The sequence below is a fragment of the Phalacrocorax aristotelis genome, chromosome 3 (assembly GCF_949628215.1).
Source record: "Phalacrocorax aristotelis chromosome 3, bGulAri2.1, whole genome shotgun sequence".
In the NCBI taxonomy this organism is placed as follows: domain Eukaryota; kingdom Metazoa; phylum Chordata; class Aves; order Suliformes; family Phalacrocoracidae; genus Phalacrocorax; species Phalacrocorax aristotelis.
In genome coordinates, this window is record NC_134278.1 from 128,968,243 (window position 1) to 129,039,421 (window position 71,179).

A 71,179-nucleotide genomic window follows, 5' to 3' on the forward strand; every position below is an offset into this window, starting at 1 on the left:
TAATGGAGCAAAAGAACGTGAGGTTTTACTGCTTTGAATAGCTCTGTCCTTCAGGGTGAGACTGTAAAGGCAGAAAGGGACTGAACCCATAGCCCTGACATGACACAGGAGAGGATAAACTTCCAAAGCACGTCATGGTCTTGTTTTCCATCAGATCAGCAAGGGCATGTCTACTGTTTATTTTAGTTTAGGTGTTTTCTACCTAGTTTTAATCTTGTTAGTTCAATAGTGTGGTGGTGATGTAGTATTATTATCTGAGGAATTACCGGTAGAGCTTCTGCTTCCCTGTGAGCAGTGTAGCACCCGGTCTTTGCAGAGATTGTCCCCAGACTCAGTAACAACTACCTCCATAATGTCCCATCCAAAAATGCTGCAAGGCTAGCAGTTTTTGAATATCAACAATTTCCCCTTCTTAACTAAAGTAAATGTGCTACTCACATTTATTTCTCAAAGCCCAGCGTGCCTGGAAAGCCTCACTGCAAGTGGAGGCTGTTGTGCAGTATCCGTGTCCAAAAATTCAAAAGCTGCCATGAAATTGCAGTGGGATTCAGCCAGTGAGGATGCGGAATGTGACTCTAAAACCTGGTGTGGATCTAATTGGGGAAAAAATATCACTTAAGGAAGTCAGGCTTGGTAGAGTCTTGCCTGTTACATAAACTGGACTGTCGGGAGATAATTTAAATAATGCAAGAATTAACACAGACGGGATCAGTAAGAACATGGAAAGTTGGTCTGTCATATTCCAAGATGCCTACAAGTATAGATCTAGAAGAGACTTAATGTGGCTTTCTAGTCCACGCCCTGTTTAATTCAATGGTATTTAAAGAGCCTTGTTTTGCTGTTTTTCCAGAACGTGTGGCTGAAGTGCAGTTGGTCCCTGGACAGGTCTGGAGTGCCGTGTCCACAGTGCCAAATACCAATGCCAGTACGAAATAGCTGAGCATAGTGATGTCTCACACAACCACCCTTGACAATCCCATCTTCTCAAAAGAGCCAGTTTCAGCAAATTTTGGCATCTTCAGTGTCAGAGAATTTCCAGTTATGGAAATTAATCTATTTCAGTGTTTAAATATTAATTTAAGTTAAAGCTTAACTTTATGTAAATCAAGAATGAACAAAGGGAATGCTTAGTTTTGTGGCAAGAGCGCTCCACTGGCATTAACAGTGGGAAACATCATCTTCTCTGATCGCTACATTTTCTTTTCCTATTTTATGGCTGGAGCATGGAAAACATAAAAGCGGTTCTTAGAAGTGGCACGTAGGTGTATAGATTAAGGACTGTATTCAAACACAAGACAAAGACATTCACTTCATGATTTTGCTTTTTACTAACCTTTATACAGTTAGAAACATGGTCTTTGGTGGAGCAAGTGCAAATATATGTGATATTCAAAAGAAAATATTTGGGATTTTTGTGATACAAAGAGACAATTATTCATGGTTATAAATAACTCGGCACTTCACAGGCTGCACCTGGAGTACTGCGTCCAGTTCTGGTCACAATTCCAGAAAGACACAAACAGACAGGAGGGGGTCCAAAGGGGAGCCCCAAAAATAAGAAGGCTCAGGGGGGACCTAACCACAGCACTCCAGTACTTAAAGGGGAGGACGGAGGGTCACTATTCATAAGAAGCCACGTGGAGAAGACAACGAGCAATGTGTACAAGTTGCACCAGGAGAGATTTCATCTCAGTGTAAGAAATAAATTCTTTACAGTGAGAACACTCACTCACTGGAACAACCTTCCCAGGGATGTCGTAGAGTCCTTATCGCCGGAGGATTTCAGGATGCAATAATCTCATCTAGGCCCCCTTTCCCATGAAAAGTTGGACCTGATGATCTTTTGAGGTCCCTTCCAACCCGGGCTGTTCTATGATCCTATGAAAGCAGTGCCTCTGAGTGGATCTCGCCTGTTAACCCCAACCCTGGATCTGAAATCCATCCTGAAATCCTGCATTCAGAGAGAGTAGAATCCCTAAGAATACTGATCCCCGCTCCCTTTCATTCTCCTCCCTCTAGCGTTGATCCAGTTTGTGCTGAAGTCATGGGGAAGGTATCCTTTGTCATTAATTAAGGTTGTGTCAGATATTTTTGCTAGTGACCTTTTCTGTGAAGATGTTCCCTGATTTGAAACTTTTTTGCAACAACAACAACAAAAATCTACACACTAAATAATTATAAGTAGTCTAGAAAGACTGAATTTGGCTAGAAAGAGAAAAGGGGAGTTTTCTTCCATGTGGCAGCTGCTGAAACAGGGCTGTTAAGTTTATCTGAATATGGTTAGTTGCCATCTTATTCAGCAAATGAGTGTAGCCAAAGCAAGCCAAAGATCTCACCTTTAAGACAAACTCCCACTATTCACCATTGTCACTGTAAAGGCCGCTGCAACGTGATTCTAAGTCATTCTAAGGTGCTTGGATCATTTGATCTAGTTTTCTAGTACAGAGCATTCAGACGATCTGAGAGTGTGTTGGAAAGCTCTTGCTCTAACCACTTTTCATTCCTCTTCAGGCTTTGCAGTACACTTCGTACTTTAACTTTGTTCCCAGTTTAGTTCCTCCGACATGTTCTTCAAATGCTTTGTCCATTTGCTTATTCTGATCTTCACTGAAAAGATTCTTCCAGTCACTTATACAACCTTCAAAGAAGCAAAGAAACTCTTGAAAAACAAGAAATTTTATTTCTTTTTATTCTATAGATCTGTCGTTCTCATTCCATTGTACGCCAAATGGAGCTGATCCATTTTTCAAGGTAAAACTTCACTCGTTTTTGCACCGATAGAATTTTGTGAAGTCAGTGGAGCTACAGGTCTGTGAAACTGCTATGATGCAAAAGAACATGCTCCTGCTCAGGTGCCCGTGTCCAAAAGAGCAGCCTGAAGTCCTGCTTCCCTGCAGCTCTCTACTCCAGTCTGTTATGACGGACAAGGTGGAAATTCATAAAGGCTTGATTAAGAATCATCTGGCAGGAGGCAGAGCTGGATTTCTGCTCCCTTGGCAGCTTCAGATTTTATCCACCAACTTCTTTAATGTAAAATGCAGAAACAGATTCTGACAGCCAGGCTGGCCCTCTCACGTCTGTGTCCCCTGCACTACACTGCAAAAGTAGTTCCTTCTTGCTTTCCCTTCTCTATGTACCTGATTCTTACGTGCTTGCCTTACTTCTAACATGTGAGCGTGAACAGGAGAGTGGCAGTGGCCGTTTCAGGAGATCCTACACTCTCCTAAAAGGTGTGACCATGGCACTCAGGCTGAGTTTGGCCCAGTTTTCCTTGCTCAGGTAAACCTCTAATGGTTGAAGAATCAGAGAACTTGGCACAGAGGTGGAGAGGAGTTCAGATACATGACAGTTTCTCCTTCCTGCCAGTCATCTGTGGTCCTCTCAGATTTGCTCTGTGTGATTTCTTCTCTGCTGCCAGAGCCTTCCTGGGTCTCTTCCTCAACAGTGCTCCTTGACTAGTCTTCTCAAGCATAACAGTATCAAGCATAACCTGCTTGATACTAGTCTGTGGCGCTAATATGTGTGCAAAAAAGCAGCAAAGGGTGGGTGGCCCAGTGGGACATTTCCACCTCTGGACTTCTTGGACCTTCCTACCTTTGCGAAAGAGAATATTGCCAAATGCCCCATGGGTCTTCTGCGAGTTCGTCTTCATTGACTGGAAGCTGCTCCTCTCTACCACGCTCTGAAGTTCTTTCTCAGTCACAGAAATCCCAAAGAAAGCAGCTATGTTTTTCACACCCAGGACCGTGTTCTGAAAAGACGAAAGTAACACACCACAGGACGTTTGAACAAATTACATGGCTTCCTGAGGTGGTTGTACTCCCCTACACCTCTCTGCTGGATACATATACAGAATATTCATAGAGTTTGGTGTTTCTCTTCTCCATACTTATTTCAGAGGAGATATGAGCTGTCTTCCTATAGATCGCAAAAGATTGTACGTGACTTACAGTTCAGCAAAATCTACATTGTTAAATATGTAAAAGCTCCCAAAAAAAACTTTCTAGGAATTTTGATTTACAGCGATTTGGGCTTATACCACAGCTAAAGAGAAAATGAGAAACATTTTCACAAACAACATTTAAAAAAGACTTAAGTTTGAATTTCACCTTTCGTTCTCTTACGAGAATCTACCTCATACAGCGTCAAGCAGTTTGAATGCACTACATGGATATAACGGTTAATTGGATTAGGAACAAATGGTCTTTGAAGTACAAAATATTGGTAACTATTGCTAACCTCACCTCTTTTAACTCTTCATAGGTTATTGTCATAACATTTTCATCAGCAGCATATTTGTTCCATTCAGAAAGGTATTCGAAGTAGCATCCCCAGGGCACTAAATAAAATAAAAGAATTCTAAGATGAAGCATAAATGAGGATTAGACAAACTCCTTATGAAACCAACCCATTTTGACTCCTTAAGCTGATTCCTCAGCCATGGGCATTATTAATCATGTCTATGCCAGACTTTACACCCTCTGTGGGAATTACAGGGTTTTGCTCCAGGCTGTTCTGACACGTGCACATGTCTCAGGCACATGAATCTATTTGTGAATCGGTACAGTAAAACCTGTTAGCATTTCAAGAGAGATGTGAGTCCACCAAAGAGCTATCAGTACTCAAAACGTCTCACAGACTCCCTTAATCCAGTTTAAAACCCTGTTTAACCCTCCCTTCTGCTGGCCACGTGATGTGCCAAGCTGAAGAATTTATGCAATTTTAAGCTAGTGGGATTATTTTCTTTCTTTTTTTAATGCAATAGACTTAGTCCAAATCATTCCTCTGGTCCAGCTTGACGTGGAGGCATTCAGATGTCCGCGTGGACACGAGAGGATGGACATTGGAGAGGAGGGATGAAGGGGATCCAAGGTAGAGATAAGGAGGAACTGCTTCTTCCAGAGAAAATATCTGTTTGTGCAAGTTAAAGCAGTTGGTGGAAGTGCAGTTTTGAGAAGAATTTATCCTTGGGCAGAAAGACAAGTACTGTAAACTTCCGTTCGAATTTCTAACTTTCTGTCTTTAATCTCTGCTTTTGTACTGTAAACTAAAAAATCCTAGTGGAGCAAGGGCTTCAGACAAAGTCAAAGCATTGAATAATTGACACAGACAGAAGAATATACTATACTTTTCTTCGTCATGAAAGCTGTGAAGAAATCATCCCAGGTCTCATAGGAGGGAAGAGGAGACATGTTATTTGTAAAATGGTAAAAAGATGTAGCTACATCTTTTGGATTGCGAATCAGCAACAATATCTAGAAAAAAAAAATATTTTATTTGTAGAGAAAGGCATGACGGACTATAGTATGAAGGCAACAATAATCTACAATTGCAGTTTGGGGAATTTCTAGTATCTTGTATACCACTTGCAGAAGTAGCAATTTCATTCTAAGTTCAGAAGGTGAAGTATTTCACTTTGCTTCAGTACCTGGTGAAGATGATGGCCTATAATTATTAAACTATCTTTTACAGATTAATCAAACGAATTATGCAGACTCTAAGCATGTTTTGCCCAATACCAGCATCATTCATCATTTAGGTAGTGGGGAAAAAAAAAATCACAAAAATAAAAATTATCTCTGAAACCTGATACACTGAAGCCCTCGTTTGTGACACCACCGTAAAATGCCTCCCATGGGAAATTGTGTCAAAATACATTTTACTGCTGGAGGATTTGTTCCGACCCCCCGTCTCGCTTGTGGAGACTGACACAAAGGTGTCAATAAGGATGAACGGAGATTAAGTGAAATGAATGGTAGTGCTTTAACAGGCATGGAGAAATGCCCAGGCTTAAGTATAAGAGTGACTCTGAAAATGGGCAGAACTGGCTTTAAAAAATGATTCTGTTGGAGCGTTTGCTTTCAAGACAGTAAAATCAACACTCACCTTGGCTTTATTTTTGAAGATTGACCTGGGAAGATTTTCAGGAAGGAGATGAGTAAATATAACTCTTCGAGAAGGTAATTTGTTCATTCGCTTTAAGAATTGGGAGGTGGAAAGCAGACAGTTCAGTTAGTACAAGTATTCTTTTCATCAGGCTATGATAAAATATTATCTTGCTAAACTTATCAATGGCTATTGGCTGATAGAAGTACTTATTTTTTGTGACTGTTATCCTGGCATCTTAGTGGACTGCTCTGAGTAGCTCTAATCTTCAAAAGCTCCTGAGAACAAGCACTTGGAAGAAGATTATCCATTGCCAATTCTCTTCAGTGATAATGAATTTAACGTGTCCCGTTAGACAGGGACCAAATCTAAAGGTAAGATGCAGACTCTGACCAGGGGTATGTGACAGCTGAAGGATCTCAAGGAGAGTGAGAAGGGGTGAGGAGCAAGAACTAGTGAAAGAGGCAACAGCCAGTATTTCGATATTTGACATTTCATTAAATTCTTCTTAAATACAAAACATGCTACGTTGACTTTCTGCAGTTCTCGCATATCTAATGAGTACATGGTCCTCTCAGGCCCTCTGAAGTATCCATTTATCCCTCAGCATTTGGCAACAGAGATGAGATTCACCCTGACCAGATGCCACACACAGAGAAGTGGGAGAGTTCTTATCAAACTGTGGAATATCTCACACACCATACATTCAGTATTTGAACCACAAAATTTTGACAGCTTTCATATATTCTCTGGGCCCACCTCATATTTCCCAGTGTCTCCAAATTCGAGGTAGGGGAATTCTTCTACTTCTTCAGCATTCACACTGCTTGCTTTATTCTGTGTTTTCTTTTCAAATATGGCTACCAGATCATTTAAGATTTGACCTACCCAGTTTGTGCCTGAAAGGGGAAAAATACAGGATTTTTTGTAAAGCCTTTAGAATAAAGAGAAATGGATTTGCCAGGAAAGCCAAGAGGTAGGTAGCATTACCAGGTGAGTTGCCTGGTCTCCTTTCATGTGGTACAATCACAGCTGACTATCTGGACAATCGCCTCTCAGGGTCCTACCTTTGCTCTTTAAAAGGCTACATTTCTCCATCTCAAATGGCTGAGTACATCGTAAATTAACTTGTATACTATAAATTAACTAATAAAGAAAAACCACTAATACGCAAATAGGAAAACATGCATTAATGTAATACATTTTTATTGTGACAAATATAAGGGGGATTGAGGTGATAAACCTGTACCTCAAAACCTAGTATATTATATATGTTTTCTGATGTGCTGCACGGGATTGTCTTGGGAGGAAAGATGGGTTGCAGAACCTCAACACAGGGGCAGAACCAGATCTGAAAACTGTGTTGTATGTGCTCATTTTCTTTACCAACAGGCAAAAATTCTCTAAAACAACATTTCCCCTAGACATTTATTATATCTTTATTCAAAACATAAAAGAGCCTGTAGAGAACTCCCATCTCTAGTCTACCATTTCCTGACTTCTGGACACTGGGTTCCTCCATCTTTGTCGCTCCAGCCTTAATAACCGTGTTCTGGTGCATAGCAGTTCTTCAAAATGAAAACATGATAAAAAAGCAAAACCTTTACAATCCTGTCAGCTGTGACTATGTACTGTACTGTACTATATCCAGTTGCTGGAGGAGAGAAACAGCTACATTAAACTGGATACAAGGCCCATCTAATCCAAGCCTGTAGCTCCGATATGGGCCAGTATAGGGCGCTTTCAGGCAGAAGGAGCAACGCCAGCAAAAAACTCTTGACTCAATGTGATCACTCCAAGTGTTACAAAAATAATTTTTATAGTTATGGCTTTCAGATATTCTTGACATCTTTGTGAAATAAACTAAAGAATATGTAGCGTGGCATGTGAAGGTACCAAAAGCACCATTCTGTGTAAAAATATTAACTTTAGAAAGTTATTATAAAATATTAACTTTACAAATACAAATGTAAAAGCAGATTCTGCAGTATCAGGAGATCTAGCGATTTCTGGTGTTAGAACTGTATTTTAATTCTAATTTGTGCATTTAACTTCATAACTATAAAAAGTAAAGGTAACAAAACCTTTTACACGCTATAGAAAAGAAAATAAGATGTCTTCCTCTCAGTCATTTGAAAAATTCCCTATATAAAATCTCCATGGTTAACATAGTTGCGCTTTTTGAGAACAAAATTAGTTCTATAAAATTCTGTGAAAATTCTAAATACATATTATATTTAGTATACTACATAATATTATATATGACATATATGTATTTAGCACAAACCTAGTTATTTGCCACTACATAACTTTATGAAGAAATTAAATTATATTCACCAGTTTTGGGGTATCCTGCCAAAATGATATCATCACTTCTGGCTTCGAGGGACTCCATGGCTCTGAATACTTCAGGACTGCAAAAAACAGCAGGGTAGAGAATCCCCTTGTAAGAAAAAAGCAGTTCGTCACGAGCCATTGTGTTAGCAGCAAGTATTGCCTTTTCTACAGTATCAGTAAATTTTTTCCTGGACTTCTCCATTCTTCTCTTTCTGTCACGCACAGGCTCTGTCACAGTGTGAAATGCTCTGCAGAAAGAGAGAGTCACAGATTACCCTTTAATAGGGGGTTGGGTTGTGGTTTGGGAGGTTTTTTTGACCCCTTGAACAATGATTTACTACTCTTTCTGAAACTGTAATGAAATACGCAACTCCAGTCAGAGACCTTGCTGTTTGAACCTTTTGAAATCAACAGAAGTTGAGCATAAGCAAACAAGAAAAACAAGAAAATGCAATCACTTTCTGGGTTAAAAGGCTTAACTAACTTCAAAATGTCATGCCAAAAATACATAATTAAAGCAGAGTTTTAAAAGAATATATTAAAATAGAACAACATGAAGCGCAGTACAGAGTTCTGCCTTTCTGGTGGTTACATAGAAATGACTCATTTATACATGTTCTTTCTCTAATGAGCTCAATCATTGTTTAACAACTGATCAGTCATTACTGAGTTGGTAATAATACAACCTTAGCTGCGATGACTAGCATTTATAATGCACTTCAGGTGTTGAGCTTCTGACTGCACTGACCTCTGAAAAACTGGAGTCAGGTCCAGGTTTAATATTCAAGTCTGTGGCAAGAGGATGGATCACAGAACCACAGACTGGCGGGGGTTGGGAGGCACCTCAGGAGCTCACCCCGTCCCACCCCTGCTGGAGCAGGCACCCCCAGAGCAGGGGCACAGGGCCGCGTCCAGGCTGGGGGTGAATGTCTCCAGGGAAGGGACCCCACAGCCTCTCTGGGCAGCCTGTGCCCCTGCTCTGGCACCCGCACAGGGAAGGGGTTTGTCCTCATGTTCAGGTGGAGCTTCCCGTGTTCCAGCTTGTGCCCGTTGCCCCTTGGCCTGGCGTTGGGCACCACTGAAAAGAGCCCGGCCCCATCGTCCTGACACCCGCCCTTCAGATATTTATAGGCATTGATGAGATCCCCCCTCAGCCTTCTCTTCTGCAGGCTGAACAGACCCAGGTCTCTCAGCCTTTCCTCACAAGGGAGATGCTCCAGTCCCCTGATCACTTTCGTAGCTCTCCGCTGGGCTTGCTTGAGCAAAGGAACAAGGAAATAGTTCCCTCAAAAAACTCATGCCAAGCATCTAAATACCATTCTTACTTATCTCCATCTTTTGAATGCTGCCTGTTGGGCATGTGGAGCAGAAGGACCAGCGACTGCATACCTGTATGCTTTTGCCATTTGCTCACTCTGAGGGATTCACGCCTGGACCCTGAGGCATGCTGCAGTGCTCTCGGGGTGGCCTAGCCCTACATTGTGATATCAGTTTTGTTCAGTCCATGGAAATCTTTTGCTTTTCCCCTTCATAGAATCATAGAACCGTTAAGGTTGGAAAAAGCCCTTAAGATCATCGAGTCCAGCCGGTAATCTATCACTGCCAAGTCCACCACTAAACCATGTGTAGGCATCATCTAAACTGAGTGGATGCCGTATGACTCTTCCTCGATCCATCTGTTGAAGGAGATCTGTGCCATAGCCACGTGGCACCACCCTCATCACTTCACTGATGTTTGCTAAAAATTGCTGTTCTACAAAATAGCATCTTTGCTGATTCTTGAAGTGTAACCAGCCACCTTAGCAAAACAGAAAAGCAGCTTGCCTTCATTTTTTTTTCCTTTACCTTCCCTTGGCATTAAACTGTTATGGATGGAAGATAAGATGATGTGCTTAATCGGTATTTTTACCTGCTGGCAAAAAACCAAAAAGGATTGGGACAGTATGCATTCCCCAAGGAAGAAAAAATGGGGAAAATGGTATGTAAATCATTAATGTATCTCATGCAATAGCATAGTGTTGGAATGGGATTTCCATGATAGAAAGACAGCTCATTTCACTCCTACACTCCTCTCATCACAGGACAGTCCAAAGAATCTTTGATGGAGAAAATCCAGAGGATCTCCGGTGTATTTTTGCCAGAGAGGGCAGTCAGGCCAATTATTCCTGGGAGGCTTGTTTCATTCTTAGGAACAAAAAAAAAAAGCCCCAGTATTAGTGGAGAAAAACCAATTAGAAGACATAAGTCATGAGGAGGGATTTTGAGGGGAGGTAAATTTCTTGGCAAAACAAAAAAAAAAAGCAGCAAGATCAAGATTTAGCAATGTGACCCTTTGATACAGCCATCTGCCACGACACCCGAGCCAGGAGATGGGAGGAGCATGCCTCACACTGTACGCGTTACGCCAGAAGACCCTCTGATCCTGCCAGATACTGAACCCAGAGTCTGATGGAAAACATCAGTTGATTTAAAGTTTCTAAGAAGCAGCTTTAAAAACATGGAGATTAAAAACAGATTAAAGGATTTGGTAACCTCCAGATTAACGGTATTTGTTGTTCAAGCCACCACAGTGCCTCTGAAGGTTTCTGACTTCCCATACTTATAAGACCTGCTTTTTCCTGATTGTGGAGCTTTGCAGAAAGAGGCTGGTGACCTTTTCTGTGGCAGGTACAGAATGGGTGCCCTGTGATAGGTACAGGGGACAGCCAGTTGACAGTTGCCTAGTGACCCATTCCCTATTAAGTGAAACAACAAAGCAATACCCTCAAAACTTGTGCCCTCAGGTGGTAAATGAGAAGACATGGGTTTCTATAAATATTCCTATATCTGCATTAATCTCAGTAAAAGTCTGGAGAAGGCTTCCATAAATTAGCCCTCCAAAATGACCTGATAAGATTTAAGATTGATCCATTAAGGTTGATCCATTCATGAAGGTAGCCTCAATCCCCCTGGTCGTCCATCTTCCAAAAAAGCCTCAGGGAGAGGGATGTTCCCTGGGATCCTCAGAATGAGCCCATGAAAAGTACCGCTTAAAGTAGTACTGGCTCTATGATGGAAATGCCACATGTGGCATTTTTCCCTTTGAATAATGAAGCGTGTGCCTGATCAGAGGGGAGTCAAAGCCTCCAACCAGAGACCAGGACGGTAGGATGTCTTAGGTTATGTGAGAAAAGCTTGTCTGTACACTGACAAGGGAGCACAGAGAAACAGTGGAGGGGGAGACCAGATAAGTGGCTGGAGAGCTGCCTGGAGAAAAAGGCCCTGGGGGTGCTGGCTGACAGCCGGCTGGGCATGAGCCAGCAGTGCCCGGGTGGCCAAGGAGGCCACCAGCCCCCGGGCGAGTGTCAGCCCTGGTGTGGCCAGCAGGAGCCGGGCAGGGATGGGGCCCCTGTGCTCGGCCCTGGGGAGGCCCCACCTCGAATGCTGGGCTCAGGTTTGGGCCCCTCGGGACAAGAAGGCCCTTGAGGGGCTGGAGCGTGTCCAGAGAAGGGCAGCGGGGCTGGGGCAGGGTCTGGAGCACAAGTGTGCTGGGGGGCGGCTGAGGGGGCTGGGGGGGTTTAGCCTGGAGAAGGGGAGGCTGAGGGGAGCCCTTCTCGCTCTCTGCGGCTGCCTGAAAGGAGGGTGTAGCGAGGCGGAGGTCGGACTCTTCTCCCTAGTAACAAGCGACAGGATGAGAGGAAATGGCCTCAAGGTGCACCAGGGGAAGTTTAGGAAAAACTTCTTCACTGAAAGGGCTGTCAGGCCCTGGCACAGGCTGCCCAGCGAGGTGGTGGAGTCTCCAACCCTGGAGGTATTTAAAAGAAGGGTCGACGTGGTGCTTGAGGATATGGTTTAGTGGCGGACTTGGCAGTGACAGGTTAGCGGTTGAACTCGATGATCTGAAGGGTCTTTTCCAACCTTACCGATTCTATGATTCTATAATACCCTGCCCGGATCCTCGCAGCAGCCATCAGCTCATTAAAGGCCTGGTTACACAAGCCCAGAGGAGCACAAGGAGACAAAGGCAGGTAGGAACCCAGGTTAAGGACTCAGACTAAGGGAGACCCTGTCCAGGCCCTTTCTAGGGCTGTCCCAGGCAAGCTTTAGTCCCAGTGTCCAGGTGTGAACGTGATCCATCAAGATGATCGGTGCTGGAGCACCTTGTGAAGACCAGCAGCGGCTGCTGCCGGGGGATAGGGGCACATAAGGGATGTGTGTTTCACCCCCGAAGGAAGGGGAAGAGCCTTTCATGACTGCACAGGACTTAGGTCAGGAGTACACGCAGGTGTGAGACAACTGCCACAAAACAAAATATTTACCAGCCTGCATGACTCTATTGTTATTTACTTAAAAGCACAGGAAATACTGAAACAGAAATGAAAAATAATTAATCCTCAGTACATGATCCTGGCTGATTTTCCTGACTACTCTAAAAAACTGTTTGAGCTGGGGTCTACTCTGTTGTAAAATTTTCTAGGATCCTCCTTCGTCTTTTGTCTTCCTCCTGAATTGCAGAGTCGTCTTCATGACAGTCACCCTCCCTGACCGGGACAAAGCTGGGCACAACGTCAGATTAGACCACTATCCCTTGTCTACACAAGTATATCCAGCTCTGTCTTTCCCAAAATTTCCCACATGTCTTCTAAACTTGCCTCTTGCAGCTATTTTTGAGCCTCAGCTTTGCTGTCTCTTGAGAGTTTCCACTCTCTTAATCCTCTCTCTGGAACAAGGTAGGAAATAAGCAATTTTCCACAGCTTTCATCATCTCTATTCATGTATTGGCTAGTTGCCAAAGTACAGATGCAAAGGTTAACTGCCCTCTCTGTCCTGTTAATACTCCACTAGGTAATAAGCAAGAACATGCCAGTAAATGCAGAGAATTTCATGACACAGAATGCTGGAGAAATCATCTTTTTATTCTAATCTGAAGATGTCAGCTCTATGTTAACAGACTCCTGTTTGTGTTAGATACTGTCCTACGCTGGTGGTCAGGACAGTGGGAGTAAAACACCAGTAACCAACCATGAGCGAATGTATCCATTAAGAAAGAATAGAATACCTCTTCCAGCTGTGAGGTCTTTGAAGAAACAGGATTCATAAGGTGGAAAAGGAAAAAAGAATAGGGAAAAAATGGTAATAAAATATCACTAAATCTTTTGGATTTCAGATAAATAGCAGTATCTGGAAGATATAAATTAAAATACATAAACAGGAATTAGGAAAGGGCTGTAATGGAAAAATAGCAATGTTCATTTCAAGTACCACAGCAAAGATTTCTTGGACCGTGTACATTAATCTTGAAATACAGGTTTCACTTTATAGGCAGAATTCAAATTATTTCACTGTCCTTCAGCTTGAGGAAAGTTTTCAAAATTTACTTACTGAGCACATGTAAATCAATTATATAGAACCTAAGGGTAGTTTGCTTGGCATGAAGTTTTTCAGATATTTATGGTGCAAGTGGTTTCATTAAAATAGACCAGATAAAACAATAAAATGATCAAGAAGGGTCACATTTGGCTAAAATGCTAGTACTCTTTGCAGGATGACTTGCACTCAGAATCTAGCCTCTTGCAACACCACAAGTAAATGGTCCCAGTAGGAGACTAGTAAAAAAAAAATCTAAATTGGCTTGAAAATCCACTGAAGTCAATACATCTATAAATCACTAAAAAAGCCCTCATTTTAGCTTTGTTCTTGAATATGGACTCGGGTAAATTTTCAGGAGCCCTATAGGTACATATAAGTCATCTCAGGTCTAATTTCTTCACCCACGTCAATAAAACTCAGAGAAGAGAGAAAGTAGAAAGCATAATTAACAAAACATTAGTGTTTTGAAACCCTCTGCTGACTCAAAGGGTTTCAAAACCCTTAGCAAAAACTTCAGCTGGCAGAGGAGAAATTCCTAAGCTCTTTCTTGGGACCAAATACTGTCTGTTTTCAGTAACCTTAACCTAAAAGCTCTTAATGACAATTGTTTAGGGAGAAAAATTGTCCCCTGATCCATTTCAAAATACGAGTTCATGTTTCTTCTTTTATGTTAATAGAGAAATCTAAAAGTAATGGGCAGGATCTCGGTGGGGGAGGAAGAATGATGCATCCTTTTGGAGTCAAAATGGTGGAGCCTGTTGAGACTAAGAGGAGAGAGGGGACAGGAGAAGGAAGCTGAGATTAGACTGGGAAGGGGAAAAGTTGGAACAATGCAGAAAGATGGGGGAAAAGGCAACACCTCCAAAAGTTCTGAGGAAGGATCTGGATTCTGACACACAATAGCAGAAGTTTTTGACTAGCACTATCTGTATCGACCGTCCTTGTGTGCAGCTCCTACAGCAAGGTCTCTTCACATGTGGCGACTGAACTGTCCTCTTGCCCCTGGGCCTTGTTCCTCTGCATGTGTAATACAGCGTATTAGCCAGACAGTGGTCAGAAAACTGAACTAGTCATAGAGATGTTGCACCTCCTTATGAAAAAAAAAACCCACCCTGGCTTTGGAAAGCAAATAAATATAAGTATTTGCTGTTAATAAGTAAATGTTGGGCATAAGAAAGCATCAGGGTAGTAGTAAATTGGTAAGTGGGAGGCACAGCAAAAGTTCCTTACAGGACTATCTCCAGCATTTCATCTTGTGTTCTTGTGTTACATAGTCTTTTTGTTTATCTTTCCATGAAATGTCTCCTTTGTAACCTCGACAGAATAAAATCGGACCAAATTTTGGGAAGTGTCTCGCACAATCCTTCTGAATCTTTTCCTCCTTACAGGGCTGCGTGGATTTATTTTGGTTAGGGAATCCCTGCAGTTGCCCATAGCACTTCTTTTATAAGTCTGTATTTCATATGTCACAAGTTCAGTTGAGAAATTACATATAAGCTTCAGTGCCCACCTTGTGTTTCTCAGGATATCCAATTTCAAGGTAGGGAAATTCTTCTGACACATCTTTCTGATGATCTGTTTCATTTTTACTGGTTTTTTTTGCAGCTGTTAGTATATATTTGTCCAGTTTGTACCTGGAGGCATGAAGAGTGGAAATGCTTTGAAGACTCTAGGAAAAGTCTAGCATGTAACATATGAAATGGTGCATGAGGGGTACCAGTGACATCTCACTGGGAAAACAGAAGAAAATATCTTTAGGTGTAGATATTCACACTTAAAGAGATGTTGAACAGCACCCAGAAATATGACTGGTCTGTGGCATTTAAAATATTGCTGAAGCCTGTAAAGAGGTAGTTGAGGCCTTTTCTGCTCTGGTAGAATAAAACGAGGAACTATTTTACTGGACTTGTATCAAACTATAAAATAGGAAGAGACAAAAATGTTGATCGTTGTTCCAATCAAGTTTCCTTAGTTCTCTGTCCTACTGCTAATTAACAAGATGGTTTTAAGAAAGACATTGACCAGTACATCACAGGGTTAAAAGAGTTTAGTTAGATCGCATAGGAATATTAGTAAAGGCCACAAGGAAATGTCTTGGGTTTGCCTCAAATTAAGTTTTCTAGCCGATCCTCTTCCTCACCTGCCAAAACCCACCTTGGCTCAAACTGACCCCAGAGTAACTGCCGGTCAGTGGAATTATCATAATCTTGAACTTTTTCTTTTGTCAGATCCAGTATCGATATGAGCATGTGTAAATCATTCCAACTTTGAAGGACTCAGGTAAGGACTTGTAAGAGCAATGTTAAGGCTGGGATGAGCGCAGTATGAAAGGGATGTGTATCTGGAGGCACCCAGAGAAACAGCAGAACAAGGGTTAAGAGGATGGCCAGTACGGATGAGGAAGGAGACTGTTCACAGCAATGCAGCTGCGGGATGTGTTCCTTCTGTCAAGCCCAGGAGGCCAGTGCTCTGATAAGAACACACCACCACAACTTGCCAGCAGAAGACCCTTCCTTCACTGTAACAACAGAAGGGTGGCAACAAGGTTTAAGGATGGGGAACTGCTGGAGCAAGGCCAGCGCAGAGCTGCCAAGGTGCTCAGGGGCTGGAGCATCTCCCTTGTGAGGAAAGGCCGAGAGACCTGGGTCTGTTCAGCCTGGAGAAGAGAAGGCTGAGGGGGATCTCATCAGTGCCTATAAATACCTGAAGGGCGGGTGTCAGGGGATGGGGCCGGGCTCTTTTCAGCGGTGCCCAACGCCAGGCCAAGGGGCCACGGGCACAAGCTGGAACACGGGAAGCTCCACCTGAACATGAGGACAAACCCCTTCCCTGTGCGGGTGCCAGAGCAGGGGCACAGGCTGCCCAGAGAGGCTGTGGGGTCCCTTCCCTGGAGACATTCACCCCCCGCCTGGACGCGGTCCTGCGCCCCTGCTCTGGGGGTGCCTGCTCCAGCAGGGGTGGGACGGGGTGTGCTCCAGAGGGCCCTTCCAATGCCCACCATTCTGGGATTCTGTGAAGGTTATGGCATGCAGCAGACTTGTCTAACATTTATAGAGGCTGAAGTAAGCAAAATTTGGGACCCAAAGCATCACCCTGAACTAACCAGTCATCACTCCCTACAGGGTAAAAAAGAGCTGTCCAAAAACTAGTTTGTCACCACCAATCAAGAACAACCCAAGGTACATGACAGGAACTCAACTTATCCTTCGTGTCACACACCAAAAGTGACCCTGGGGCTACACCATTCAAGTACAAACACCCTGCTGCTTGCAAGTATACAGGTATGAGAGAATGAATGCGAACAGATAAAATAAACTTTGACGTTTTTGTAAAGTAGATATCACCTTCCTCTCCCTGAGGTCTTGCACTGATTTTTGTTACCCTGATTTCCTACGCACACACAGATACTGGAAAGATGTTTTCATTGCGGGATAGGCTATATTAAGCAATTATTAAAATAAAGGATAGCATTTTACATTCTGGAAAAACAGATGTCCTTAAAAAATGTGTATTCATTTATTTCTGATAACTCTGGATATGCCCAATATCCACGTACATGGTCCTTTTCAGTCTGAGTTCCTGTGCAGTCTATGGTTTCTCAATATAAAAAATGCTAAGATTTGCATTTTTGTAGGATGCAAATATTTAATATATATCTTATAGGTAGGGGAGAGAAAAGTGTACAACACACAGTATTGCGTATGAAGAGAAATCAGATAGTTTTACACCAAAATTTGTGGTGTTTTTTAAATTTGCAAATAGGAATATCATTTTCCTTTGTCATTCATCTCAAATAAAACTGGAAATAATTCATTAGAATTTCATAATTCTAAACGCAACACCATAATTGCATTAGCTGTAGCAATTGCTATTGCTGCTGTTGTTACTGTTGTCATTGTTATACCTGTTCTGATTATCAGCATTTTTATGGCAACCTCCTTTGTGCAGCAAGAAAAACCTACCCGATTTAGGAAAGCTTACCAGGGTAACGTCATCTCTTCTGGCTTCAGAGGACTCCATAGCTTTGAATATTTCAGAAGAGCAGAGTAGTGGGGTAGACAGTCTCCCTGGAGGTAAGTTCCAGTCTTTCAGCAACATTGTTTTTTCTAACACGTCAGCTACAGCTATTTTGTACTTTTCTATTCCTTTCTCTTCCCTTTTGCTTTCCAAAAGTCCCTGTTGATGTCTAATCATGGGCAGCAGAGGCAGGTACAGGTTACTTATTTATGGGTTATTTGCATCAGTGTGTGTTTCTTAACTCCTCCCTTCCTAGCCTTTTGCAGAAAAAGATCCTGAACTAGCTGCGGCTGGGTCATTTTAAATTTTCTCGTTGACCTCACTGGGAAATCAATAGAGTCCAGAGGAAATATAAAGGAATCTATTTGTTTTTAATGATGACTTTACTCGCAATAAGTTAGAGTGCTAACACGCAACCTGCATCTTCAGGTGTTTATTCCAATTTCATCACTGTTGACATGGCCTCTGGCACATGTTCATTGGACATGAGATAATTAAGAGCAATTGAGCTTCAGACTTTGACTGTAAGTGAATATGATAACATGGTTGGCTCATCCGGGGAGAATGTGGGGCTTTTTTCCAAATAATCTGGAGGGAGGAGATTTAGAATACCCAAATTTGGCAAACAGAATGCCAAACTGCTTGTGATGGTAGGTTTTCAGTTGACTTTGGCAACACCAGAGCTTTGGCCTGGGTATGCAGATCAAGGTAGAGAGGGTCCGGAGGACAGTAAGGAGTGCAGCGGGAATAGCAGCACGTTCACAGGGCCCTGAAAAGAGATTTGGTGGCTGATAGACTGGACACTCAATGCAGTGTCACTGAGGGTCAGATCAACGGGCTCAGTGTGATAAAGGAAGTAGATCAACGGGCTCTAAGAAAAGCACACATTGTGCTTTTTCAGATGTCCACTTTTACCTAAACAGTAAGATCAGCTGGAAGAGCTTGGGGGTTGGACTAGATGATCTTTAAAGGCTCCTTCCAACCCAAACAACTCGATGAACTAGTCAACATTTTGTCACCACTTGAGCAGTAAAGTGTTCCAGCTTGGCATGGAAAGGTGCTAGCAGGTCTGATATACAAGGATGGGGTAAGTGTATCAGCTGTACTTTGATCCCAAAGGTAAACTAAAATGTTTACATTCTGTAAACAATGGTCCATACGTAAGTGCTTTAAATGGTAAGCTAACCATCTGGACTGGAATTTATTATTCCAAGTGTTACATAAATGAAGAACTGCCATTCTAGAAGCACGAGAAGACATAGCTCTTGAGTCATCCTAAAAACATCTAGCCAGTTCAAGCAAAACCCTGCTGCAGTACCACTGTGGTACTGAAAGCTAAGAAGATTTCAAAGGGCAGCATCAACCCCGTGGAAGAGAAATTCTCAGAGGACTGTTAAATACAATTACTTCCAGATTCAAGGCGTCCTTAGGTCACAGGTTGCTGGAGACTGGGAAACTATTCTAAGGACTTATCATTATATGCTGGATGTTCGGTTGGCCACACCTGTTCACAGGACGCACAGCTAAATGCAACTTTGCTCCATTTTAGGATGGGATATTAGGATCTCAGATTCTTTAAGGACTTCATTTTAACTTGGCCTCATGTCACAGGAGTCTAGCCAGAATCAATATTTATCCTGTAATGGATAAATATAATATCTGATCTAAATTATGGCTTGAGATTCAAGATATATTATATTATGCAAAGTTTGTTTAAAGCACAGTTAAGCTCATTCTCATGTTATGGTTGGTGGAAGGATCAGTTTTCAGTCTTTTATTTCACTGTTCTGTTTGCTTAGCTGACAATTATATTTAAAAATAGCGGGGTTTAGCCTACTCTAGGTGGATGTACTCGTGGGGTCTGTGAGTACGGTTTCATATTATTGTATGAAGAATGAATCATGTCAATTCTGTCAATCATCCCAAAGACTTTCAGGCTAAGAATCTGACTTGTTGCCAAAGGCTATATTTTTATGAGAATCTGAGTGAAAATGATCTTGCCACTTTCAAGTATGAGAAAAATGGTTGGGAAAATAGTTTCTTCCCTCCTTTTTATGGCCAGTATGATTAGGACTTTAATTACTGAAGTCATGACTCAAGCCTTTCCTCAGAGCTTTAATAGGCATGGTATAATTCGTGTGAGTTTTATCCAGCTGTATTTTCTTATGCATGCTCAAAAGAGTAAAATAACATAAAAATTTTCCTCTACAGGAAATGTTATCATTACTTATTATATAAATGGTACAAAATTACCAGAATGGAAACCACGGCTACGACTGGCCCACTGGTGCCTTACTTGCATAGGTAGCTCAGCTGAAGTACCTCACTGGGGCAAGGAGTAGAAATTTGACCTCGTTACTTGCCAATGAACGCAGAGCATTGCACAAAAGCCCAGAGGGCTACGGAGCACGGGAGCAGCCAGGAGCAGAAGAGCTGGGTCCTGTCTCCTGCTAATGTCGGACACAGCTGCAATCCAATCAGAAGTGAAACCTCTGTCACATATTTGATTCTTAGCATCAAAAGGGAGGCCTTTTTTAAAACAGTTCAGCTGCTGAAATAGCCAGAAGCAATATAGGAGCAGTGACACAGCCTTTTTGTTATGGCAGATGTTTAAGCATATTCAATAGGGGAGATTTTCTTTAGCCAGCTTTGCCCACTCTGCAGCACAGAAGCGCAGCATGACTGAGGTTGGAGAAGTCCTCTGGAGATCATTTAGTCCAACTCCGCTGCTCAGAGCAGTCACCTAGAGCAGGTTGCACCCAGGGCTGTGTCCAGATGGCTTCTGGATATCACCAAGGACAGAGATTTCCCAGATCAGATCTTCACCATACGATACACATAAAGCATACTTGAAACATCATATGATGAACACTATGTTATTGCTTAGGTAGTCTTACTAGCATGAGTCACTGCAGAGTTACTCAATGTTTATAGGAGATATAGAATGTGCACCACTCAATGTATATATATTTCATACATATATATGTGTGTGTGTATATATATTTTTTAGATATATATTTATGTGAACCAGTTTGGAACATAGGAACAATTTGGAATGAAACTAGTGACATGGTACTGGTGAATTCGTATGCAAAGATACAGAGGAAATATTATTATAAAATTGCTCTAGAGCATTTCAGAGTATTTTCTGATCAAACTGTTTCATCAGAAAAGTTCTCATGAGCTGTACTGCTGATACCTAAAAGGAAAAAGCAGATTATGGATGATGCATGACATGAATCTCATATTCTGAGAGGGCAGATCTATCTGCTGTCCTCCATACCGAAGACTATGAGGCTGGAGAAAGTTTCAGGCACTTTGATTTTAAAAAGAAGTGAAATGGAATAGGATACCGCCTGGTCCCAACGATAACATTCTAATGAAAGTATTTTTATGGGAATGGAATAATTTTATTAGAATTGAATAATTTTATTAGACCCTGCTGATCTAATTAGGCTTAGAATTCTTTCACTCGCTGCATCGTGTTCTGGACACCAAATCAGCTGAATGACTTTGTTTGAGCCCATTACTGCCCTGAAGCTGATATTGAGGAAAAATGAAGACAAAATATTTACGAAAAGCAGAAATGTTTCAGCACTAAGAAATTATTTTACCTTCTTTGCGTTCTAATATTTTATCATTTTTGCCCTGAGGCCAAAAGTTTATCCCACTTTATATGGTAATCCAACAGAAGACCTTCTTCTAACAAATATTCTTCATCTATGTATGTAGAACACCATAATAACAAGGCTACTACCGGTCTTTTCAGAATTCCACAGCTATTAAATGAATACCATCCCCAAAATTTTATTTTCATCAACATCTTCACAGTTTACACCACATGTTCAAGAAGACATTTTACTGGTATGCAACGACAGTTGTATCTTTGGTAATTTGTCTTTGCAGAAGAGAGAATATTCTTCTCTGTGGCATTTTTTTCAAAGGCCAGAAGTTACTATATTCAACAATGATTTGAACACCTTTCCGTGTTACTAAGAATTCAAATAATTCAACTATTTTTTTGACCCCCAGAATCTGGTTCTGAAAAGTAATAGGTTGCATCTACTGCTACTATGTCCTACAATATCTGGAAAATGCAATGATTCTGTGAAACAGGTAAGAAATGGTTTTAAAAAAACACCACTGAGCAACTGCATCACCTTGTGCATTTTTCCTGTATAAATGGGTTATGAAAAAGCAGAGATATAAGAAATTATGAAAGAAGTATAAAAAAAAAAGGTAGAAAGAAGAACGGTCTTGGCTGTTGCTACCTGGAGTGTATAATTCTAATCCCTCTCATAAATGGCTGTTGCAAACAGCTTGAAGGATGGATGAATCAGGGGAAAAAAAGAAAAGAAGGGAAAACAAATGTGGACAACCCTGGAATAGATTTTGAGTGTTTGCAACGGATTCAATTGTACTGAAGCTTACAGATGGGCCATTTACTCTATGATAACGCTTGCATCTGCTGAGTTTCTTTCTGCTGTGCAGTACAGCTACACGTAAGCACCTGATGAGAGCACTTGCCCTTCTTTGGAATTAATGAACTTCCTACCAGTGAACTTTCCACACTGTAGTGAACACATAAGGAGGCTGAATTTTGCATTATTAACAGTGGTGGGTTTGTGGAATAGAGGAGAACATGACTCTGCAGGCGTTTTCAAGGATAAGCCACCCGTTTTGTCAAATGTTGAATGTCTTTGAAGACAAAGTCATACATTAAAGTTACCAATTTTTGCATTTTTCTACTTTAGTGTCTCCCATCTCATCGGTCTGAATTACCTGCTGCACTATGATACAGTGCTCTGGCTACCACAACATTTCTGTACCTGCTGCTGCTGCCTCCAGCGGAGAAATGTTTCTGGTCTTTCCCCCTCTGGGCAAGTCTTGCTAAAGCAGGTTCAGATGCAATGTTTTGAGGCTCCTGAAGAGCAAGATCTTCAAATGCAAGAATAATAATTTTCAGAAATAAGCAAACCAGAAATGAACACCGTAAGATAGATTTCCACAGTGACATGTTCATATGCCCATGGCCTCGCATGGGAGTTACAGTACAAGCTGTCCAACAGAAAATGCCTCTCAGATCCCTAAGACCGACTGTTACAATTGCATCAACCCCCAACTCCCATCTTTTATGTCTCGGAGCTCTCATTGTATTTAAGCCTGGAATACAAAGCTAGATATTATTTTTTTTTTAAATTTCACACCTGGACACCAGCCAAATATCTGGGGGCTGTTATTTTGATGTTCAGATGTGCATTGTGCTGTTTAGCATACGGATTTTCTTTATAATCAGCACACACCCAACATTTCCTCTCCAGATGGTAATGGGAAAAACCCTAAAACAAGTGTTATTAATTACATCATTTATCGCTCATTTTGGAAGACACTTAGTTATCATGCCAAGAGGCATAGCATGAGGCCCAAATAACAGCCCTTCTCCTCTTGCTGACAACTGAAGTTATTAGATGTAGAACCCCAGAAAAAGTATTTATGAAAAGCCCAGAGAAATAGGGTGAAAAACTCCTGTTAAAAAAAAGTCAAAGAAATGTGAACCTCCCATTTTACGGACTATATAATCTTCCCCACTTATGCAAATGTTGTATAATGAGAGTTATTCTGTATTACTTTTACTATTGGTTCGCCTGTTTCTTTCTTAACCCCTTTTGATGTACAAATTCATAAACACACTAACAAAGCTACTAACAAAGCTTTTTCTTTCTTTCTTCTGGAAAGAAAGGAAAATAGAAATGTATATCTGATTGGGCCCCTGGTTTTCTCTGTGTTTTTTTTTCATAACTCACTGTTCCTTCAGTTTTATGTTGCACTGGATAATCTATACTTTGACTTTTGTTAACACCTGACATCTCAGTTTTGTTTTCTCAACAAGAATGAAGATCATTAATGTTTGTGCTGTTACCTAAAAATGTGTGCAAGTTAATCTTTAATATTAATTTTAAAGTTGCATTAAGTAATAAGTAATATTTGAAAACTTCCCTTTGTTACATGAAATCTCAAGAAAACTTTATTTCTATAAGTACTCCAAAGGGTGAAAAATGCTCTTCACAGAATCTTCACAGAATCCCAGAATGGTGGGCATTGGAAGGGCCCTCTGGAGCTCATCCCGTCCCACCCCTGCTGGAGCAGGCACCCCCAGAGCAGGGGCACAGGGCCGCGTCCAGGCGGGGGGTGAATGTCTCCAGGGAAGGGACCCCACAGCCTCTCTGGGCAGCCTGTGCCCCTGCTCTGGCACCCGCACAGGGAAGGGGTTTGTCCTCATGTTCAGGGGGAACTTCCCGTGTTCCAGCTTGTGCCCGTGTCCCCTTGGCCTGGCGTTGGGCACCACTGAAAAGAGCCCGGCCCCATTGTCCTGACACCCACCCTTCAGATATTTATAGGCATTGATGAGATCCCCCCTCAGCCTTCTCTTCTCCAGGCTGAACAGACCCAGGTCTCTCAGCCTTTCCTCCCAAGGGAGATGCTCCAGCCCCTGATCCCCTTGGCAGCTCTGCCCTGGCCTTGCTCCAGCAGCTCCCTGCCCTTCTTGACCTGGGGGGCCCAGAACTGGCCGCAGCCCTGCAGCTGTGGCCTCACTGGGGCAGAGCAGAGGGGGGAGAAACACTCCAGACAGATAACCATTTTGAAATGGAATTGCTGCCTTCTATACTTGTGTACACTTGCCCTAACGACTGATTTTAATGGGGAGAATTATGGCTTCCCATTCATAATTACTACTGAAAAAGCCCCATGATGTGCAAAGCAACAATTGTTATTAAGGAATTTTATTCAAAAAGTGAGCAATGAAGGTTCTGGTTCACCAACTTTTTTCAACCAGCAGCAGCCATCACTGAGGGGAGAAGTGCTGGGAAATTCTTCAAGCGTACATCTTTGGAGCAGATCACATGGCGCAATGAAGCACAGGGCAGACAACCCTGCACCCACGCAGGTTAAGCCTTTAAGTCCACCGTGCTAAATTCAGTAGCACAGGGGTCCACACACATGGGTACATAAGCAGGATAACTCTGCCACTCAGTGAGAACCTGACCTTATTTGTTGTAGTCCTGCCCTCAGTTTCCCCCCAAATATTCCACAGCTGGAGGTATGCTTTATTCCCCCTTGTTCCTATCAAGCCGATTTTTTTGTATGGAGACTCCCTGTTCTCTACCAATCTTCTGCAGAAAGCATTTCTACAATTAATCTAGAACCACCAGTATCAAAAATACAGTTTTCTTCTGAAATCCAAAAGGAACAATTAAGTATCTGGTCCGACCACATATAAAGAATGTGGGATTTTACCCAGTTTCCCATGTTAAGAACAACAACTTCCTATGAACTGAACTGCCAGCAGCAGTCGCCTACTTCTAATTTTTTCACCAAAGTGCAGTTGAAAGACCTGTTTCAGGACTTCGCTGCACTGGACTTCAGTTACTCTCCTCCCTTATTCAGAAGTTCTGTACCAGTGCCTGAGAGGCAGCACTACCTTATTCTCTGAGGATGGATGTACTTTCATGCAATTCTGTCTGTTTCCCAGTTTTTAAGTCATAGAATCATAGAATTGTTTAGGTTGGGAAACACCTTTAAGATTACTGAGTCCAACCATTAACCCAGCACTGCAAAGTCCACCACTAAACCATGTCCCTAAGCACCACGTCTAGCCTTCTTTTAAATACCTCCAGGGATGGAGACTCAACCACCTCCCTGGGCAGCCTGTGCCAATGCCTGACAACCATTTTGGTGAAGAAATTTTCCCTAATCTCCAATCTAAACCTCCCCTGGCGCAGCTTGAGGCCATTTCTTCTTGTCCTATCGCTTGTTACTAGGGAGCAGAGACCAGCCCCCCCCTCACTCCAGCCCCTCTCAGGCAGCTGCAGAGAGCGAGAAGGGCTCCCCTCAGCCTCCCCTTCTCCAGGCTAAACCCCCCCAGCTCCCCCAGCCGCCCCCCAGCACACTTGTGCTCCAGACCCTGCCCCAGCCCTGCTGCCCTTCTCTGGACACGCTCCAGCCCCTCAAGGGCCTCCTTGTCCCGAGGAGCCCAAACCTGAGCCCAGCATTCGAGGTGCTCTCCAGCCTGCCCAGCTCTCGCTGGATGGCAGCACAGCCCTCTGGTGTATCAGCCCCTCCTCCCAGCTCGGTATCGTCAGCAAACTTGCTGAGGGGACGCTTTGTCCCTTTGTCCAGGTCATTGATGAATATGTTGAACAGTGTCCTGTAAGTATAATATACAGCGAGCTGTTGGTTGCAAACAGCCAAATTATTTGCATTTCCTTATAATTGGTTCAGAAAAACTAAGTGCAAGCTCTGTTTAAAACAAAACCAGGTAATCCCAATGGAAAAAAATTTACAACTGAGAGTAACATCCATTGCTGAAAGAAATATCACAAAGAGGCTTCTATATTGCTTATTTGAGTCTGTATTTGGCAGATAAACTTATTCACCTCTGACCACTAATTAATAATAAAACCCCAGTGAGGATCTCTGACACAAACCATGGGGAACTAAGTGTCTCAAGGATAGTGGTGACATCTCAGCATCTTACACTCACAGCCCTCAGCAGTATCACCTGACCCGTCCATAACTCTTCCAGCTCTCCCTGGCCTGGCCTGGCATGAAGGAAAGACTAACAGGTTCACCAGTGAGAGAAACTCTTCCTGGTGTGCCCTGGCACATGATGGGTGTAGTCAAAAAGAATAACTGAACCCTTCAATGGCCGTGCACCCCCACCGCTTGCAGCCCCACAGCTCTCCCCCTTCAGCGGAAGAGCTGGTGGATTTGGCCCATACTAAGAGGAAAGAGGAAAAAGGCGCCAAGTACCACACACACCATGAAGGTATGGAGGCTAGTCTAAGACTGCTTTGAGCATATTAACTTTTTGTTGCTTATTTTTTCCTTTGCATTACCTTAATTATGAATTAAGGAAAATAAATTAGCCAAACACACACACACAAGTTCATTGTGCATCCTTCTTATCAGCATTCACTTAGCAGCAGATAGATTTCTTTTTTATTTCATTTTATTTCATTTTTCATTCCACTCCTCTCCATTCCATTTAATTTGTTTCCCTATTACTTTACAATACTTTCACTTGAAGCTGAGAAAAATGACATATCCGCCAGATTTAGGATATTCTGCTAATAACACATCACCGTTCCTGACTTCAAAGGATTTAAGAGCTTTAAAAATCCCTGGCTGCTTATCACAGCAGGGTACAAAACTCCCTGGAAGAGAACATCAGCTTCTCTGAGGACAGATTATCAGGGGCAGTTATAACCTTGGCCAGCATGTCAATGAGCTTCTTGCTGGCCTTTTATTTTTTTTCTTCCTGTGGCTGTGCAAATCTGTGCATGCAGTGATATAAAGGGGCAGTTAGGTTATTTGTTTCTCAGCAATTAAGTAAAAAATTGGTCTTGCATGTTTATAAAGATAACACTAATAAACTGTGGATAGTTTTGAGGACTTGCAACAAATTCATATGATTTTGACCCCTGTATCAGGAGCACTGGCAACGACATAACTCCTGTCCTTGTACTGTTTGCATATGGCTGTGCAAACAGCTGTCAGCAAATGCTGAGCAAGAGATCTCACTTAATGGAACGGGGTGCAGTGATTCCCTGACCAGCTGTGTAAGCAGAAGAACGAAAAGGTGGATTTAACACCTCAGATATCCCAGAATCCCAGGCTGGAAGGGACCTCAGGGACCACCTAGCCCAACCTTTCTGGGAAGAGCCCACCCTAGACAAGACGGCCCAGCGCCCTGTCCAGCCGACTCTTGAAGGTGCCCAACGTGGCCGAGTCAACCCCTTCCCTGGGGAGATTATTCCAGTGGTGACTGTCCTCACTGTGAAAAATGTCCCTCTTGTGTCCAGTCAGAATCTTCCTAAAAGCAACTGTGTCCATCCCCCTTGTCCTCTCCATGGGACTCCGTGTAAAAAGGGAGTCTCCATCTTCTTTGTAGCTGCCCCTTAAGCACTGGTACATGGTGATGAGCTCCCCTCTGAGCCTCCTTTTCTCAAGGCTGAACAAACCCAGCTCTCCCAGCCTACCCTCGTATGGCAGCTGCCCAGTCCTTTGATCCTTTACTAACGATTTTGGCCACAGTCTGTTGTCTCTGCACAACATCACACTATCAGGTGGATGCACTAGCTTGGGCTAGCACTAGCTATAGTGTCTTTCCACAGACCTCCATTACTCGGTGTAAACGAGGCTGGAATCAAGCAACGGCATATTGTGGATATGATAAGACGAAGCCTAAAAGCTCTGGAAACATCTGGATAGCAGGGCTGTCCAACAGCTGTAAATTTTAGAAGCTTGAGTTTGCCTCTAGGTAGGCTAGAAAGAAACCACCTGCATTTTATCAGAAGTTTAGTGAAACCAGCACATTACTAGAAAATGTTTCCATTGGAAAAGTTGTTGGTTTTCAAATACAACTTGTTTCATCAAACCACGTCTGATTGCTTCCAGCAGTTACCCAGCTCCTCCGTCAATGTACCAGGCAGGCACCTGCTTCTTCAAGCCCCTCTCCTTCCCATGCCTGTCTGCAGCCCAGCATATGCAAGATCCTTGGAGCTCATTTTCTCACTCCCACCTAGTTCCTGATGCACTGACACACTAATACTCTTTACGATGCCTGGCATCTCCTCAGCCCTCTCCTTTTAAGGTGCCACCACCTTAAAAGGCACCCCCTGTTGTAGGCGGTGTAGGGACGTGCAGGCAACATCCCTAGCATGCCCAGTCATCTTTCCATAACCACTATTTACTGCCAAGATCCCACCTTCCTCTGTAGGAAACCTGCCTTTCCAGTTCTTTTCAGCTATACTCATATCTGCTCCCTACTTTGGCTCGATTTTGAGCACTCCGCAGTCTCCTCAGGTGCCTTTTCTGGAAGCACTTCTCTCTACCCCTGAGGCACTGCCTACTCTTTCCTTTCTAAAGTAGGCAACTTCCCAAATTTTTCTCTCCTCCTCATCCCACCAAGCTGGCCTTACAAATAGGTATAGCTTCGTCCCTGATTTCTACCACTCACCACCACCATATCCACCCTTTCCTACCTCCCCTCCTGCACTCCAGAAAAGTCCTTCACATAGTAAAACTGCTACTGAGAGCCTCCTACCTCAGAGCGGTAGCGCAAGGAGCCGTTGCCAAGCCCTCAGAGTAGATGATGTTAAGTGATTGCAGAGCATGAAGAAAAAAGTGCTAGGATCAATTTGGGTAGAGTGCTTTGACCTCGAGCAGAAAAATTCTATTACTTTTCACAGAGGCCTTTTGCAACCTTAATGATTCTATGATTTGAGCTGGTTTCCTCTCCCAGCCACGCAGTGGTGGGAGACCATTTGGGGAGCCTGGTGATTCCTTCAGGCTGACATACGTGTAAGGCCATGAGGATGGCAGCAGCCGTGTGGAGAACTACAGAGATGCCTGGGTAAATAACAACTCACCAGTTCGATGTACTTGAGTTACGAGTAGACCCTGTGTGACTTCTGCTTACCCACAACTCTGTGATCACAGAGCCAGGGGCTGGAACTGGGCTGGAGTGCTGCCTCCCATGTGCCACAAAAGCAGGGGAACACCGCACTGCTCTGAAAACTGTCAGGGGAGGTTTTGTGGGGAAACGCTGGGTCATCATCACTTTTCGCAAGGACTCAAATGATCTGCCAAAATATTCACACCTAATTTTTGTCAGGGAAAGTTTCTCAACTCCAGAACGAAACTTTTAATGGGGAAAGATGGAAAGAGACTAGCCCACCTCAACCAGACTAATAACTAGGGCGTCCAAGGTATGGAGCCTGGAGTAAGGATATAGGGGAGATCAGAAACAAAGGAGTTAAATATTCTCCTCCTATAACCTGGGTGTGGGGGGAACACTGCATGGTAATTTATTGATTATTTTGGAAAGCTCTGAAGGCTTTGTTTCATCTCAAGGCAGAGTGGGGAAAGTCCAAACTTGAAGGACACAACAGCTAAAAATAATCACACTGGAAAAAGCTACAGAGGTGTAGGTGGGGCTGCAATGTTTGTAAAACACCATAATAAAAATATTTTAGCAGACAGTATTTGCGGACAGTTCACTTTAAGGTTGCTATGTGTGATTTGCACTACTTTCATTTCCTCCCACACATCATCCTTGTCAGATTTTGAGCAATAAAACTGGTACACATCTATTAGGATCCTTCTCCTCTTGCTATGCTGACCCTAAAACCTTCTGGAGCCTGATCCCTAACCTGAACGAGGTTGTCTGTCGTCTTTGCGCCATCTTCTGTCTTCCACAGATCTTAGCATTCAACTCATGCAGTTTTTTGATTGCACAGAGCATTGATTAGATATTTTCACAGAAATATCGATTATAATTGTGCGGTCTTGTTCCTGAGAGGTAACAGTCGCTCAGAACCCCAACTCACTTCTTTTTTTTTTTTTGCCTTTTTTTTTCCCTACTATTATCACAGTCAGACGGACCTCCAACAGGTCACAGCCTATTCAGGATTTTTCCAAATTATTTCCAACCCTTGAATAAGTCACCTCCCTTTGGTTTTAAAATGTTCCAATGCTTAATTAGCCCAGCTTCAAAATGTATGCCTTGTTTCTAATGACTTTTATCCCCAAATAATGTACTGGTTTTCCTCTGAGACGGAAACGGGTCTTTAAGAAGCCAACACAATGAAAAGATAACATTCTTTGTCTTTCCACAAAGAAAGCCTACAGAGTAGTCCGTGCATTCCCAGGCTACTTCCTGGATGTGAAACGATATATAATTAAACAACTTCCTTGGAGCTGAAGAAAGGACCAGTGTCTAAAAATGTCACCTCCAGCTGCTGGATACCAAGTGCTTTGTGAGAGAAAGGCTCCTTGCCTGAAGGCTGGAGATGTTCAGCTGAAAGCCCCTTCTGAGTGCAATCAACATACAGCAAAAGGAAGCTTGAGGCTACCAAAGCCATTACATTTCCAGATCTGCCAGCTTAATAATTGTCTAAGATATTGGATATTGGGTTAAGGTGACGTGGCCATAACAGTAACTAGTTTACCTTTAAAACTGCAGCCCACTTTGATTAAGATAAGCAAATGCTTTTCCAGTGTGAATTAATACACCTCATACTTCAACAGCAACAAAAAATTAGCTTATATTCAGCTTATTCCTGGTGGGAGAAAAAAAACCAAAGGATTTCAGGGTTGGGGGCAGAATCTGTTACTGGAGATTCATGTAACAAAAAGTGAGCCATTAGAACAGCCATAGGGGAGAGAGCAAAAGTGCAGCTAGCTGAAAGGCATTTCTGACAGTAACTAATACTGGATGCTAAGGGAAATAATATATGTAATGGCACAGTCAGAGAATAATCCTTTCCCCTGTTCATACACCTGTTCTTCAGCAATCAGCAGCTGTGAGTTCCTGAGGTGATGGGTGCACTCCAACTACATTTAACAGCTGCCAGTGAACCAGTCCTTCATGATTTTTCCTAATCTTCTTTTGTGTAGCTATGTGAACTTTAGTCTCCACACCATCCTCTAGCAATGAGTTCCTCAACTGCAATTAGTGTTGTGCAAAAAGGTTTTTTTTTGTACTGCTTCTCCACTACCACAGCATATTTCAATGACCCTGCAAAGACTTCTAGGCAAAAAGGTAGCCAGAAAATCCACTTACTAATGTCAAAACCCATGAAGAAAATAATCCTTTGAAAATAATGTATATGCCTTTTAGAAATCTCTTTTTAAAAGGCAAAAACTCATTCCTTTTTCCTTCATAAACTAACTTTATCATGAATTTGCAAGTCTAAAGGATCACAGGAGGAACACGCGACCAGCAGGTCACGACTAAAGAGACACAGAATGCACCAAAGCCACTTTCTCCCTGGGTTCACCATATGATGCTCAGACTTCTTAAGGACAGACCCAATAGTTATTCACATACCTTAAGTGCTACTAGGTGTGGTTTTGCTTTATGGGCTCATACCAGAGATTCACCTTAAATACCAAAATTTCCCTAAAAACTGTGTGTGCTCTAATGTTTTTTAGGCATTGACACTCTTTAAGTGTACTACACGCGACCTACTAACTGCATTTTATACACCAACATACACACATTTATGTATATAGGTATAACAGTTTGATTTTTTCCTTTTATTTTAGCAATTCTGAAACTATTCTAAAAGGAGTATCTTTCAATGCCCATCACTGCAAATAAAACTCAATCAATTCAAGGTAAACAGGGAAGCTGCTATTTCCCTAAAAAGTTAGGTCAAATAATTCCAAAGCTTTTCTTGCTATTGTTATCCCTTATTTGGGATTACATATTTTAAATGTTGGCCTCCTACACCTGAACACAACACATTTTTCTTGCAACATTATTTAATGGTGCAAGATTGCCTTTACTGGTGCCTAAGTGTATTTCCACGTCGGTAAGATTGGACAGATCTCTGATCTACAATTTGCACAGTTCCAAACGGTGATGCCACAACAGAGCACTGGTTGAAAATATTTGATGGAGCACATTTTACTGGAATACACTCTTTCTGGTAAAACAATTTGGTAGGACCTTGTCGTTATTTACAGAAGCCGTCATATATGAAAGATGTACATGACATCAAACTCAAAATGGAATATTTGGGATTGACTCCTTTCTGGAATAGTGTCTTGACTTCCTTCTTTCACATTGTTTAAACTCACTGATATTTTATTAACCTAATGTGAAATATTTTACATTTTTACAGGCATCTTAACTCTGCTGCTTCCTACCTTTAGACTATATAACTTCCAAGCTTTGTTCAGGTGATAGATATCAAAGTACCGCCACAAATAGTGTTATAGTTTAATTTAATACAGTCTATTTGGTTTTTCACCCCTGACAGAATTTACCTTGCCCTTGTCACTTGATAAATGCTTGGCAACTATAGCTTTTTGTCCACTTAGTCCTCCCAAGATGTGGTGCGGTCTGGTACTGTGCCATTAGATGTCACTCTGGACCATGCAAAAGAAGATCAAAGCATGAACTAGCATCTTCCCATCAGGAAACAATAACCCCAGCTTCAAAACAGGAGATAACGTCTTCCAAAACCGCACCTTACCCCTGTGCCCTCTCCAGTATGTACACCTTGGCCTCCACCTCCACCTTCCTCTGACACAACAGCACACAGTGGAAAGCAGGTCAGGCGCCATACGGCAAAAACTCGGTCCTGTCCTCCTTTCATTCCACAAAGGAACCATTTCTAAGGTCCACAGGCTTCAATAACATGGAGATACCATGAAAAAACAGCTGTGGGGCACCTCTGGGACGGCCGAAGGGCAATGCTGAGCATGGTGTCGGAGCTTAGAGGAAATAATCCAGCAAATGAGATTTTTGGTGGGTTGGATCTGAAGCCAACTGACTAACCCCTCTATTCCTGCATCGCTTCTTATGGGTTCTGCTTCCTCTAGTCTTTCTGGTTGTTTCGTTGGTTTGTAGTTTTCTCCTGAGTTGTTCCCAGTGAAGCATTTTCATCAGTTTGTTGCAACTGTGCCAGGGGAAGGGGAGAATGTTGGTAACTTTGACCTTGGGGGAAGAGAGAGCAGTGGAGAGGTGAGGCACTCCCCCGTCTGTCAGGTGGAATCTGTTGATGCTGAAATCCCGGAGGAGAAAAACTCACATATTGACTTCTTGTGGCAGCAAGATCAGAGTCTAAATGCACTTACAGCTTTTATTACATTCCCAACTACTCTAGGGCTTCATGGCATTTTATGCATAAACTGCAGGGAGCAGAGCTGCCATGTCAAAACAGGACAAATTTTTAAAGTCTCCAGATTTCCTGCTGCCATGACTGCATTGCACACAACTGCTGTGGAATTTTGGGTGCATCCTGGCATTTCCACCAAAGGCTCCTGCTTGGGAAAAGACTTTTGCTCATCGCTTATAGTTCTACTAATTCTGAGGAACTCACAAACAGCTGAAGGTGGGGCATCAGTTATGTACCTTGTAATCTAACAACATTTATGTCTTTTTAGGCAAAGCACCTCATGAGTCACGGCAAGAGAGGGTTGCATTCATTTAAAAGCAAATGAAAGAAAGTATTATGAAACCCCAGAGGTTATTAAAGGTTCTGCTTTCTGATAGCAGAGGCATTATACCCTCCCAGAAACTACACTGCATACACACAGGCAGCTGGAAAGCCAAAAGAACAGGGGTGGTGGGTATAAGCCCTGGCAGCCATGTAAGTAAAATTCACTTTGAATCAAGTGAGAAGCATAGCACTGTCAGGCTGAGAGCTCGCATACCAGAAATGACAGCCTTCATTGAAGAACTTAGCCCAGAAACCAATTACATAGCGAAACAACTCTTACCCCTCCTGCAGAGATGGGTACTCGGAGCACAAGTTCCTGGGGGTCACAACACGGCTCTGTGCCTAAGATGGGTGAAGCGACAAGCCTGAACACAAACACCAAGGACACAGGAGTGCTGCCAAAAATACTGAAGTGTTCCAAGCCCAGCCTGTAACTATTGACTTGATACCAGCATCAGGTGGGGAGTGTTCTTTGGTGTGGGGGTGAAGCATTTCAAACCAAGGTGGGCCATCTTCTAGCAGGAAAGCAATACCTTTCAACTTCTGACTGTCACCATCGTCTTCACCATTTCAAGGGGAAGCTGCTGCTCTGCATGCTGGAAAGAGGATGGCTGAAGTTGCACCACAACTGTTCTCCAGAAACCTGCTGTACAATTCAGCTGATGTCCTTGAAGGCTCTGAGGGTTTGTCTGAGATGGTTGTCTTCTCAGCCTGCAGGACAGCAAAGCGTGTCTTTTTGTCCCACCTTCATCCTCTTCAGCAGTGTTAGAAAAGGGAAGTGAGCATCTCCTCCTCCGCTACACCCTCTTGAGTCTCACCTTCTTTCCTCATGTTCCCACATTTATCCAGGGGACAACCAGAACCTCATCCCAAATCTCTGTCCTAGGATAGTAAAGTAATGCCTGCCATCTCCTCTGCATTTCACCTTTTGCGATGGAAAGAAGGGACAAAGCCATTCACTTCAACATTGCTTCCAAAGGACTATAAAGACAAAGACTTCCTGGTGCTACCTTAATTTGATGTCCTCAGAGGGGTGGATTACTGTTTCCTAGCCAGGATGGATCAGCAATGGAACACGCTGATTAGCAAACAGAAAATGTCCACAAAGGAAACCTAGCCTTCCAAATTTTCTCTGGGAAGAGCTTTGCAGGATTTACACAACAATTTGCTTGCAGGGAAGATTTGACCATCTAATTTAAAACATCCTGTTCTGTGACGATGGAGTGCCCACACATGTGGAGATACTTTGGTTTTTGCAAGTGTTTCTGTGCTTGTCCTTAATCTGTACTGCAGCTGGTGCATCAGTGTTATTTTACAGGTATTAAAAACATTCAGCGGGGTAGCTGCTAGCTAAGGTTTCAGACTCTTGATAACAGATGGCAGATGTTCCTCATGGTAGCAATGAGGATAGCAGCTGCCTCTGTTGTGGAAGAGAGAATGGATAAAACTTGATCCACACTGATGTTTGGGGAGGGCTGGTCTTAGGGCTTCTGGCATACCTAGCAAGGTTTTAAAAAGCACTGAGGTCTCACTTAAGGTCAGAAGAACAGGGTAAAAAAGATCTACCTTACTGCTAATGTGGATCTGGCCACTAATTTCTCCACCTTTACAGGGCAAATTCTAGGTCAGGATTTCTGCCATGTAGCTACTCTGTTGGGAAGGAGCTTTTGAAGAACTATATCTATATAGAAGAGAGAGGAAATTTGTCAGTGCTGCAGGGAAGAGGAATCTAAGAAGCAGGAATGGAAATGACCTAATGGATAATTTCAGCTCAGTAAAAGGGAAGAAAAGAGTCTGTGCTACCGGATCCTACTTTACTCAAGCCGCTGCAGAAGGCGTGGATGTGAAAGCTATGGTGTCTCCCAGGCAGGCTTGCACAATGCTCTCAGGGGACACCCAAGCCATGGCGCGGGACCATGAGCCACAAACAACGTGGCTGAGTTAGAGCAGTGCTGAGGCACAAAAGAGCACAGAGACACCCACACAATGACACTCACATAGTCCTGCCAGGACCCGAAGGAATACCTCTGGACACATACTGCACCGATGTATCTGCTCGCTCCAGATCTCCAAAATGGCACAGTGCTCCCATGGTCAGTGAGAAGAGAAATAGCAGCAGTCTCTCCTGGGAGTTAAGAATGTCAGATCTCAGACATGAAGAGCAAACATGTGCAGATCGGAGAAGGACAAGTCACCAAATCCAAACATGACCTGAATAATATTTGGAGGTTCAGTTAATCCCTTATGTGACTTCTGATTTCCTCTCTTTCTCTTCATGTCATTCAGGATCCCTGATGGTGTTACTGATTTTTTTCTTTTTTCCCTATAACCATTCTTAAATATCTAGCTGTGGAAACACTTTCAAATAGATGCTGCATCTTCAAACTCCTTCTGTAAGGTCCAGGTTAAATTAATGCAGTGCGGCAGGCAGTCAGGCAAAGCTGTGACAGATGCCCCAGCGAGGCCACTCCTGCAGGGCTGCGGCCAGTTCTGGGCCCCCCAGGTCAAGAAGGGCAGGGAGCTGCTGGAGCAAGGCCAGGGCAGAGCTGCCAAGGTGCTCAGGGGCTGGAGCATCTCCCTTGGGAGGAAAGGCTGAGAGACCTGGGTCTGTTCAGCCTGCAGAAGAGAAGGCTGAGGGGGGATCTCATCAATGCCTATAAATATCTGAAGGGTGGGTGTCAGGACAATGGGGCCGGGCTCTTTTCAGCGGTGCCCAACGCCAGGCCAAGGGGCAACGGGCACAAGCTGGAACACGGGAAGCTCCACCTGAACATGAGGACAAACCCCTTCCCTGTGCGGGTGCCAGAGCAGGGGCACAGGCTGCCCAGAGAGGCTGTGGGGTCCCTTCCCTGGAGACATTCACCCCCCGCCTGGACGCGGTCCTGCGCCCCTGCTCTGGGGGTGCCTGCTCCAGCAGGGGTGGGACGGGATGAGCTCCAGAGGGCCCTTCCAATGCCCACCATTCTGGGATTCTGTGAAGGTTATGGCATGCAGCAGACTTGTCTAACATTTATAGAGGCTGAAGTAAGCAAAATTTGGGACCCAAAGCATCACCCTGAACTAACCAGTCATCACTCCCTACAGGGTAAAAAAGAGCTGTCCAAAAACTAGTTTGTCACCACCAATCAAGAACAACCCAAGGTACATGACAGGAACTCAACTTATCCTTCGTGTCACACACCAAAAGTGACCCTGGCTACACCATTCAAGTACAAACACCCTGCTGCTTGCAAGTATACAGGTATGAGAGAATGAATGCGAACAGATAAAATAAACTTTGAGGTTTTTGTAAAGTAGATATCACCTTCCTCTCCCTGAGGTCTTGCACTGATTTTTGTTACCCTGATTTCCTACGCACACACAGATACTGGAAAGATGTTTTCACTGCGGGATAGGCTATATTAAGCTCCAGAGGGCCCTTCCAACCCCCGCCACTCTGGGATTCTGTGAGATGTAGAAATGCCTGCCCTTCGCTGACCTACCAGTCATGCTTACCTTGTGGCTGTGCTATACTTTTCCTGTTCTCACACCAATAGATTTGGCAGTAACTGTGTACCAGTGCATCACGGTCTACAGTGTTATATAAACATAATAATTACAAAAGCACCAACGTGAGGGGCAAATGCTCCTCTGAAATTCCTTTGCCAACTCCTTGGCATTGGTATTTCAGAGACCATATGTGCCCACATCATCAAAGCACAATTATCTCAGTCAGTAGAACAAGAGCACCAGCAATTCCTGCAGTTGTGCTGCACCCACTCCCAATGGCGGCATGTCTGCTGCCCAGAAATCTGTTATCAATCACAGGAGACTGTTTTACAGGCAACAGGACAAGCTCAGACCAAACGTAATTCCCTGGACATTTGTGAAGCTGGATTCAAGTATGTTCAAAGTGGACCTGGCTCAATAGCTTTAAGAGACAGATAATTTATAGGTAGGGAATACTGAGTCATTACCATGCAAAATTTTCTAGCAGTGCCATAACTGAAATACACTCTAGTGTTACTTGTGCTTCTGCAGGAATTAGAGCGGCATCCTTTGGGAGAACTTTTTTGCCGTCTCGATCTTCATGCAGATTTAACCCAGTAACCTCTTGACATAGCCCTCTGCTCCTGTCCACTCAAGCAAGCCCTCCACAACACCTCTGAAGCTGAGCATAAGAATGTTCAGCAGGAGGGGAGACTCAGGATGCTTATTTTATAGCCTGGTGCAGGTGGGAAGGCTACCTGGTGTCACTGAAGCCAAAGGTCAGCAAGACAAGTAAGAGATGCCTTGTACGCTCACACTGTTAGAGCAGAAAGACATGCGCAAAGAGAATGAGGCCACCTGGGTCTCCTGTGGTGAGAGATGAGATGTTATGTATGGCCATATGTACAGAACATAGCAGTATGTATTGCACACAATACCAAATCATATCATGTCCAATTAACCGCGTTATATGTCTTTTTGCAATCAAATTATGATTAAGGATTACTTGGGCATGGGTTGCTGATATTAATTTGTAATACTTTAAGTGATTTTAAGAAGCCAGCGTTTCATAAAAAGCTCTAGTTATCATTTCCTGTCGCCTGTCTTCCCCAGGTGTTCACACGGCAATGTACTTTGCAATCAAACTAGTCTAATAAAAAATCCAATTAAGAATGTAACCAAGGAATCTTCATAGGCACCTGCCAATAAACATAAATTTGCTGAAGAGGAATAAGCTGTAGAGAGGATGACATGGCAAAGTCAGGGCAAGGATAATGCATATGTTCATGTGTTTACGTGTGTTTGTTTGCAGCCTATTCACACACACAAAAAATTGTGAACAGAAACGTTAAACAAAGCACAAGCTCCACAGCCTCAGCAGCAGAGGAATGAGAGACCAGCCAGGCATCTCTCATTTATCTTACCCATCCTGGAACGTGCAATATGTGCTTTAGCCCATCCCATCGCTGAGCACACAGTCAGTGTCTCAGCATGCTTGCAAGTTTGCCATTTGTTTTTCCGCAGCTCACTAATGACTTATAACTGCCCCTGATCACCACCCTGCTGCAAAGACGGTGATGAATCCGGCAGACCCTACATGCAAATGGAAAAGCATGCAAAACACTAACTGTCGGTATCGGTACGCAACCAGAGTTTTGCAAACCTGCTGGTGTTGTGTAACATGCTGAAAATACAGTCTCACAGAATAAGCACCATCTTCCTGCCAGCACAGCTCTTCTGCAATATGCCTAAGAGCAAAGAACCATTGCCTGTAAAGCAATTCAATTTTATTCAGTAGCTAGTTTAGTTAACCTTTACAGGAAAGAAAGAAGTGAGAAAGAAAGAAATATCACTATTTTAGTTTGCCACTACTCTTTTTAAACATGAAAAAAATGAAGCAAAGGCTTTATTGATGAGAAAAGTTTGCCATAATATTGCTCCACTGATGCATTTAGCAATACTGCAGTGGTGTGATGTACCACCAGTAAATTTTGCTGATTTATAATGCTGAAGCAATCTCTGCTATGGTTTTATCACTGACCTAGCTGTGGGGCCCAGACAGGCCCCAGCTTTGGGAAATGGAAACACAGTCGAAGCTCTGTGATTAATTCTTTCAGGGTAGACTCAGCAGGAAAGCTCGCTCCCCAAGGAGTATGTCTGCCCCTTCCTGTAAACAGAGGCAAAGCAATGGCTGAAACACAGGATTCAGTATGCGGGGTTTCATGCACTTCCATCCCAGTGAAAGGAAAGGATTTAACATTATCGGAATGAAAAAAGGCAATTGATGATGCTTCTTCCCCCATCTCAGATGTTGATGACATTGACGTGCTTCTGTGGGGATACACCCATCTGCATTTTCTAAAAGAAGACATTTAAGTGATAACATTTCCCAGTCGCCACAGTGCTCGGTGCGATCCTTATACACCATCATATTAATCTTATTAGCTCACAAAACTCGTGAAGATATTGCCATGAACCATTCAGGTCAGTGGAGCAAAGTGGATCTGCCCCATTTCATCATTCCTAGAAAAGAGAATGCATTTTAAAGCACGTCCAATAAAATCACAGCCCTCACAGGTCGGCAGATTGTTGGCTTGTTCTTTCTGCTTTTTGGTGAAAGAATCCGAAAGGAGGAGGCCTATGAGCATCCAGCAAGCTAAGGGTGCATTATCTGAATGCGTTCAATGTCTGTTAGTCAATAAAAGTACATTACCATGCCATCCTCCGCATTGCAGTCTAACCCCCACTACCTGCACAGATCTCCAATGCAAATAAATATGAACACCAGCTAAATCAGCATGCGGTGAAACTGTAAGAGGAATTCCTCTTTCTTTCCATGTTCCTTCTGGATATCCTTAAGCTAACTATTTTTAACAAAAGATGTTTTGTTCTGAACACCCTGACCCAGAATTTGCAGAAGTATTTGACAAGATTAAAATCAGTGGGTCTTTAGGCTTCAGTTTAGCAAGATATTAAAGCATGTGCCTAACTTTCAGCATAGAAGTAGTGCTTTTGACTTCAGTGAGACCACTCACCTATTTAGAGTTAGATGAGTGTTTACATATCTTGCTGAATAGGTGCCTTGGGGCTTTCTAACCATATGTCCTGAAAACTTTTGCCATCCTTAACTAAGCTTGTTGATACAGCGCCATGAAAGGGCTCTTTTTTTCTCCCTCTTTTTTTCTGGCATTGTGTTTTATTCTCGCCGGAAAAACTATTTGAGGTTGTTTTGCACTAACTGAACTATACACTACATCTGTCCAGAAAAAAGCTAGTGCCCTTCCTTTATAAGACCTCAGAGTTAATCGGTGGAATCCTGCAGTAGGGCAGGAGGTATACTTTATACTCTGGAACAGCATACTGGCATGTAGCTTTTCCTGTTGGAAATACATTTATTTTCCAAAGAAGTAGGCTCAGGCCTTACACACACCAGGTTTTGCTTTGTTTTTCAGAGAAGTGTGGAACTTTGAAAATAGAAAGATCACAGAGTTACACATGTGCGCGCACACACACAAAGAAATGTAAAAAGACAAATCCACATGCAAATGCTAGTTAAGAATCTGATGTAAAGCGTATGATGTGAAATATAAAGCAATAGAACACCAATTCTCTGACTGGTGTAACTTTAAAGGCTTTGATGGATTCATTTCTTATTAATGCTGGACAAGTGAAAGAAGAAAATTGGGATCCCTTGGACTAGAGGAAAATAAAAATGATAAATCACTAAATCAACAGAACACCAGAGACTGTGATTCCAAAAAGCTTTAGAAGACAGCTAAAATATTTCCAATACTAGCAGAAAAGTCCATAAGTAAAAATAAACTGCACGTGAAAGAATGAGAGCACACCCTGGAATGAGGGATTACAAGTCACTTGGAGTAATCTGGCATATGAACAGAAAAGGTGGCAGCTTGGATATCTAAACCTGATCACCTATATTGAAAAGCTGTTGAAGGGTAATGAAGTAAAGGGAAAGCAATAATGAAGAGCAAGGAATGCATTGGCAGGAGCGTCTGGAACTTTACTGCAACGTTGCTGGAATTCACATTTACCATTAACGATCAGGAAGAGGGTTTTAAACAGCATTGTAATGAAATCTCCAGGTGACGCGAACTTGTTAAGCATTACAAATTATAATGAAGGCAGAAAAATATTGCTGCAGAGCCAACAGAAATCAGGAGGACAGGAAGAAAGTGAGGTTCTGCTGGGAAAAAAATACAAGCTACAATTGGTGGGAGAAAATATGGAGAGAAGGGAGGCTGTGAGAGGGAATTAGCGACTAATATCAGGATTGCCTAGTAGTCAGTTCTGAATTTTCATCAGGATGCCAATGAGCGAGAACAGTAGGTGTAAAAGAAGGTATCACTCGATGTGGAAAAATAATCGTTATTCTCCTTGGCTTCTGATGTAACAGCACGGGGCAGACTGTGTCCTGGCTCTCTCTACCTGATTTCAGGCAGGCATTGACCTGCCAACTGTTCTTAGCAGGAGCTGAGGTGAAAAAGGAGAACCAGCGCCAAGTGAGCACAATCCAGTGCAAGGCTACGAGCCACATCAGAGGAGGGCTAGTGCCAGCGTGGACAAAACAGGCCTAACCTGCTGCGGCAGCAGAATGACCTCTTTGCCTGTGCCCCAGCCTAAGCAGCCAGCCTGGCTCCTACCATCAGAACAGAAATGAGGTTTTGAAGTGATGGGGGAGGACTGCTGCCCCTCTCAGCAGCAAGTTCCTGACAGCTCCTCTTCAAAAACTGCCCTATGCCAACGCTGTGGGACAGCCTTCTGGCCCGGCTCCTCCCTTTAGGTCGGTCCATCCCATGGCAGAAGCACCCGGCATCCACATTTGGCACCTCATTCTTAGAGAAGCCAAATTAAAATTTTCCTTTTTTTCTTTTCCCCCCCCCCCCCCAAAGAGTCTTACACCAACCTGGTGCCCACGAACACGTGGAGGTGCAGCGACTCCGTGAGCACTGGTCCCAGGCCAACCATACTCACCATGTGTCCCCCAGGCACCTCTGGTTACGGTCTGTTGTAAATTTAAACCTCTTCAGCTCAAATGATTTCTTTGTCCTTTGACTTTTTCTCTGTTATTTTAGGATGGCAATGCTTTCAGGATCCTTGGCAAGAAGCGATTAGAGCCACACCAAATTATATAACCTTTTTTCCTGGTTTCCATCCTCTATTAGGTCCCCACTTTCCCATTCTTTCTGAATACTGATGCCCTTATCTCTGTTTTCTGGCTTAACTCTCAGGCTTCTGGCCCCAGACTCATCCTGGCTACTGTGTGCCACTCTGCCTACCTAGATTTCTGGTCCCCACTACCTTCTCCATTTTCCTGCATATCCTGTGCTTCTTGAGTCTCCATCTGTGCAACAGTTGCTCATGTGCCCCCCCAGTTTGTCTATCTATCCACAGATTTATGGATATGCACACATTTTTGCATGGTCCAAAATACGGGCTTTTAGTTACAAAGATTTCAGTTGGAGAGCATAAACTGGAAAGAGACAAGAATGAGCACTTTGATGCTAAGCTTGTAACAGTCCTCAGCAAAGCCTCCTCCCTCCTCCCTTCCCTGCAACCCCCACCATTGTGCTGGGAGTGTCACAAAAGAATCAATCTGCAACCCTGCAAAAAAAACCCCAGAAATAATCACAAAAACAGATGGACATCTCCTAATCCCTGGTAGCTGAAGGCAGGATTTTACTCATGTTTTTAGAAGATTCCTCTTTCTAAAGACCTCTGTCAACTCAAACCTGTTTTTGTAGCAAGCCGTATCTGTCAGCTACACTCTCGCTTCCTTTTCCATATCCATTACCACGAAAGCTATAGTTCAAAAAGTCATTTTTTTCAGTTCAAATAAAATTCTCTGAACTCTGGAAAGAGACCAGTGATTTACATCTTTCTAATTAAATAAAGTAATCCTTGAGACATCAGTCCTTAAGAAGAAGGTTTTCAAAGGCAGCTGCTCTGCTAATTAGACAAAACGCCTGGATGATGGGAATTTACTTACTGTCACCTCACAGAGGGACATACGATACCATGCCTTCTCTGGCAAACAGTGCTAGTGCAGAACTAACACCACCCAGCATGGGCAACATAAGGGTTTATTCCACTTTCAGGATATTCTTAATGGTTAAACTTAACATTTCCAAATAAATGGCAGAAGGCTCCATCCCATGTCACAGCAGAAGCCTGTACACCAAGCAGTGCCTCAGTCCTTTTACATGAAAGGATATGCTCAGTACGCATCTCCTTGGGCATACAATGAACAAGACTGACAGGTACAAGAATTGCACTTTGCCTTATCTTGAGTAGGATAATGGCTGTGTTAGGCTTGGCTCAATCCACATACGACTGCTCTGCTTCCTCCAACTAACATCCTAAACATCTGCCAGATGTCAACAGCTCAGAAGATTCCCTTAGGCAGTACCTCTGTGTAAGACCCTCAGCAGCATCGATGGCAAGAGGTTTGTGGAGCTCCCAGGAACAACACGGAGGACGGAGAGGCTGGCTGGCAAAGCGAGGATGCTGGTGCACGCGCTTAGTTTCTAGCATGTCAACATATAGTCCTAAAGAAACAGATTCTTCCTCAACTAGTGCTACATATGCCAGTGTCGGTACAGGCTAAAGACACAACTAAAATAAACACAGGCTGAAGCTTATGTGAAGGGACTCCATATGCCTCCATAAGGTAACGTTACTAAAAAAAAAATGCCTGAATTATTTTTCACAGCAAAACATAAGCAAACGTGGGAAGCAAACTGCAATGTAGCTCTTGAAGTTGTCTGGTTTACTGAAGCATTTTGTGTACTCTGGACTTCATCCAAAGCAAACATTCAACCACTTTTTTCTTAAACACATCTGGTCGCCAATATAAATTGTCCTACCCTTAACGTTAGCCCCACACAAACTGGCTAATACGCATTCACAAAACAGGGAGTAGTCATTTCTGAGGTCACATGAATGATTTGGCTTCACTTTCAAGTCCTACCACAGATTTCCTGTTCGGTCCTGCATAAAAGGGTTAACCTCTTTGTACATCTCCATCTGCCAAACAGGGTAAATAACACCTGCCTCCCTTCTGGTAGTTTATGAGGCTCTGAGGGCACGTCTCTACCACAGGTGCAGGCACACCCAAGCTGGCTCCATATGAGGAGCGCTAATTGTGTCCCTCATTTTTCTAGGGATTCAAATTAAAATGCCCAGTATTCAATTCACCAAAGTGCTGAGTGCTCAGAACTGCAGCTGAAGTCAAAGGGAACTTTTCTTGGAACAATAAAATGGATATTTATTAACTGTATAATACTAAGTACACTGAAAAATCAGGCCAAAGGCATCTCCAATGGGTACCTAAAATGAGTGAGCATCTCTGAAATGAAACTCAGTGCCTCAGGTCCCCTCCTAGAAAACAAAAATAGCTTTATACCCTTCAGGAGGTTGTAAAGACATTATTCATTCATACTGTAAGGCACTTAAAAGCTAGAATGATAAGTATATTTTTTAAAAGCAAAAGGAAATTCTATCACTAGTGAACAGCTTAAATAATCTGCAGTAAATAAGGCATGGGCTGGAGCATGAGGACAGAGGACGCTGAGTAGTTGCCCACTGATCACCCACCTTTCATTCTACACACTTATTGAGGATCAAACCTGTGGAACACCTGTGCGATCACAACACACAGATCAGGACCTAAAATAGGTTACATAGACAAATTGGTTTATTTTCTACTGTTTTGGTGTCTGATTTCACAACTGTATCATTCCTCTACTACACCATTTTAATAAATTTTAATTTACCTCAGGATCCATAGGTGGAAAACAGAAATGATATTCTGACTCTTGCATAAATCAAGAATAACGTCTTTTAAATTAAAGGAATTAAAGTAACATAAGTGGAAAGTCAAACCTTTTGGCTCCTGAAAAGTGCAAGCTACACTTCAGCCTTTGGATTCAGTGTGTTAAAGCTAGGCAGCTAAATGGGCTGTTATCTATAGAGTATGCCCCTTTTTTTAAGTCATTCTTAAAGTCTAGTGAAATTTTACAGAGCATCAGTATCAAACATTCTTCTCTATCAGTCATTAAGAACAGCAGAAGTTTTGTAAGTCTCTGCTATGAAGCTTTCACCTTTACCACTACCACTCCCCCACATAATCTCATAGTTTTAAATTTAGGGGCGATTCACACCTTTTACTCTCTCCTCCAGAAATCAGATAACACAAGCTATTTGTTGAGTTATCTGAAACGATTAAGTGACATCACAAGGGTTCTGGGGAAGAAAGTAATCAGTACAACAGAGGGGATAATCAGGAAACTGATTAGAATAAAGATACTGCTGTGATATAGCCCATTTGGGATTTAATGTATGAAAAGATAAAAAGATGAAAGAAGAGGAAGAACAAAGAGCAAGGGATAACAGTTCCTTGCAAAGGAAGGAGGAAAAGAAAGTTATATGACCTTATATTATCTAATTCTCCTAGCAAGTATATACTAACTGGAATTTGTGTCGGTGACTCCTATTTGGTCGTGTTAGAACATGGTTCGAATAAAATAAGGAACTGCGCTGTATGTCTGTTTTAACAAGCGCCAAGCCAAGCGATCTACAAAAACACTTCAGCTCCTCATACCTGCAACGGCATTTTGCAAGATTCTTGCCACATGCCACGCACTGATGGTTGTTTGCCACTCTCTGTCTGAGAGGTGACAGCCGTTTCGTGCCGTCTTTTGTCATCAGCTGCAAGAGCAGCTCCGTTTTGAGCTCAGTTTTTCTTTCCACCGTGTAGATGAAGAGTTCAGTCATCCTGGCACTGAGGCATGGCTCTGCACAGGGAAGTTCTGCGAGATGAATGGGGAAGGAAGGAGAACAGCGGCTTAATCATTAAAGAAAAAGAAAACATGCCTTAGATGATGTTATACATGTCATACATCATACGCACTTTAAGCACTGCAGTGCACATCACTCATTCTTGTCCCTGCTGTTCCATCTGCAGCTGGAGACATTTGTGAATAGTTGAGCACAACTTATCAGATTAGGACCCCTCTGGACCCCTTCTGTCATTGTTCCATTGTTCAACTTGGCAGGGTAAATATTGTTCTCAATATTTACCTGAATATTTACCTGAATCTACCTATTTAACGGAAGACCTCGATATGTAGGTCTTCAAGCGACACGAAAACTGTTGACGTTGAAAGTGACACAGTGAAATCAAGGCTTGGTCCTACTGGGACTATCAAATAACGTGTTGCACAGGACGCAGTGAACGAACACATGAATAATTTGCCCCCGCAGCAAGGAGCTGGATTTGACATTACTCTAGTGCTTCTGACACTCCTACAGCTAGGGACTGCTGCGGGGAAAGCGAGGCTGGCTGCAGACTCAGCGGCATAAAAGGCCACCCACACGTGGTGTTGAAAGAAAGCTACTTGGAGAAGAGGTGACAGAGCGATTGGTTCCTGCTCACCCAACTCATGTATCCCAGCTCAAAGTTAAGTGGCATTCCAATTAAAATATGCTAGCTTTTAAAGTTATGCCACAGGGCGACCAGAAGATAACCAGAGAGGTGGGTTGTGCGCGTGTGCTCGCTGTTTCACGGAGAATCATGCACCCTTCATGAAGTTCTTTCCATCTCTCAAGTGTGGCACACGGTGATCTCAGGATCTGTGGGATTAAAACGCTTCCTATTTCAGCGTAGGCAGCAGTAAAATTAGGATCCTGTAACAGGGGCTCTGCTGTTCACCAGGCTCTTGGTACCAGGGCTGCTTCTCCCCCTCTGGGTCACTACAGACTATGCACGTACTGGCTTTGCTGCCGGCTAACCAGCTGCCTCCCTAAGGAGCAGCAGCTGCCTGGCTCGGGAGCTTTAAACACAGGCATTTCTCGGTAGCAACAGCACCATGACCTTGTATTTCTACGACCAACCGTGTTTTCAAGTCCCACCTAAAGCAACTGACTTTCTGGAGGGCTGAGCCACACCTTGACAATCACCAATTCGGTAGGAGAACGCAAACTTCTGCCATCGGATTCCAGTGGGGTTGATTTCTGGAGAGCAAGACGAGGAGCGCTACCGCTGTGCCTGAGACGGATCGGCGGCGCAGAGGGGAAGGGCGGGAGCTCCACAGCCCGCGTTTCTGTGAGGGAGGCGTCGCGCGCGCGAGCGCCCACCGCGCCGCACCGCACCCTCGCATTTACCGCCCTTGGCACGCGGCTGCTGCACGACGGCGCGCTCGGGTCGTGCCCCCGCAGCTCGCTCCCCGCCCGGCCGGGCCCTCCCGCCCCGCTGCCGCTCCGTCCTTCCTCGCCGCCGGCGAGGAGGAGGAGGAGGAGGAGGAGGAGGCGGTGGCAAGGGCTGCCCCGGGGCAGGCGGGAGCCGCCCCCGCGCGGGGCGGAGGGAGCGGACGGGTACTGGCTCCTCTCCGCCCGTATCCACCCCGAGAGGTGGCCCCGCAGCCCTCTTCCCTTCCTTCCCTCCCTCCTCTTCTCCCTCCCCCGTCCCCACCTCTCCTCCAAAACCGCAGGAGCCGCCGCGGCCCCGCTTCACTCGCCGCGGTGCCAGCCGCGGAGCGGGGCGGGCGGCCCTGGCCGCAGGCACGGCCTGGGGCGGGAGCAGCCCCGCCGCCTCCCCACCGCCCCACTGCCATGGCCGGGGTCGCGGCCCAGCCTTGACGATGCTGCTGGGCGCCCCGCGGGCGGGCGGCTGGGATCGCGGCCGGGTGGGGGAGAGGCTGCAGGCGGCCCTGGCCGGCCTCCAGGAGCTCCAGGTGCTGCGGGAGAAGCAGCGGGAGCTGGTGCGGGCCGCCCTGGCCATGCCGCAGCGGCCGGCGGCGGGCGGAGGAGAGCAGCCCCTGTCCGCCCACAACAAGGAGCACCGGCTGGAGGCCACACTCACCGCCCTGAAGGAGCAGCTGGTAAGGGACGGGACGCCCCGCTGCCCCCGGGGTCCGCTTGCCGCCTCCGGGGGTGCTGTGGGGCGGCGGGGAGCACCGCGGGGCCGGGCTGCCTGACACCCGCCTCCCCGCCGGGAGCCGCCGGTGCCGTGTGGGGCTCCTCCCGCCCCGCTGTGGGGGGTGTCGCTGGGGGGAGCGGTGCCAACCGCCCCCCTCCCCGTCGCAGCCGTGATAACGGTCGCGCCTTTTCCTTAGGCCGGGCTCACCTGGGCGCGCGTTCATCGCGCGGAAGTGCGCGGGGTTGATAGAGAGAGGGCTCCGCGCCAGGAGGAGCGCTGAGAAGTTGTTACCCGGCCTTGCTCGTTCATCGGAGCCGAGCCGGAGATGATTAACTTCAGTTAATACGCGCATCAACGCTTGCGAGCGCTCAGCTCTTGACTGAGGGTTAGCCGTTGACGTGGGGGACCGACAGACACGCACAGCGGGATAAGCGTGAACAGACTTAGTGCTCGGGGTCTGGTATGCCTGTGTGAGCTCGCTTGTGTGCACACACCTAAGCGTGCCCACCTGTGCGGGTTTACCTGTGTACACACACCTAAGCATGCCCACCTGTGTGTGAGCTCGCCTGTGTGTGCACCCCTAAGCGTGCCCACCTGTGCAGGTTTGCCTGTGTGCGCCCACCTATGCGTGCCCACGCAGGTGTAGGCCAGTGGGAGTCAGTCCTCCAGGAAGGGGTTCATGGGCCAGGGGTACTTTGTTCTTGCCACGGATTGCCTGTTTAAAAGGGAATAACTGAATGCCAGGCCTGGTGTTTGAAGTGTTACACTGGCTGCTTGTGGGTTGTGTTTTTTTTTTTTTTGTTAAAGGAGAAAAAAAATATCTGAAACGAGTTTCATAGGTGAGACAACAATCAAAGGGTAAAGGGCTTTAATCTCTAGTACGGGCAATTACACAGTTCAGTAAGCTCAGGCTTAATTCAGAGCCCTTTCCCTCCTGGTACTAGTGCTAGGCTTGGCTATGGGTTATCAATCAGGTGTGAAAACAGCGTGGTTATTTGCTCCCTGTCGGCAGCTTTATCAGGCAGCATCTCGGAGTAAAATTGGCTTTTTAACGTTCAGGGAAACCTAGCCACCACATATGAAACACATCAGCAGGCATATGTTGTTTAAGGTAAAAAATGCAGGACAAGTGGACTGCCAACCACTCGATTATCTGTCATTGTTAATTTTAACTAATGGCTCTAGTTTATTCCTTTTTTTTTAACTAAACAAAAGAATTGAAGGCATTTATTGCCTGTCTGGGGCCACTGGGTTAATAGAAACACCCAATGACCTCTGACCATAGTGACTGTTCTTTTTTATGTCAGCTGTTGTGCTTTAATTACACCTTTGTGTATATATTTTTCAAATAAAATATGAAAATAGAAGATGAGCTTGTCAGGACTGTACTGGCACTTTACAAGGCTTTCCAAGGACGTGGGAGAAACTAACCATTAAAATGGAAGGAAAAAACCAAATGGCCTTTAATTGCTGCTCTTAGAAATGCAGGAGCCAGGAGGATGAGAGGAACTCAGCACACCACTGGAGAGGGACAGATTTCACCAGTAGGTGCCAGTGCGATTATGGGAAACGTGTCTTCTGGGGGTGCCTGGGAGGGAAGTGTTCATAAAGCTTGAGGGATGACTCAGAACTACATAAAACCAGGGGCAGGTTCTTCAGCAAAAATGCAGTTAAGTGAATGCCTGAAGTAGTGATACAAAGCTCTTCTGATTGCCCAGTGGCTGCTGGAAGTTTTTCAGACTGGTCTACCTGGTACCTGTATTGGTTTTTCGCCTGCAAATGGCAGACATGTATCTGAGTAGAGGTGCACACTGCAGAGCTGCCTAATAGCAAAGTAAAACCAGCTGAAACCGGGCTTTTCCCAGTACTGTTAGAAGTAGTCCACAGATCCTAGGAACTCGGCAACTACAGGCTGAAAACTGTTTCTTGGTGACTCATGAGCAGTGCATTGCACTCAAAACCCTTGAAAATTCTGTTCATGATCACAGGAAATTAAGTTAAAACTAGAAACAACAGAAAATGCAAAGCACAGCATTGCTCAGGGAGTGTTAAGTCTTCATCGTTGTTTTTCTTGGACGATAAGTATGCGATCTCTGCGCTCTAAGCTTTCAGATTGAGAAACTCATTAACAATGTAAATGTAGCTTTGCCTTGCAGTGTATCTTGATCTGAGTTTCTAGTAGGGCTGTAGCCCTGGGCTTTAGCGTGGTCTTGGTTTAATTCATAAAAAGTTTGGTCCTTGCAACATAAAATGGGGAAGCTGTATCAGCTGGAGTGGCTCGAGGCATCTCAGTGATGGAAACAAGGCAGATAAAGACTCAGGCCAGGCTTCTGCTATAATGGTAAGGTGAGAAACAGAAGAGCAGAGGCAGCAGCCTTAAGGAGTCAAGTGCCACTAGCAGGAATGGGTGGAGCAGAGCCATCAAATGCAGTAGGGACCATGCATGGATGCCCCTCCAGCATCCCAACCTCTTCCCCAGCAACAGGTACCGGTGACAGCCAGTGGCTGGCCTCTCCAGCAGTCTGTCATAGGCAGCAAGGCTGCAGGCTTTCTGCTGCCCCGAGCAGTCGTGTCCTTTTTCACCGCAGCCGGTGGCTCTTTTTCGTGGCCAGGGGCTCTTCTGGAAGCTGCAGGTTACTACGGTGCAGGCAGGATCAGCTCTCTCTAGCAGAAGAGAAGCAGAGTTAGGTGATGCCTTCTACTGTCAGTGATCCCAAAGGTGCTAAACTAGTCTCTTGGCCAAACTATATCACGGTGACGTAGAGGAAAAAGAAGAGACACGTATTCAGGCTAATACAAAGAAAGGAGTCTATGATGCTTTCACAGTCAAAGTAGGTAGATATCTAGGGCTGTAGCATCCAGTATTTTCTCAGATGTTTTCTCAGAGAACATATCTATAAAAACTGGTTGATTCGATTTGAATCTGATGATTTTGTTTTGCAAGCTTTCAGGTGGTTTATGATGTTATAAAAATGTGAGAAGGGACACGTTGTACTGAAGAGGAAAAAAAATCCCACCACTTGGTACGCTGCATTTTGCACAGGTTTCCCACACACACAGCCCCTTTAAGATAGTTTTAAATAGAATAAAACATCTTTTAAACCAGGGATTTTAAATTTTTTTTAATATTAAACTAACTTAAAGTTTTTGTCACCTGAGAGAAGGAGGTGCCAGTAGAAGGAATTCACCTCACTCTGCAGTAAGGGTCTGGGATAGGTGAGATGAATTTTCCTCTGAAACTGGCTGCTTTGCACCATCAGTTACAAAAAGACCCAAGGGTAAATAGATTTTTAGATGTGCAAAACTAGACAAGATTAATGCTATCATTTGTCCATTCTAAAATACAGTTGGATTAATAAAATTATCGGGTGCTAATCTACAACCAATAAATGTCAACCACCCCTTTAACAGAAGAGATGGATAGTTGAGAATAGTCAAGTATGACCAGTGGGTTTTGGTGCCTTGATTTGGGGTGCCAGTTTGTGTTGACTTAAAGGAACCTGCTTTTCAGAGAGTTTTCTTCCTTCTGAAAAATGAGTATGACGATAGCCCAGATTTGGCTCCCAAAAACTGTAGGCCATCGATAGTACAAGTTGATTTGGAAGGTCTGGTCCTGCGTCATGCGGCGTACAGAAGCCTTCACAGCTGCATTGCCCAAAGCAAACAGATGGTTTCACCTGCAAGGTTTTGTCTCATGTAAAATTCATGTTGTGAATGGAGAAAGTGTGTTTAGGTTTTATCGTTCTGGGTGCTGCTTAGCGTGATTATTAAAGCAATAACAACCTCAAGCAAACGCTCCGGAAAAGTCGTCCTTACCCAAATGGTTTGAGGAATGCTTCTCCTCTCAGAGTGCAGGAGGAGTTAACTGAAAGATCAAAGCTATGAAGTCTGCCGGAAACATGAAAACCCAATGGTGTGAGACACCATAAAAGGGTTAAAAACGATGATGTAAATCATGTGTGTTGCTTAAAACTTTGTGAAAGCGCAGACAGAACCTGCAGGTATAATAAATAATCTTTGAATACCTAAGAGCCTTGTGGCCTCCCTGTCATTAATCAGAAACCACAGACTGAGGGATTGGCTGGCAAAACATTAATCATTAAGCAATTAATTCCAGCCGTGAAAACAAAACTTTGTGATTTCCTGAGTAGGTGGGATTGAAAGAGGCACAGCATGGTTTTGCTTTTTTTCACCGTAAAGGAAATAAAGAAGTACTGAGGAGGTCATACATTCATCATTCAGAAGGGATAGAAAATCTCCTTTATTATCCAATTCTTCCCTTCCTTTTTGTTTATATGAAACAGGAAGAAGGAAAATCACCATGGGTTTTCCTAGGAAGCAGTAATGAGCCTCTTGAGCTTAAACCTTTCTAGATGTGTGACACTAACAAAAAGGGGCTTTATTTCTTGTGTTTTATGTGTTCCTCCAGGTCTTCATAAAAGCATGCTAGAAATACCTTTTCATTCTTCTCAGCAGCATCACCAGCCATAACAGTTGTCTTGTGAGACTCAGGACACTTGTCCCTTTTCTCTCTTCCTTGAATCCCAGTTTCTAATCAGTTACTGATTACCTTAGGATCTTAGCTTTCATTGCTTTTAGTATTAATAGCTTTGGAGAAACCTAAAAATGCAAATGTTAAAAGCTGATTAATCCGATCACAAGGAAAATGTGAAGGTGTCGAAAATGTGTACATACTGATTTTGATTTTCTGCATTACATTTAATTTTGCCGATACTTTAATTAGTTTAAGGGACCTAGGTTGTATTTCTTTTTCATATTTGGGGTTGGAAATGCTGCTAGAAATGCCACTTGTATTTTTAAATCTGAAACAGAGACATCAAGAATAATCTTAGTCATGTTTTTCTCGCCATTACCAAATGGAAAGCCGGCCCCTCAAGGGTTGTAAGCACAACTTTACAGCCAGCTTCAAGAGACCACCTTTCCCTAAAGTAGCGTTGGATGGGTGGTGAGGTGTGGTATAATTAGAAGCTGCCTAAATAGCGACTGGGCCTAGGTAATTTGCCAAGTGCCACGTGAGAAGTTTGTGGCAGAAACCAACTGCGGTGGTTTGGCTGGTGCCTAACGCCTGGCCATCTGCCTCGCCAAGCTGACAGCATAAATACAGCGACTGCGGGAGCTGTTACCTCGGATCAGCCTGGTCAGTGGTTGCAGTAGGCAAAGGACCTCGTTGCTGGCTTCTGAAGGATTATTCGCAAGCTTGAGACACCATTTATTTCAAATACAGTCATTTTCACAGCAGTATTCAAATGCCGCCGCCTTCTTGCATAAAATGTGTGGAAATACCTACCACGAGACAGTCAAGGAAAACTTTCAGCAAAATAGATGTCACAATTTGCGCGGTGTGCCCTTTCAACTATAAAGACATGCCATCAAAGCCAAGGGTTTTACGGAAACGAGTGTGCTGCTTTTACTTAGTGTGGCAATAAGATCCCTTTACATACAGCAGTTTCCTTTCATCAGGCGGCATCTCAGATTCTTGCAGACAATCCATAATGTTTATCTCATCCTTTGCTCAGAGGCAGTGCACGGCAAAACACAGTGCATGTATTAATATGTTAATTAGATAAAAGATTGCCATCCTCTTTAGAGATACGGTTCCCGCCATAGGTGTAACAAAAAACCCAAAGGTTAAAATAAGTATATTCAGTATGAAAAGTTTTGAGAACCTGTTCAGCTGGGCAGAAGACAATATATATTGAGAAACAGAATCTTTTGTACTTGTCCGTTATGTCACTCTCGTTGCAGAGAGCTGATTGCAACAGTCCTTAGCTAAGCAAAACGCTTCATGAGAGCAGAGTATGTCCGGCACAGATGGCCTGAATTCATGCGTTGCTGCTGAGATTCTAACTGTGATTATTCTTCATTTCCTCCTCCTTCCCTCGACTTGTGAATTAGTCTCGTTTGAGGAGACAGGATGTCGGCTTGAAAAGCCACCTGGATCAGCTAGACCAGCGAATAAGCGAACTGAAGTTGGACGTCAGTAAGACCTCCAGTGAATACTTGGATAGTGACAGCCGGCCCAGCTCAGGTAATGTGCACTTGGTCGTTTATTCCCGGGGGTGTGGTGCTAGAACTGCAGGGTGTCGACTGCTAAGCAAAACTCTCTGCGTTGTTTGGTCCGAAATAGTGCCCCATGGCTGCGGTGGAGAGTAGTCATCTGGCACCGAGCACGCTCACAGAGCTGGTGGTAATTTTCCTGCTAAGTTGATTTAGTTGAAAAATGCTTATTCACTCAAACAGTATTTTTTCTGGATTTTTTTTAAAATGGATATTTCAGCCACAAATGGAAGGAAGAGGAGACAGACTTAATTAATTACCTTGCCCAGTGCAGAATGACCATTGGCAAAGAGGCTAGAGTACTTCCTACAGGTGAAGGAGACCAACATCCATGTTGGTGTTCTGCTCGGATCCAAGACAGGTCCTGAACCTCACTAAGGCAGTGAAGATCACTACCACTGCGGTGCTCTGGCCAAATGAATGTTTGATCAATTGTATAAAAATGAAACAGCTTCATTAAAAGACAAAAATCAGTGGTTTGCTGACTAAAGCTCTTATGGACAGAAGGAGATTGAGTTTCAGGTTTGTGATCTGATTCACAGAGAGCGCTGTACTGCAGGCTTTTACAGCTAGGGTGTCTGGAAAACCAGTTTCTGTTATCTAGTCTGGGGACGACAGGAATACTTTTTAAACAGAATTTTGAAAAGCCTTAAGAATTCAGTGAGACAAGGAAAGCTTTTATTTATAGCATATGGATTTGCAGCCCCATGCTTGGAGTGGGTATAAAAGGTGCAAGTTTCTGTTGAGCGTTTTAAGTTCTGGAGTTGTGCGCTTAGGCACATGCACACAGTTCAAAAGGAAACAGCTTCCTCCTGTGTTTGCTTTCTATAGACAGGAATAATAAAAATCTCTATCTTGAACTTATACAGGGCCTTTTTAATATTTCCATAATTAATTGGCAATGACTGCAAGACCTGGAGAGGGCAGATAGCCTCTGTTCTCTGCCCTTAGACATTCTAGCTATCATAGACTTGGCAGCTCTGATCACAGGGTAGTTTTACTCTACTTTCCCATCCAAGCTGTGCTCGTATGCACCTAGCACAAGTTACAACAGCGTAAGACAGCCCTATATTACATCAGTTGCATAATAGTCCCCAAAGATGTTCTCCAGTGAAGAAATGGGTGTGATGGTGCTGCACTTCACCCCATCCCACCCTCAGAATTAAGCATGCATGTGCGTGCCAAACTGGCTCAGGGCCGAAGTAAATATGCAGAAGGCCAATAAAAATACCTCGGCTAAAGTTACCCAAAGAAATGATCGTAGATTCAGGCCTGTGGCACATAGAAAATGAAGGTTTATTTTATCCTCTGCATTTTCCTTCTACAGAGCATGTTTAGTTACTGCAAATAACAAATATTTTCCAATTTCTTTTAACTCTGCAGGCTTCTATGACCTGAGTGACGGTGGTTCTTGCTCACTCTCCAATTCTTGTACCTCTGTGTACAGTGAGTCCATCTCCTCCTCCCACACTAGTCTCTTGCCTGGCTCTCAACACCCTAAAGCAAGGCTCAGTGTGTTTGATTACCGACCCAAGTCTGCAGACGAGACTACTGTGCACACCACCAGCTTCCAGCAGCAGGGAGCCTGTGTCAGCGATGGATGTCGGATTACAGCTAGCACAGACGTGTCTGGGACTCCTGCCAGGTCCCGACCGAGGCCAGTCTCCACAGGTAATTGACTGCAGAACTGGATACTCATTCAAGAGAAGGGCAGAATCCTGGTTATTACTTTTAGGACTATCAATATATAGCACTCATTTTCAATACACAAAGTGAAAATTAATTGAAACCACAGAGCCAACCTGTTCACTGTCCAACTTTCACTTGTCTCCATACTCAGTACTCTCAAACAATAACAAATATGAGGACATATGCATTTGAAAATGGAAAAAATATTTAAGTGTGTGAGATAAAATTGGATGAATGTTGAGATACCTTTTTTTCAATTTACCTACTTGTGAAATCAGAAAAACTGCAGTATTTGAAAAACCTTCTGTGAAGGTGCAGGGGTATATGAAAAATACATGGTGAATTCAAAATTAGAGGTGATGCATTTTGCTGAGAAAGGCATTTCTGTAAAACCTGTTTTCTCAATCTGTTATAAAATCAGTATGATAATACTTATATACACCTTGCCCTATTTATTGAAATTAATGTGGACCCAAACGATGCTCTTTTTCATAATTTATCATGTACAGTTAGGGAAAACAGACGCCAAAGGTTAATTGACCGTCTAGGCACCTGTCATGAGCCTAATAGTGGATCGACCACAAATTTGCATCATACCTTTAGATAAAATGGACAAGTTCATTAATATTCCAAATCTCTTGTTTACCCATCTGTGAAGTGACATCCTATCACTTCTTATTTTGGGTCCTTCCATGGCCTCAGAGGAGCCTCGTGTTAGTGCAGTTCATGTGGTCAACCAGCCAGGTGTGTGACAGTTCCGTTATGGAAACAGGGAAGCCATCGGGAACATCATTTCACGTACCGTGTCAGTCTGGAGTCATTCCCACAGCTCCTTGACCTGAGCTAGCCCACCTCTGGATTGCTTGGAGCAGAAGCAAAGACCACCTGTTTGTGCAGACGCACCTGAAGCAACGGTGGTAAATTACAGCATGAAAGCAAAGTCTTCTCAGAGGCTGGGAATGGAGCCGACCTTAATGATTCATGGCCTCCATGTTCAGATTGCAGACTTCTTGTTCTATCAAACTTTCTTGCCTTGCAACATTTTGCTAAAACCCCAGGGGCTTTATGGTTTTTTTGATATGGAGATAGTTGAGCAGAAAAAAGGATAGTTGACGTTAAGCAGGGGTGCAGGGGTGAGGCTACAGACCTCCTTCAGCCCTCTTTCCACCACCACCACCCAGGAGGAACCTGGCTACAACCTCTTTCTTCCTTCAGTGTGAGAAACACAAGTAGTGGGTGTAGTCTTGAAGAACCAATTCTCGCAAACTTGACCACATTGCAGGAAGTGAGGCAAGATGTTACTTCGGAAAAGCATCATTTGGAGAAGGGAAGAAATGTCTCTCTTCCTCTCCTTAGCTTGTCCCCTCAGGTAACTGCAGGTACAAACCGATTGCCTTTTCTCAGTGGCAAGCGGAAAGCTTGCTGAGACACCACAAGCACAGCATCCTTTTGACACCTTCCTGGTTTGCACAAGAGAGCACCACTACATGCTGTCAATAATTTCCTAAAGAATTTTCATTATGAAAATACGTTGTTTGAGAAATCATCATCCTAACCTTTGCTGTAGCAGGTCTGTAAGTGCCTTAGGTAGACTGCAGACAATGTCAAATTGTGAAGTCTTTCAAAAGCTTCCTGTCACAGAGCAGAAATAGTCGCTGTAAGTGAAATATGTGGTTGGATTTGATGGTTGGGTTTTCTAGCAGCATGAAGCAGCCAGGAAATCAGTTAGCTGAGGATTTGTTGGCACTGAAGCCTGCGCTGTTGTACAAAGAAATCCAAGCTAACTGCAGATGGTTCCAGTACTCTTGGTACCGGAGGTAACACGGCACCATAGCACCCTATCGGATGACTTGTCTGGGTGGAACAGTCTCACTTCGCACAGGAGCACAGCCTGTCCTCTCGGCGCACTAGAGGCACTCCTGAGAGGAAGGTGCAACAGTCAAGTGTAACTTACAGCAACCTTGACAGTGCTCCAAAGTTTGAGAGATCTGAATTGGTGGGCATAAAAGCCATCTTCAGGCTGAGCCTCCCATCTGCCTGAGTAGTTACCCTTAGGTTTTTTTTCTCTGTCAAAGTAAGGGTTCTTTTGTCCATTTTTTTACCTCCTTAAGGCTGACTTTTAAAAATCCCAGGCAGAGAGTTATGGCATTCCTGATTTTCTGCCTTTTAATAAAACCTCTGAATATTTCTTTCTGGAATTGAATACTCTAAGAAGGTACTTACTTGAGAAAGGCATGAGACTGGTAATGTTGTTATCAAATGAAATGAGAGATCCAGTTAGGAGATTTCATTGGATTTGGGGTTAAGGAAAAGTAGTATCACATCCCCCTGGCCTACGGGACAAGTGAGTCTTAACGGCTCTCCAGTGTGCGTTGAGTGCTTCTGTTCACTAATGCCTTACTAAAGCAAAATGTAAAAGAATAAACAACTATAGCTTCCAGCATTTAAGAGGTTAAGAAACACTATAATCTAGTGTCTGCTTAAGTCCTCTTAAAGCAGCTGGTTGAGTACTATAGATTTTTCCACGACATGTGATATAAAAGGGTTAGAGGAAAAGCTGGAATTCAAATTTAACCAGTTTAAAAAAAAAAAAAAAATTGACTCTGCATGCAGGAAATTTCAGGAATTTCTGAGTTATAGTCATATATCCAGAGGAATTTTTTATCCTGTCCTGGGGGGGGAAGTGTTCAAAAACTGTATCTGTTGTGCTGGGTAATTTTACAAGACATTCAGCTTCAGGCTTTCTGGTTGTTGGAGTCACTTTTTATCTCCACTAAGAAATAAAAATAATGCCTTATTTTTGTGTAGTTCTTGGGGTTCCTGTTAGTCTGTGACATTCTAGAACATTTTTATATATGCACAGATTTACTTTCATCTAAGAAGTACAGTTTAAATTTCCTGCAAAGGCATGAGTTTTATTTTTGGCATTAAAAGATATGCCCGTCTCCATTGTGCTCAGGTGAATAGAAGCCTTGAAGTAATTCAGTGGTCTTGGAGGACTGAAACTATTTTCTTCTTCATGCTACTGAATTTAGTAAAAGCTAGCACGTCCCTCTGAAATGGCACTTTTAGCACAAGCTGGTTTGAATGTAATTGTCTGTGATTTAATTAGGTTATTTATTTTCATCCACTGTGTAGGTGACTTGGAAAGACTCACTCCAGCAGACACTAGATTTCAGAAAGAGACAGATCCCAAATCCGTGTTGCTTCTGTGCCATGCTGGAGACATGCACTTGCTCAGCGTGGACCCCAAGTTCCAGAACGACTTGGTCTCCAAGAATGGCATTGATGTGTATCCTTACCCAAGCCCCCTCCACGCGGTGGCTTTACAGAGTCCCCTTTTCTCCCTGGTGGGGACATCCCCAGAAGCAGACCTCCAGGCTCCTCCCAGCAAAGCCATGCCTAGTGCGGCAGGTCCCAGCTTGATTAGGACTAGGCCAACCACTGAGGCCAAGCCAGGGGGCTACATCAGTAAATTACTGCAGCTGACGAGGTGCAAAGGGGACAATCGGGCTGATGCCAGTGAGTGGGTTTCAACAAAGAGCCAGCCAGCCACAATGCACCAGAGACTCATTATAACCCCCAGTGCTGGTGGAGTGAAAATTAACAGCAGCAGTAGCCAGCTGGAAAAACAAGCGAGTTCTCTGGAAAGTAACAAAGCTGAAGGGAAGCTGCAGAGAGAGGTGCCGGAGGGGGAATGTGCCAAGCAGCAGGAGACCGTGCGCTGTGTGAATGAAGAACAGCCATCCGCTCGGCCTGACGCAGAGCCATCAGCTGTGAATAGTTGTTATCCTGCCAAGTCAGCAGCAAGGGGCTCTCCTCTGGCAGAAGCAACGGAGAGCAGCACGGAGCGCAGTTCACCCTGCTCGCAGCTGTGCCAGGACGACTCCAGCCTGGGCACCTGGAATGCTAAAGCCATCCCACCCAGAAAGCTGCCTCTCAAAAGGTGTGGCAATGCCAATCTGGCTAACGCCGGGTGTCATGAGCGAGTGGCGCGGAGTGAGTTCGTTCACGCTCAGTTTGTCCCTGCAGAATCCCACCAAGTCCGAGTCAAGTTTGCCAGCTCCAAAACAAAGGCAGTAAAGATAAAGAGGAGGAACAGTGAAAAGGTACCGCGGCCTGGGAAGCACTCCTTTTGCCTGGAGAAGGCGAGGGGGTCCCATGGGGCTGCCAGGCTGCCTGCTGAGTGTAATCAACCCCAAAGGTCACACGGAGCGAAGAGCATCGTGCGGAGACCTTCGTATTCTGGTGACGGGACCAGCAGGTCGTGCTCAGAGTCTAGCCTGTTCCCTGTGCAGGTCAGGCTCCCCACCGTGCCATCCCGGCCAGAGCTCTACAGAGCCTCTGCCACCGCGCTGTATTCCCTCGAAGCAGCTTGCGTAGACGCAGCCAACAAGAAGAAGCAGCGCAAGTGGCAGTCCACAGTGGAGATCTCTGCCAAGGCCCACCTGGCCAGCCTCTCTACTAGCTTTGGCCTGGGAGCGCCGAGGCAGCCGGCCAGGAGAGCTGGTGTCCTGCGCGCTGTCGGTGCGAGGGCTCGCTCCAAGAGTCAGCGCCACGGAGCTTATGCCAAAAGCGAGTCAGACCACTCCGAGTATTCTGCGGAGTGCGCTTCCCTCTTCCACTCCACCATCGCAGAGACCAGCGAAGGGGAGGTCAGCGATTTCACGACGAACCGCTTTGGGGACAGTGAGTCCAGTGAAAGCGATTCAGATGACAGCAGTAACAGTAGCAGCCTCGCCCTTGACTATGATGAGGGGGATGAAAGTGAGCTGATTTGGCCTGAAGGTTCAGTCAGACAATTGGGGACGGTCCAGGCCTCTTCCAAGCCTCTTCCCCCAGTGCCCAAAATCTGTCGTATCAAAGCTTCAAAGGCACTAAAGAAGAAGATTAGGAGATTCCAGCCTGCCTCTCTGAAGGTCATGACCATGGTTTAAGGGAGAGCGAGCGTCCGTTTCTTACAGTGAGACATCCTGCTGGCTCTCATTTTGCAAAGCAAGAGGACCCGTGTACAGAGAGAAGGACTTGCTTAAACGAGCTGTGAATGACCCCTGCATCGACACAAGGGATCTTGTTTGTTAATGCCAGGACATAAACGTCACTGTATCTAATTTCCTTTTTTGCCACTTATTCTGTAAATATGGATCTATGTATATTGTGTGATGCCTTTTTTTACTATGCAGAAGGGTCACGATGGTGAAAATGAAAACAACCTCTGCCGTAAGATTTTACAGGCAGGCTCTTGATGGTTTGTTGACCATGTGCACCCAAGAATCAGTCCCAGACACAGAGGTTTCCCAAGAAGAGGGGCTCTTCCCAACTGAATATTTGGTAGCATCCCTCCCTCTTGGGAAGAATTCTTTGCAGTCTGAAGTCTGCATTAACCATCCAGCTGTCACTGTGCTCCTACGGAAGAGCTCTCAGTGCTCTCCATAGTTTTACTTTCTGTCAGATCAACCATCCCATACCTTCTTCCAAACATCAGGAGGACAAGATTCTTCTTCCGTAAAAACATACTATATTTAATCAGGAAGGCAAATGTGTTTGTGAATGAGAACAAGTCTTCACTTTGTTTCCTGTTTTGAAAACTGAAGAGTATAGGGTTGGTTGGTGGGGTTTTTTTTTTCCAAACCCCCTCTTTATTATGTTCCATGTTATTGTTCATTTGTTACATGGGTGAAAGAACATGAGGGCTCAGTGCCACAGTGTGCGCGTAGCTGGGACTGAGATTATAGCTTTGCCCCTGAAATTACAAACTCAATAAATACTATTTAATGTACTTCTGAAAATTGTGCTTGTCTGACTTTGATGCCTAAAGGACGTTATTCTGAACTCTGCCGTCACGTTGGGAACGCAGAGGAGCTTTCTTTGGTGAAGCAGATCTGTTTTTTCCTGATCGCTGTGCAGAGGGGTTCTTTTTTTTTATTTTTCAGAGCGTTGCTGTAGCTCAGTCAGAACCAGGCTCCTTTCCGCCTCTACCTCGGGAAACCTGCTTCAGCACCTGCTTCTAAATGCATGAATTTAAAAATAAACAGTATTTATCTTGAGGACAGAGCAGTGTTTAACTGACTCATTTAAATTGACGCAATTTGTAACAGGAAGCCTTAATTTAAGACACATATTTATGTATACATAACGTGTTTCGGATGGGTTTGAGGGCACCTATGTGACGCTTTGAACCGGCTGCTAAACTGATGAAGTGATTTTTTGTGTGTGTGTTCAGACAAGCAGTCCTAATTCTTTCCTCTGAGCACAGCAATCTGGAAGCTGAGCTGAAGTTCACCCTGTGTTTGCCAAAGAGCAGGTTTTATCCTCCCACCCTGTTTCAGTGCCCAATCCGAACGCATTCCTGGCCTAGGAGATGTAGGCATTACCTCACTGAGCGTCCCAAACAAAAGGCAAGTGCTTTGCAGAAACTGTGGGTAAAAGAGTGCTTGTTTACTCCTAGGATTCATTAGCAAACAGCAATATTGAAAGACTAAACTTTTAGCCAAAGCCTTCGGTTCTTCGGAAGCTTCTGTTATGTTTTTAAACCACTCTATTTTCAAATCTTTCTTGGAAAATGAGGTAGAGAAAAGTAAACGTTATGTAAAGTCATTTAATTGAAGCTAGCGCATAACGCCATCCTTACGGCAATGAGGAAAATATTACATTTTTGTCAGCGTAATATGTTTAAGCATTTTTTCATGGTCTTGAGAGTATTGGGCACGATCGCTCCGGTGGGATTAATGGAGAATTTCACAGGTCTGGTGGTGGTTTCTGGTTCAGCATGTCTAGCAACAGAACAAACAAAATAGTGATTTATGCCGTGTTGACTTTCTACACCACAAAAGGATTCTTTTTTCTCGTTTACACAAAAGGCTTGGTTTGGGGGGGTATGTCAAAAGTTACATATGAACCTTTAATCCATGGATTTTTCTGTGTTGGGTGGGGTTTATTGGTTAGGAATTTTGAGGGTGGTTTTTTTGTGGGGAAGGAAATTGTTCCTAACTAGAAAACTGCTCTGGGTAGGAGTGTTCTGAAACCTGGTAAAAACCGCCACCTGGTAGCTCCTTGCCTTTTTATCAGGGTAAGCTCAAACCGCAAGTCTGTGGTCCCGCAGCTCCGTAAATCCCGCTTTAGGGCTGTTCATACTCCGTCAGAAACGTTGCCAGACACATGCCGAAAGTGAACTCACACTGCCAGTTCCAATAAAGAAAAATGATGACTTAATTTTGTACCGACAGGTTTTATGCCAGGTGAGGTATCACTGACTCTACAGCTCACGCTTTCTGCCAGGTCAGATAACGCCTCTCCTCCCAGAGCCGCTGTAAAGCCAACATAAAAGCATAAAGCCGGAACAAACATCATCCTATGCCTTGGCTAATTGGACAGAAATACGATTGCGTACCCAGGCTTGATCCAGGGGAAATCGGTGGTGCTGGAGAACCCCAGCGTGCAGAGAAGCTGCCGTTCAGTGTTGCGGTATCGCCACGTGCGGCGATGCTACTGAGCTGGGGCTTTTGGGGGGGGGGGGGGGGGGGGGGCAGAACAGGCGGTGCCAGCCCTCCTTACCCCGGGACTGGACCTTCTCCCTTCAGAAACACGGCTTTCCTCGGCCGGCGCAGAAACTGCGTTGGGACCAGAGCTCTGGAGGGAAGAACAGGACAGCGCAAAGCAGGGCAGGAGGCTCGGCTGGCTGGTACTCCAGCTATACCGGCTCCGAAAACACGACCGTAGTTCAGTACGCCGGTAAAAATCCGTACGTTTTGTTGGCATGTACACTGAGAATTTTGATAACAGCTGGGTACGGGTGTGACACCCGACGGTGCTCTGTGTGTCAGAGACCGTGGGCTAGCTCTGCTGACAGAGCACTCAGGAATACCTGCCTCCTAAGCAGACAGACCTGAAACAAAAACAACAAGTACCAATACTTTGATTCGCTGGTCTTTGATATGTTTATACTAAACATCACACAAACAGCGTTCAGCTCCATACGAAGCCTCATAGTGAGACTCAGGGATGCCCAGCATCGCTTGTGGCCACGGCAAGACAAAACAGAAATATTCACTGCCTACTTCCCCTTCCAGAAGGAATCCACAACATCTTTTTACCTTGCAGTGTCTTGTACTATAAAAGCCTCAGAGAACGCAAAAAGTGTCAGCCCGTGATTCAATTAGGAGTCTAGCGCTAAGCCCGATACACTTTAGGAGTGAGAAGTTTAGCACTTTCACTGTGACTTGATTAGCGAGTGTGTAGATCTGACGCTGTTTCAGCACAGCCTTATGCAGCGTCTCTGTTGCAGGAGCTAACATCTGCCATCATCCCTCCAAGGTCTAGTGACTCAAAGTCATCCACAGCTGAAATCTGTGCACCAGATCAGCAGTTTGCTTCTGTCAAAGGCAGATGTTTACACTTCGCTGTAGGAGCAAATTGCTCCTAAACCACAAAGGAAAGAAAAGAAAGGGGGGAAAAGAGAGAGTAGAAAGGGAATTGAGGAAGCTTTAAGAGCAATTTGCAGAATAGATCAGAATTATTATTTTTAAGACTTCATTAATCCTTTTATTGCTCTAATAATTTTGGAACTGGGTAGTTACCAGCCTTCTTGGCCTTGACACAATCTTAGATTTTCAAGTCCGCATCCAGTACCCAAACCACGGGACAGGGTCAGAGGCTGACATCTTGTTGGAGACACCATCCTTCAGACCAGACCGTCGTTTGACGTGATTTCTGGTCAGGCAGGGCAGTGGTCAAAAGAAAGGCGGTTATCACATGGTAAGTCTCAAAACCAGCTACGGATGATTCTCATGCTGGTGAACTTGACTCCAACGGACATTTTAAGGCTGTGCCAGAGTCTGTTTTGTATTTGCTTACCCATCCTGGTTCAAGGCTCTGAAGGGATGAGAGCTGAAGGCAAGAGGTGCTCCCTCGGACTCTAACCCAGCCCCACCGCTGCTCACGTGGCAGTGCCAGGCTTTGGGTGCTGCTCTTAAATGGGCACAGGCCACCCGCACCCAAACCCACAGGCCAGCCACTCCTGAGCGACAAGGTCAGGGAGTGCCCCGGCCCAGAGTCCTTCCGGACTACCAAGTGCAAAATCCCCAGTTAGGCAAAGGTTGCTCAAAGGAAGCGTGCGGCAAAGCAAGGCGTCGGTGATGGCTGCCTCTGAGAGGGCGCAGGACGCCAGCACGCCACGGAAGGACTGCCCAGTTGCTACCCTCGAGCAATAGAATCACAGAGTGGTTTAGGTGGGGAAGGACCTCTAAGATCTAGTCCAACCATTAACGCAGCACTGTCAAGTTCACCACTAAACCATGTCCCTCGGTGCTACTATTAAAAGTTACAAACATCTTGCACATGCACATAGAATTCTGTCTTAACTAGAACAACATGATTAAATTGTCTGAAAACTGGAAAAGCACCAAAACATTACTGTTCTCTTCTCAAATTATTGTCAACTTTTAAGAAGTATTCAAAAAGCAGCAGCTCAGTTGCAAGTATTAGCTAAGCCAAGCAACAGCTTTCATTTTCAAGCCCCTTTTGAGCCCTCCTCAGCCATCCTGAGGCTGAAGGGATCACCCTGGCTGTGCTCAGCTCTTAACTACAGCGGCCCCTCTGCCCTCCACGCCACAGCAAACCCTTTGGCTCCTGCAGAGAGCGGAAATACTTATGACTTCCTAACCATGAACTCAGCCCTCTCCACTGACCGTGCTCCCTCCTGAGACAAGCAGCTCGGACGATCATGTGAAGGAAAGAACATACGTTAATCTGGAAAACAAGGAGTCCTGTGCCTGAAACTCGCCTGTGAGGAGCACAAACGTACGATGACGCCAATACAGCATCTAGGCAGAGTCTCCCATGTCTTATATGGATGTGCAGGAGACCTGGGATGCCACCACCAGCCGCTGCTCTGTACGTGCAGCTCCCGTGATACTTCAGCTGCGCGCGAAGAGCGACCGACAGGAAAATGCTCCGCTAGAGGCAGTTTTTTGATGTTTATTCTTCTTAGGTTTGAAACCATTGCAGTATGTCTAATTATACTGCAATGCAGAACGTAGGCAGAACAACAGCTGAAATGAGCAGAAGTCCAACCACCATCAATTCTATTAATTCTATGTGCTGTCATTATAATGAAGCCTGGAGAATATTGTTAGCTAATATTGATTTTATTTTTTTTTTATCCCAAGCATTCTAGTGTTTTTCCTTTCTTTTCCTGGCTCAGCATTTGAAACTAGGGATGCAGTGCATCAAACTCACCCACCACATAATTCCTGGGGAGTCACGGGAGCTACCCCACAGATTGATTTACCCCCCTCATGCTGTTCTCAAGATGTCAGCAAGCGGGACGACTGGCATGGCAGATGTAAAATAAGGAGCATTTCAGACCTCTATTTCTTGGTCGGGCTGCAGCCTATGGAAGTAACTATTTATGGCTGTTTTGCCTGGGCAGGATCCGGCCTCCGTGTCACATCTGTTGGTGGCAGAGCAGGGGAGATGGTTAGGGCTGTGCGCAGTGATGGCATTTTGTGTTTATTCTGGTTTTCAAAACACGGACTTGAAAGAGTATCTGCAGTCTGGTGATCCTGTAAAGCTACAAACGAAGAGAGGAGACAGCCCGCAGATCGAATTGACCAGGCAACATTGAACCCAAACGGCAGACTTAAGCCCCAAATGAAGAATCTCAGCTTCAGCAGGAGACTTCAGCAGCTGGATGTGCTCCAAAGCTCTGTCAAATCGCTCTGGGTGCCTTGTCTTCAGCATCCAAGATAGAGACGGCAGGCTAACAAGTCGCTCTGAAAAATATGCATTACTGCAAACCTTTGCTCCTACATTTACATGCAATATTTTCTCTCCATTCCTAGTGTCCCAAAAGTCAGCCTAAAAAGCTAAAGGCTCTAATTCACTCAATGCGTTATTACATTTAAGACTCTCCCAAACTCTTCTACAATTTCCAGGATGGAATGATACAGATACATGGACTCTTGAGACTACAGAAAGTATCCTTCAGCGGGAATCCAGAAGTGAAACTTGCACCCACAAGAGAAGTCGTAGCACCAACAAGAGCTTTACTCTTTAACATATAAAAGTTCAAAACTCTGTCTGGACCACTGCAGTGCTAAAACACAAATTAAATCTTAAATCTTCTAAGATTATTAGCTCATTTGGTAATGAAAGCCAAGAAGCTCCGTTATGAGAACAGTCTTTGAGTTTGACCACTGTCTGGATACACAGAATTTGGCAGAACATGCCAGTAGTACGGCTTTTTATACATCCCCCCCCTTCCCCAGCCCCGTTTTCTCCTTATCGTTCCATAAAGAATAAAACCAAAAGAAAAGAAGCAGAAGTTCATTTTCATACTCTCCATTAGGAGCGTCACCCGGCTTGACCCTCCCTCAGTGCACTTGGGCATGCAAAAGTGCAAGAGCCGAGACGGTTGCAGTCAGGATGAAAATTGGTTGGATTTAAACGTGCAACACAGAAACCATTTTTTACCCTATTCAACGGCAAAGAAGTGGACTAAGTTAATGGCCAGGGCACCCCCAAAGTCTCCTATGCTGAGATGATGGGAATTAAACAGATTCCTTATCTCATTTTATCAATTTATGGCAAAGGGCTACGTGAAGAGAAATTATTTGCAAAGGGAAGGAGGTTTTCCTGGTTACACGCTAAGCGTGCTCGCAGTGTTGCTCACCATCCTTGTGTGCACAACCAATATCTCTTGTCTCCCCAACGTTGCTGTTTCACTGTGGCATCAGTGGAAGAACAGGGTGCCGATCAGCTACACTGTGGCCTCTGATTGCGGAGAATTACACCTTGGCCGAGAACTCTTTATATTCTGTAAGGACTGTGGTTTATGAAGTTATTTCTTGGAATGGCAATTGGCCGTACATTTCATGGCATTAGATGTATATACAGATGCTTGGGAAGAGGCAGTTCGGTGGATGCGTGGGTGTGATTATATCCGCAGACATTGCTTTGGAAGAAAAGCAGAAAGGGTTTTGGACTACGCTGTACCTTGTCACTGACTCTATTTTCCAAAGAAAATAGGTCTCAGTGCTGGAGAGGTACTGCCAACGAGATGCTGCTGATTAAAATTAGTACTGTGAACATTTTCCTTTTTTGTTGTAATCACACCTCCCGGAGTTAACGCGTTTGGGGATGGTTCCATCAAATCTGACTTTGGAGTGGGCTGAATTTCTTGAAAATAATCCCATGGTGTATTTTGTTAAACCAAGGTGTTCAGGGAAGCTTCGTGTGTGCCTACCTGACTTGCACCTCAATTCTGAATCATCTGAAGTGTGCTCATAACTATCAGAAAATTCTGCCCCTTTTTCTCCCTCTCCCCAAAAAAGCAGGCATATGTTGGTTGCACACGTACAAAGTACCTCGAATAAAATGAGTATGGCTGTAGAATGGCTTTTCTAGCTCTTCATGCCACATTTAGATTCTGTGGTTTTGATTATGTTTGCATCCTGGGTCTCCTTTGTTGTCACTGGGGCACTGGAATTGATATAATACTTGTATGCCTACAACCACAGCTTTATAACCGGTATTTATAGAGCGGAGGGTGCTTCTAGGAGGTCAGAGAAAGGTAACTATGAAGAGTAAGCCTCACGCCAGCAGGCTTAACTACACCGTGCCACGGTATGAACCTTCAGTTCAAATTTTTAGGAGCTCACAAATCAAAAAAGGCTGAAAAACCACATATTGTCTCCTAGGTGGCCGAGATGAAGAGGACTTCAGGGCAAGGAATCTATAAAGCCAGAAATAGGAAGAATTCCAGGAAAGCTGAGATGAGAAAAGAACGATTTTATAGTCTGATGATAAGTTACTGCAAATCAAGGGGAAAAGCTCTCCACAGATGGTGTTCAGTAAGTGCAGAGGACTGAACCAGGCTGCAGGATAGGCAGGGGGAGTGATAAAAAGGGACACTTTAAAGCTCTGTTATTATAGGATGGTTAATAATTTCCTAGCACTGTAGTTAGTATATAACGGCAGCAGCCTCCCCCATTCAGTAACGTCAGCGTGGTTGTCAGGGAGGCATGTGTGCCACGGAAAATGCCGGGGTTAGAAGCCAAATATCCCAAACGTGTTTGCATCATCCGCAGCCGAAGGTGGCCTCGCAAGGCCAGCCTGCGGCACCAGCTGCCTGGGGGTCACCTTCCTGCACCCCGTCCCCTCCACCAGCCTCCGCCGCTTCCCCAGCTGCCGTGTCCATACCTGCGGCTGGGAGGACTCCCTCTTTTTCTCCGAAGGCTCAGCAAGTTATAAAGATTAACCTCACGCCGTGCAGAGAACGTTTAAGGACAAAATGCTTGGCCATCCCTCCTCAATCAGCCTGCAGAAATGCACTCTCGTGGCTCACACCCGTTCGTGTGTCTCTGGTGTATGCATCTGGGGGACACTGGGGTTAACTGCCCCAGCCAGGCAGCAGGGGAAGCTTCTGCAGAGGGGGACGCAGCCTGGGCGAGAAGCCAAAACCAAAAAGGCAACAAACAGACCCTCCGTTGTCTTTTTTTGCAGGACTTTTGTGCACTTCCATGAAAAGCACACCACCCCTCAGTGTCCTCACTCGCCACATCGGCTCAGCTCCTTGGCGTCGGTACACCTGATTCTCACGTTTACAAAGTCGAGGAAGATCAAGCCCTGTGCGATCGGTGTGTGCTGAAAGCTCCACAGGCAGCCAAGAGAATTAACAGGCTATTTTCATCGGAAATTTTCTCTATACCGTCACCTATAATTAGAAAATATAATTACAGGGCTAATTTTTCCCACCTTCCCCTTTACATGATGCTTTCCCTGACTTTTCCGAGATGGCCACCCCAGGGAAGAGCGTGCCCTGTGGAAGCCGGGCTCCGCACCTTTTGGTCCGCGTTTGTGGCACCACGTGCTGGGAAGCGGAGACAGGGCCTGCGGTTTCCTTTATAACAGCAGGCTTTGCTTCCTGAGCTGCCTCGCTCTAAATCTGAAGTTACACTGCCCGATTCCCTGATGGGGAGCCCCATTTTTTGCATATTCCAAGACCAATTTGAGTGCAAATTGCCCTTAATATAATTGCATTTTGTAACCAAAATCAATGAGATAATGTGGTTTGCAACAAAGGGCCGCTGTTTATATTTCACTACGGATTCAGTTCCCATCAGCTTTCCAGGTATAAGAAGGCCAAGTCTGTACCCAGACTATAAAAACTGTATTATGTAAATAAGTATATACTGCGTATACTGCAAGTATACAGACTTATACAAGACTATAAGGAAGGTAGCTAGGATAATTAGTGACTTCACATATCGCTAAGAGAAAGCCACAGCATGAATACAACAAATAAAGTGTCTCTTGTAACATATAATGCAGTCATTGTATGTTGGGCCTGCGTGGCTGCACAGTGCGACGTCAGTTTTAATTGCTCTCATTTACTCAAGCACCTGTAGGAAAAGCATCTTGTTCCTGTAAAGCTAAAGGTCTTTCTCCGAGATGCAGAGCCGGCTGTCTATGGTTTCCTCGGCTTCCTGAATTAGCAGACGTTCTGTTCTTCCTTTAATAAAACACTCTGGATAACGATTGCGGTTTGCTTTGAATATTCATCTGAGAGGCTATAAAACTCTGTTTAAAGAAGCAAACCGATAATTAAATCTTCCCCGAAACAAACCTGTTTTTCAAACAGGCTCAGAGGCAAAACTGTCTCTGCGTTTCAAACTCACCTCTCGCGTCTCAATAAGCATTTGTAAGTTAAAGCCAGATCAAACCAAATCTCTGGAAGGATATAATGCTTTTTCTAGTTGAACATTAGGAAGAAGATTATAAAGTGAAGTTGTACCTTGCCAGGAATTTGTCTTCGATGGAAATTATTCCATTATTTCATTAAAAGCCCTTTTTTGCTATAAAAGTAAGACTTCCCATGTTGTCATTCTGAAAAAAAAAGAACTATCCTTATCTTCTCATCTGTAGTCTGTGGCTTGTAATGCACAGGAGGTCAGACTAAACCTTCCAGTTATCCTTTTGAGCTCCAGAGTCTATTAACTTTTACTCCGTTTCCCATACTGTATTTCTGTTTTAAGGGGAGAGTGATCCTTAGACCACAAAACAATTGTAAAATTTCCCAGCAAGCTAGGGGAAAAAGTCTCTTCCAATGCCTTAAAGGCAAGTATCGATGGATTTAGGATGGAATTTGTTATGCCTGTCTTCTGGCATTCAAAATTTAGGCATCTGGGATAAACCACTCTCCTAGGCACCTTGTGTTGCCGGTAGAGAGCGAGTAGCACAGCCGCCGGCGGGGAGATTCCCCCATTCCAAGCAAGGCCCCCCAGAGAGGTGGGCTGAATCGTTTTCGGGAAGCGCTGGCTGTAAGGAGCCAAAATGACTCCGTTCAGCAACCCCTGACTTTTGAAAAAGGAACGTCAGATTAGACACGTTTGGTTTCTTAGGG

At 44.3% G+C, this 71,179-nt stretch overlaps 2 protein-coding genes and 1 long non-coding RNA gene across 5 annotated transcripts; 1 reads left to right on the plus strand and 2 right to left on the minus strand.

The window, feature by feature from the left end:
• Positions 1 to 1,309: 1,309 nt before the first annotated feature.
• On the minus strand, positions 1,310 to 8,471 carry LOC142055539 (sulfotransferase 6B1-like). Its single transcript, XM_075089581.1, has 7 exons — positions 8,224 to 8,471; positions 6,646 to 6,785; positions 5,887 to 5,976; positions 5,129 to 5,255; positions 4,245 to 4,339; positions 3,595 to 3,751; positions 1,310 to 2,638 (listed from the first exon to the last, which is right to left on the minus strand). Exons 1-7 carry the CDS (start codon positions 8,423 to 8,425, stop codon positions 2,508 to 2,510), a joined length of 942 nt encoding a protein of 313 aa, XP_074945682.1. The 5' UTR covers positions 8,426 to 8,471; the 3' UTR covers positions 1,310 to 2,507.
• Positions 8,472 to 38,950: 30,479 nt separating this feature from the next.
• LOC142055541 (uncharacterized) lies at positions 38,951 to 48,088 on the minus strand. Of its 3 annotated transcripts, none has more exons than XR_012659972.1 (3): positions 47,953 to 48,088; positions 45,694 to 45,901; positions 38,951 to 39,240 (listed from the first exon to the last, which is right to left on the minus strand). It is a non-coding gene; the product is annotated as an uncharacterized LOC142055541 (long non-coding RNA). The 3 variants fall into 3 exon arrangements; XR_012659971.1 differs by lacking the exon at positions 47,953 to 48,088 and adding an exon at positions 47,040 to 47,358; XR_012659970.1 differs by lacking the exon at positions 47,953 to 48,088 and adding an exon at positions 47,004 to 47,358.
• Positions 47,622 to 61,555, plus strand: DACT2 (dishevelled binding antagonist of beta catenin 2). Its single transcript, XM_075089582.1, has 4 exons — positions 47,622 to 47,971; positions 53,926 to 54,058; positions 55,471 to 55,758; positions 58,915 to 61,555. Exons 1-4 carry the CDS (start codon positions 47,732 to 47,734, stop codon positions 60,711 to 60,713), a joined length of 2,460 nt encoding a protein of 819 aa, XP_074945683.1. The 5' UTR covers positions 47,622 to 47,731; the 3' UTR covers positions 60,714 to 61,555.
• Positions 61,556 to 71,179: the final 9,624 nt, after the last annotated feature.

What these genes read in the sequence shown, in the direction of transcription:
- LOC142055539 (XM_075089581.1), bottom strand. Translation starts at nt 8,425, where the DNA reads ATGGAGAAGTCCAGGAAAAAATTTACTGATACTGTAGAAAAGGCAATA. An exon ending in GAGACACTGGGAAATATGAG is followed by an intron (nt 5,977 to 6,645) that starts GTGGGCCCAGAG and finishes CAATTCTTAAAG; the next exon opens with CGAATGAACAAATTACCTTC. An exon ending in AGCTTTCATGACGAAGAAAA is followed by an intron (nt 4,340 to 5,128) that starts GTATAGTATATT and finishes TATTTTATTTAG; the next exon opens with TGCCCTGGGGATGCTACTTC.
- DACT2 (XM_075089582.1), top strand. Translation starts at nt 47,732, where the DNA reads ATGCTGCTGGGCGCCCCGCGGGCGGGCGGCTGGGATCGCGGCCGGGTG. An exon ending in CCGCCCTGAAGGAGCAGCTG is followed by an intron (nt 47,972 to 53,925) that starts GTAAGGGACGGG and finishes CTTGTGAATTAG; the next exon opens with TCTCGTTTGAGGAGACAGGA. An exon ending in ACCGAGGCCAGTCTCCACAG is followed by an intron (nt 55,759 to 58,914) that starts GTAATTGACTGC and finishes TCCACTGTGTAG; the next exon opens with GTGACTTGGAAAGACTCACT.